This window comes from Lygodium microphyllum, chromosome 23, assembly GCF_053477565.2.
Source record: "Lygodium microphyllum isolate KBCC chromosome 23, Lygodium_microphyllum_v1.1.10, whole genome shotgun sequence".
Classification (NCBI taxonomy): domain Eukaryota; kingdom Viridiplantae; phylum Streptophyta; class Polypodiopsida; order Schizaeales; family Lygodiaceae; genus Lygodium; species Lygodium microphyllum.
Window position 1 is genome coordinate 33,191,396 of NC_141157.1, and position 72,089 is coordinate 33,263,484.

The following is a 72,089-nucleotide window of genomic DNA, read 5'->3' on the forward strand; positions in this document are numbered from 1 at the left end:
GGTCATTATCCAAGAGGCCGTGGGAGAGATGAAAAGGGAAAAAGAAATAGGGAAGACTCCTGAGAGATCTCCTATTCAAGAGAAACACCTCTCCCCAATCTCAAAAATCCCATCAACGTCTCCAAAAGAGAGAAAGGTAGGAGACAAAGAAGCGAGCAAGCCACAAAAAGAGAAGGCAAAATGAGCCGCAAGAAAGAAGGGAGCTCAACTCCAAGCATAGTAGCAATAGACGAGCTCTAGTAAAAGGACCATTATTGAGCAAGGTGGGGAGGTTTCGGTCTCATCAAGACAATGGGATCAAAAGAAAATTATGTTGAAAATCCCAGGCAAGAAGAAGGAAACCACAACAGGAGAGGGCAAAGCCCAAGTAGCTGACATAAGAATAAGTAGAAAGAAGAGGAGGAACACCTGCCAAAAGGCAAAAGAAGAATCCCAAAGGATGGAGGAAGAACGAAGGAAGAAACGATAAGAGGAGGAGGAAAGGCTAAGAAGAGAAGAGGATGAGCGAATGGCTCTCGCCATTAGACTATCGTTCGAGCAACCCTCCTACACATAAGAGCTAGCCACCATGAGGAGCCTAGATGCCGTGCCGCAAACTAGTTATGCAGTGACAAAAGCAACTAGAGAATCTGTGGTGGAAGGCAAAGGAAAGGCCCCATTAGACCCGCTCTCACCCACCATGGTTGTCACCGCTACCACCACCCAAAAAACCATGGATGCAACAATGGACCAAAGCAACGTGATGACTTGGCTGCAATATCTAGTCAATACGATGCAATAATGAAAACTGCATAATTGCGGGTTTTGCATGTTTTAATGTAAATTATTAAACGACTATTTTTTTTATTTTCTTCAATATTTCTAATAAAGTTCAACATTTTCAATGAAAGGAATCCATTTACAAACAATTTCATCAAACATATTTCATAAAATGAGTGCTTACGCATAGAAACTTGATTTTGGAGGCGCATAATTAATGGTGCCGCTGATGCTTATTTTCTATCATTGACATTCTCTCCAACTCTGATCTATGATCTCCTCCGCCCCAGTACACTTATTCCATCAGCATCTCGCATCCAATTCATTCCCTTCCTTCCATGAATTCATGTGTGTGAACAGCCTTCAAGAGGAGAGAGCAGGGAGGAGAAAGAAAGACTAGAATTGTAGCTTCACCATCAGGCAACCATTCCGCGATTGAAGACTGGCATCATGGAGTAAAAAATGGAACAAATTAATTGCATTGCTCTGATCTATGGCTTGCTTGCAGGTCCCCCATGGCCATCCCTCCAAAATTTGGTGCAAGGAAGGGGCGGTGACTGCAGCCTTAGGTTTAAGGTTGTTATGGGTAATAAAACATAATTAATTTTTCCTAATTCTACATCCAAAATGTAAATTTTGTACTATCAATTGATTTGTGTATCTAGAATGGCTCAAAATGTGATAAGACCTTTTCAAACACAATAATAGACCCTCCCCCCTTTACATTATGTTGGCTCTAAGCTAGCACAATATGAGAGGACCTTGAGCTAGTAGAATGCAAGGGGGGACCCTCCAACAATATTGGAGGTCCCTCTTCGTATTGTGCCAGCCCAAGTCCCCCCCTCATGGAATCAACCTTTGGTCATCTGTATCTAAACCGTATACCTTCCATTGAAATAGAAAACAAAGCAAATGAAAATTAGGAGTGAGAAGAGTGAGAGACACTTCATTTAATACTCGAGAGTTTCAAGGAAAAGATAGTGATACTAGAATGGAGGCATAGTATTTTGATGTAATATTCAAGAGTTTCAAGAAAATAATAGGAAGAATGGAAGGGTCTATGAGATTGACAAAAAATGCCACTATCTTTCCACTTAAATTTTTTGGAAGCCTCTCTGTTTCTATGCCTCAACAAATTTGTCCCCAAAAATACCTTGAAATGTTTAATGTTGGATCCTGCAAATTGGATATTCGCAATTATCATTGTTCCAAAAAAGAACAAGAATCTACAAATATGTGTGGATTTTTAGAAGCTAAATGTAGCCACAATCTTGGAACCTTTTCCTATCCCTTACCTAGATATCATACTCAATGAAGTAGCTAGCCACAAGATGTACTCTTTCCTTGATGGTTTCAAGAGATACAATCAAGTGTGCCTTGCCCTAGAAGACAAGCTAAGATAGCTTTCATCACTACATGGGGAGTATATGTATGCATAGTGATGTGGTTTAGCCTCAAGAATGCTTTGGCATCCTTTTAGAGAGATATGCAAGAGATCTTTGGGGGTCTTCTTAGATGATTTCAATGTTTTTGAAAAAATGGCGCTTCACCTAATGCATCAACTCTACCTCACCAAATGATACATAGTAAGTTTAAGTTTGAATCCCATCAAATGTGTATTTATTATTCACACTGGTATTTTGCTAGGCCACATCATTTTGCAAAATGCCATTACTATCGACCCAACCAAGATGGTAGCAATAATGCAAGCTTTAGTACCAAATTTTTCATCTACATTACTTTGCTTTTTAGGCCAAATCTAGTGGCATGGTTGCCACCTATGCCTTTTAGTGCATTTAGCTGTCCCACTCAATAAATTGGCATGTGTGCCTAGAGCAAACTACCAATGGAATGAAGATACCAATATGGGATTTCAATGCCTCCGACTGTTACCTTGAAGGCTCCTATTGTGATCCCACCCAATTGGGCAAAGCCCTATCATGTCTTTATGGATGCTTCTAACATAGCGATTGGAAGTGTGCTGATAGAGAAAGTTGACAATGGATGATCTCAACCCCGTGTTCTATGCTAGTAGGAGATTGTCCAATGCAGAGAAAAACTATTCCCTCAATTGAAAAGAGAATGTATGGGCATTATCTAATCCATTAAATAATTCGGGTTATATTTGCTAGGGCGCTCATTAACTTTTCATGTGGACCATTATGCCTTGGTCTATTTGGTCAAACAACAAAATGTTAGAGGGAGACTAGCTCATTGGATCATGTTGCTCCAAGAATTTGAGTACATAGTGGTGCATTGCCCCAGAACTCAACAAGTCATTGTGGACTTTTTGTCCTGCCTAGATTTTAGAGAGTCACCAACATCACAACAAAACCCCCAAAATTTATCATTTTCTAAAAAACTGCATAATTATGGGTTTCGCATGTTTCGATATAAATTATTAAACTAATAATTTTTTTTGGTTTTCTTCAGGATTTATGATAAAGTTCAACGTTTTCAATCAAAGGAATCCATTTACAAACAATTTTATCAAACATCTTTCATAAAACGAATAAAATGAGTACCTACACATAGAAACATGGGTTTGGAGGCACGTAATTAATGGTTGTGAGGCCGCTGACGCTCTCTCCAACTCTGATCTACAATCTCCTCTGCCCCAGTACACTTATTTCATAAGCATCTCATGTCCAACTCCTTCGCTTCCCTCCATGAATTCATGTGTTTGAACAGCCTTCAAGAAGAGAGAGGAGGGAGGAGAGAGAAAGACTAGAATTGTAGCTTCACCATCAGTCAGCCATTCTACAATTGAAGACCAGCATTGAAGAGCAAGAAATGGAAGAAGTTCATTGCATTACTCTAATCTATGGCTTGCTTGCAGGCCCCCATGGCCATCCCTCCAAAATTTGGTGCAAGGAAGGGGTGGCGGCTGTAGCCGCACCATTCCAAAAATGCTCCCCCCCCCCAATTACGATTTTTTTAATCGAGACATTTGGTCCCCCCAAAAGGCATGCCCAATTTGATTTAAATCTTAGCCATTTTGTCCTTTACACCATCCAGCTTTGCATCTCGACCATCCCACGGTCGAATTGAGTTTCGAAAAATCCTACCTAATTGACTTGACATCCCAAATGATCGGGAAGCTATCTCTCTTCAATCTGATTGTCAAAAAAATTACTAAAAAATTGCAACCATCGCAATGGCCGAAGTTTTGCATTTTCGTCTTCCTTGGTCTCTAAAGTTGTTGCATCTTCAGGTTCCGCATCCGTTTGCTTTAAATTCCTGCCTAAATTTTGCACTGATCTGCTTCTAATTTGCTCTTTTTGGTCTTTAAAATTTGCTCTCATCAAGCCTCCAATCATGAGATGCGTATGACATAATGTGTTGTTTTATGAGAGTCATAGATTTTATTATTTTATAATAATTTTTGGTTGAAAATGGTTGCATTTGGTTGTCAATGTTGTGATTGATTAGAAATGTTAAAGAAATCAAGAAAAATCAATAATCTAATAATTTCTTTATAAACACGCAAAACTTGCAACATTGCGGTTTTAAGAAAAATCATGCGCTTTTGGGGTTTTGTCATGGGTATGGTGTTTGTATGGGATTCAATGTGATAGAAAAATAATTCTCAGCAAGCTTAATCGGCCTAAATTAGTAAATCAAAAAGTATTAATATTTATCAATAAATAAATAGAAAAAAATAAAAAATAAAGTTTTTACATTCGAAAAATATAAAAAATAATATTTGTGTGTGTGAATGAATGGTAAGGCTGAGGCATGAGGTTTAGCCTCAATGTAAAAACATGGATCTAGGACATGGCAATGCAAAAGCTATGGAGGTTGGAAGATGAAGATCAAACTCATGAAGACATGGACACAAACAAGACTAATTGTCACACAAGTGAATTAGATTCCAAGATTGAGACTTTGACTCATAAACACAATCTTGTGTGTGGATTATGACATAGACACTTTACTGAGAAGAAAATAGTACTTTCATATCATTAAAGAAAAGGAAGCAAGTACAATGCTTTATAGGAAAGTCTAGGTAGCACATCCTCCTACTATGCTTATGGGATTATTGTCTTGAGCCCTCTCACTGCTCCTTCCAAAGAGACTGAAGTAGGTGTGATTGCAAGCATCTCAAGACCCCTCCTCAGGGACCAGTTTATTAGTGTATACCAAAAGGTAGTGAGATAGATTCCAAAGACCATCAAGTCGAGCTTCAGAAGTAAGAAGAAGTAAGAAAGAAACTGAACAGGCTAGATGGAATGCCAATATTATTAAGAGATATTCTCCTCATCAGAGTGGTCCAATATCCCTACAAGGGAGGGGTCTTAGTAGCCCTAACTTGATGAATAGTCCATTAGGAAGAGGAGGGAGTTCCAGTACTTCCCCTCTCCTAGTCTCAGTCAAGCAGTCCACTTCAAGTGGAGTAATAATTTTCATCATGTAAACTCCTTTAGCGAATCGGATCACCATGGCACAACCCATTGCAATCCTAGCATAGGAACATTGGAGTTGCCAACCTTAGGATTTTCTCTACCCATTTTTAATGGGTTAGTAGAGGAAGATGTGGAACTTCATATTAATGAGTTCCAAAAGTTAATGTTTAACTATCAAAACCAAGATGAATGAAACTTGATAATGTTCTTTAATATGATCCTGAAAGGATGAGCTATAGTATGGTATCATAGCCTAGAGGCTGGAACCATAACTACAATTGACCTATTTTTTGCAGCCTTTCAAAGAGAGTTTTCCCCTGAAAGGGGAGGTCAGTAGTACTAGCTACATGTTCTCAATGTAACACGTCAAGAACCTCATGAGTGTTCAAGGCTATGCCAAGAAACTGAAGGAAGTATTTCGTAAGTTGCAGACCTATATTCCTATTTTAGTTGCTGCTTGGCTGCAATACTTTTTGCATGGGCTGAACTTTAACATTCAAGTGTAATTTAGCAATGTTTCTCTTGTTGACATTGATATGGCTATTACACAAGCAGAGGAGGTAGAGTCACAATTACAAGTGGCCTATACCTCTAGGGAAAACTGGAATCTGAGTCTAGGTGTTGAAAATACTTTGGCACTGACGAATGGAGGTCAAGGGATACCCATGAGTACTTCCAATGGGAGAGGAAGCATGATCCAAAATGTGCCCATGTTGCCAACTCCTTCCAGTGTGACAATGCCTATGGCTAGTTAGATGGCTCCATCAAATGTTGGAGGCCAAACAATAAATCCTAATGTTGTTCCAGGGAATCAACAACCAATTCCTAATCAAGTGATTAGACCAATGGAATGACAGGTAGACGATCACCACTATGAGTCAAGTGCCTTGAATGTCCTTGGTGAAGTTAAGGATATGATGAAGCACTATATCGACACGATCACGAACAATATAGGCAAATAGTTGTTGATGTCAATTTCCTTAAGAAGCAGTAGAATTTGATAGGGAGTCAATGCCTTGAAGAGGGTGCCCCCTCAATATAGGCAAATAGTTGTTGATGTCAATTTCCTTAAGAAGCTGTAGAATTTGATAGGGAGTCGATGCTCTCAAGAGGGTGTCCCCTCAAGACTCAATTGTAAGTGGTGTGGCGGCCAACACTTCCCTAGGAATTGTCCAAATGTTAAATGTGACATATATAGGAAGTCTAGCCATTTAGCTAGTACGATGTTGAAGCAAGATTAGCTCTCTCCAACAAGGAAGTAAATAGCCAGGTCTAGTCAGCCATCGAGCATAAGGGAATAATCTTTAGTAAGATGAGGGACTGAAACAAATATTGCAATGGCCTTCCCTCTTTGCACCAAAGCTTCTAATTTACAACAAGAGGTCAAAATGGTAAAGATGGCGACAAAGATAGGGTAAAACCTGTCGAGGGAAACCCTAAGCAAGATGATAAGGGGACGCAAGTCCTTAACCTTGACATGGAAATCAAACCTCTAAAAGAAGTAGATGGTAAAGATAATGTCAAGAAGGATAAGGAATTGCCAATGAAGAAGACAAAATCCAAGAAAGAGGCACCGAACCTTGTTCAAAGACCAAAGGAGAGAATGGTCTGGTAGAAAAAGAGATCTCTTGCTAGCTATCATGAATTTGATTTAGCAAATTATATTGCAAAGTTAAGCCAGATGTAAACCTCCTGTAGTTGATTAAGTTATCTCCAAGAGTGCGTAAAGGGTTTAAGAAGATTCTTTACACAGGGTATATCGTGGAGCCCTTGTGAATAGCGTGGGTAGTTGAGGATTGGTTTGAGCATGGTGAAAAGCATTGTCCAAGAATAGCAGCATATGTTGATGGAATATTAGTAGATCGTGCTATTGTGGACACATGATCCTCCGTCAACATTATGAGTTCGAAATTGATGGAGAGGCTAGGTCTAGAAATAAAAAAAGATGCCTCCACGATTATCTGGATGGCTAATGATAGTTTAAGACAACCTCAGGGGGTTGCATCACTAAAATCCACATGGCTGTTGCCAATTTGGAATGCATTTTGGACTTTAGGGTGATTAGGTTTGTGGAGCAATCTAGCTATCAAGTATTGCTAGGTAGACCATGGATCTTACAAGCCGACTGTCAAGTTGATATACATGTTGGTCACTTGAACTTTGGTAGAGGTGCTAGACATGTAGTAGTAGATGCCTACCTTGAATCTCCTCAAAGTGAGAGAGTTTATTTATCATCTCCATAGATAGATACATGGAAGGATGCAACTAGTAGTGAGACATCATCAAGTAACAAATCCAATGAGGGGTCCACTACAAAGGATATCTATCAAGTAACTTTGAATTAGCCAATAGAGGTTCATGAGAGGATAAGAGATGTGGATGTAATTGAGTTGGACCTTAGTACGTTGAATGATTCATGACTAATTAAATTAGGTTACATGCTTATTTTGGAAGAAAGGAAGGACTATGTATCCTTGATTCAAGAATTATGTGACATCTTTGCTTCCTCCCAGCTTGGTTGTTCATACCATTCCCCTAAAAGAAGGTAGCCACACTCGTGCAACAAAAAGTAAGGTGTATGCTCTTTGAGCTAAGGGACAGGCTATTCGAGGAGTTGACAAAATTACCAAAAGCTAGCCTGATATTTCCGGTATAACACACAGAGTGGTGTTCGCCAATTGTTATCAAGAAGAATAATAATAATCAATTTCGGCTTTGTGTAGATTTCAAACAACTTAATAAGCCGATAGTTAAGGATTACTGTCCATTACCATTCATTGATCGGATTTTAGATCAATTAGCGGGTAGGAAAATCTATTCATTTATGGATTGCTTTGTTGGATACCAAATGACTACTACGGAGGAAGATAAGTTGAAAACGACATTTATCAATGTCTTTGATACCTTTGCATATCATGTGATGGCTTTTGGGTTATGCAATGTGCTTGGGTCTTGGCAATGAACAGCCGATAAGACTTTTGGTGACATCTCCGTAGAGGAGTTAAAAGTCCATTGATGATCTAGGTGTAGCCACTACAAGGAAATGACAACTGATTATTTTAAGGAAGTGTTTTGAGAATTCTAGACAATTCTACATTGCTCTTAATCCATGAAAGTGAGTCTTTGGGGTGCCCTAAGGGTTGTTAATGGGCCATGTGGTTAGTTCGGCTAGTATCACAACTAACCCTAAAAAGATAAAGGTTATCGTCACTATGAGTCCACCATGCACTCCAAAAGAGGTACATAACTTTCTGTCATCATCAGTGGGATATTATCAGAGATTTATTAATGCATTGGAAAAAAGAATGTTGCCATTGATAAAACTCCTATCTTAAAACTACCTATTTAATTGAAGAAAATCTTGTTGAGTATCTTTGAGGATGTGAAAGAGGTAGTCCTAAAAGCACCCAAAAGAGCTGAAGTTTCAGAGGTAGTCCTAAAAGCACCCAAAAGAGCTAAAGTTTCCTATATATTTTCAGCAACCACAATGCATAGTATCAGTTGCTCTTTAGCCCAAATTTGGGAAGAGAAGTGATATCATCTAATAGCCTTTGCTAGTTGGAAATTGGGGATATCTGAAGTCAATTATACTTATATGGAGAAATTGTACCTTGGGATGGTTTTCACGACAAAGAAATTTAGACACTATATTCTATGAGAAGGTGATATTTTTTACAAAGATGGAGGGTTTTAGATTGTTGATGAATAATTTGCAGTCGCCTAACCATTTAGGAAAGTGATTAATCACTTTGCAGGAGTTCAATTATGAGATTAGGAGTAAGCCACCAAAGCTACAAGGTATTATGGAATGTCTTGTGGATTTTGGAGAGCCAAATGAAATTTTGACTGAAGAAAGTGACATCAAATGTTTATTCAGGGTCAATACAACTTCCATCCCTTCATGGTATGCAACTATAACACATTATCTATCTACATGGGGATTTGGGGCTGCTCTATCAAAGTTTTAAAAGAGAAATATTAAACAGCAATCACTATGCTTTTCGATCATAGCGAGTGTATTGTATCAAAAAGGTGTGGATGATATTTATCGCTCCCCTAATGCGTAGTAGTACCTGATGAGGTACCATTCATTTTTTAGGAATGTCATGATTCAGTATGTGGGAGACATTTTGGTGGATGGCTTACTGCCCAAAAAAAGCTCTCCGTGTTGGATATTGGTGGCCATCGATTTTCCAGGATGCTTTTAGTTATGTTAAGTATTGTGATATCTACCAAAGATAGAATGCAAAGGAGAATCACAAGCGGCCACTAAATCCTACTTTAGTTACACTACTCTTCAAAAAATGGGGTATTGATTTTGTTGGACCAATATACCCTTCATAGACTACATGGAAGCATTATATTATTGTAGCAACTAGCTACTTTACAAAGTGGTACAAAGCTCGCGCAACGGTGAAGGACAATGCTAAGAAGATGGCCATTTTATCATGGGGCAGATTGTTTGTCGTTTTGGTCCAGCTAAGGAGATAGTCTCTGATCGAGGGACACACTTCTTGAATAAGGTTATAATAGCCTTGACGAAAGCTCTGAAGATTAAACACAATAAAAATACCCCATATGATCTATAAGCAAATGGTCAAGTCAAGAGTATGAATAAACAGCTTATAGGGATCTTATCCAAAATAGTGTCTAAAAGTAAGCGAGATTGGGATAAGAAACTATATATGGAAATTTGGGCTTACAATATAACATTTATGAGAGCTACAAGACATACATCGTTCAAGCCGGTATATGGGAAAGAGTATGTCTTACTACCATTGGAAATAGAGCTGCCCACTATGTGATTTACTCTCAATCATTCGATGGGTGAGGCAAAAGCATTGCAAGAAAGATTTATTTCTCTTGCCCATCTTGATGAAATTCGATTACAGCCCTTATTATATCAAGGCAAGGAAGAAGAGAATGAACGCACTTCACAACCTTCCGGCTAAGAAATATAAATTTATGAAAGGTCAGTTGATGCTATACTATGATACTCATCGTGAGCTATCTCCTAGTAAACTAGAAACCAAATGGGATGGGCCGTATAAACTTGTCTGTACATGAAAGAATGGCTCTACAGCCCTTTTAGCAAACTTGTAGAGGGTAGAGTCTAAAAATAAAGTTAACTTTAATAAGCTGAAGTCTTACTATATGTAAGGATTGATGTCAGACTTGGTGCATGTGCAAGCCCTTCATGATTTGGCTTTAGCTTGCAATAGGTACCAAGACAATCGGATGGGAAGAATCATTCCCTATCCTAAGCATCCATATATAGAGAAATGTTACCACCAAGGCGATGTAATCTAGTGGAGTAAAGGTTATCAAGTTGCTAAGTGGCAAGTCGGATCTTTCACGTGGGATATTAAGGTCTACTGCCACCACTGTCAAAGGATTCTTACAAGTATTCCTATCGAGTTCAGCAAGGAAGGAAAAATTGTACATGTTTTACATCCTCTCTCTTGACTTGACTTTGATTATCATAAGTACGAGTGAGCTTATCAATATGGCATGGCCTATCTGTGAAGATTGGGTCTACACTTTGTATTTTGATGGAGCTTCTAGAGGACCCGCTAAACATGCGAGCATTGGTGTGATCATTAAAGATCTCTAGCGTAGGGTTGTTATGAAAATGGGAGTATATTTAGGGTACTCTTTTACTAATAATATGGCAGAATACAAGGCCTTGATTATGGGGCTAAATGTAGCCCAATGTAGTGGTATCCACAGGTTGTTGGTGAAAGGTGACTCACAGTTAGTGATCAACCAATTGAATGGGACCTATAGTGTGAGGGATCCTATCCTACGAATGTACCATCATGCAACCTTGGATATGTTGTATATTTTTGGGACAGTGACTTGTCAGCTAGTTCCTCGACAGTGGAATCGCTTTGCAGATTCCCTAATCAATTATGCTTTTGTTGAGGATGTATTTTTCAATTATGGTCCAGGGAAGCTCTTACAATTATCTTCTAATATTAGCCCAGGACCACTTTGGGGTCTTCTTGCTAACACACCCTATTTTGGCCTCCAATGGCTAGTTTGGGTTATGAGTCAGGTAGCAATTGAGCACCTTCATATTTTTTCATGGACGCATAGGATTGTTTCTCACCATATTTGTCGAATACCCCTTGCTATTTATGCAAGGGGATTAGCCAATAACTTGATGCATTTAGTGTAGGGCCTGAGGAGCCCTCATCCTTGGTTGGTCTATGCTTCAGTAGAGTTATGTTGGGACCAAGGATTTGTTTCAGCAGTAGCTACTGAATGGTAGTGACGTGCATTATCTCATAAGGCCAAGAGGGTCGTTTCTATCGGGTTTTAATGTTTGATTGCATAAGGCCAAGAGGGCCAATTATTCTATAGTGAAGTGCTACATTTCATTAGGCCAAGAGGGCCATGTGTCTGTTTAGTGCAAGTGTGGTTAATGGGTTTTGTTTTAGTGCTATGCTATACAGATTTAGCAAAACAACCTAGAGGGAGCCTCTTGCTACACAGAAAAACTTCTTTTGGCCAAGTCCAGGTGATGTTCTTCTTTTATGAGTACTTTTCTTTTATGTTATATGTGTTTATGTACTTGTGGATAATTTTTCTTTTATTGGGGACCGGCAATCCAAGCATGAAGTCCTAGGGTTAGGTTAGGTATATCTGGGGGAGGTTCGAGTAGTTGTCTACCTCCTGTCAAGACATTGTCAGGCATTCTAAGATCTATTTTTAGAAGGCAGTCCTAGTGATCCTATGCTACTAGCCTGCTAGGCAGATGTTCTAGAAGTCATTGCTAGTGTGAGGTAGTTAGAGAAGCTTGCCGAAATAAAAAGAAGAGACCAACATGAATATACTTGAAATATAAAAATACGAAGGTGTGTAAAAAGGGGGTTCTAATCCCTAAAATAGAAAAGAATAGAAAGGAAAATATTAAGGGCAGTTGATTATTGTATTGCAAAGGCTTGGTAGGTTCTTGGGGATAAGACAGAGGCAGACCCTAGGCTGATACCTTGTCTTCCTCAGGGTAACAGCTAGCCAAAATAAAGAAATACTAAGGAAGGTTGGAGTGAAAATAAAAGTGAGCGTAAATAATAAAATTTGAAGTGTCGCCTTGCAAGAGCTTGGTAGGTTCTTAGGTACCGAGTTAGAACACCTAAGGTCGATACCCTATTCTTCTTGCGTCACTACAGCTCAGCTTCCTTTTTTTACATGCCTGAGTATGGAAACATGAAGGAACAATATTCTCAAAACAAAATCTATGATGACCAAGCTATAGGAGTTCTCGCCTAGTAGGAGGTCTTAGTCTAGTTGTCCTATTTAGGTAGGTAGTCAAGTCCACCACTTAGGATGACTTCTTTGATGGTTCTTTCTAGCCAGTCTATGTTGTATCAGTTGGTTAGTGACTCACTCAAGATTTCTATCAGATTATGTTGGCCTTATCCCTTGAGGATTTTCATGCCTTGATTTTGTCAGGGGGTAAGGTGAGAGCTATTATTGTGCTTTGATTGAGTATTTTGTTTTGTGGTAGCTTGATGCTTTTTATAGTTGTTGTCTGTGTAGATCAGTTCGTGGGATTCGACAGGCTAAGTCACCCTATCCCGTGGTCGCCAATGAGAGTTGGATTTTGGGACCCATTTTTTAAGCGAAAAACTAGCTTGGAAGACATAAAATACAATTTTTTCATGCAAAATGAAACGATTATGGATCGATGAGCTAGATTTTGGGACCCATTTTTGAAGTGGAAAAGTAGCATGGGAGGCGTAAATAACTAATTTTTCATGCAAAATGAAACGGTTGCGGATAGATGAGCTAGAGTTTTTCTAGATAGAGTTTGATGCCAAGAACGCAACGCAAGTCTCGCTTTATCAATCAGAGGTCATTTGACCCCCCATTTAATCCCCACAAGGTTTGGCGTCATAAAGAATCTATGTGATCTAGGAATCGGAAAGTGTGCCACAAAGGCCACAATTATAGATTTTGACACCACACAAAGTTGACCGTCCAAACGAATCTCGAATCCGAGTTTGTTTGCCCCTCCAAAATGCAAAATTCCACTTGTCAAACAATGTGAACACCCAAAGTGTAAACCATATACTTTTCTAAATAAAATGACATAAAATGATATGTAAATGATTAAAAAACCATGCAAAAATCAACCATGAGTACAGAGGTTGCGCCCCAAATTTGGGGGATTTTATGCCTCTTCAAGGCTAAAAATCATCAAGAGATTATTGCACATCCTTATCTACTCCTTAAGGGCTTCGATTTGGTTATGAGCATGCATATTTTCATGAAGGGAATCAAAATTTTGATTTTTAGTCTTTCTCTCTCATCTCTCCTCTCCTCTCTCCTCTCCTCTTGTTGTGTGTTCCCATACTTGATTCTATGAGAGAAGGGGGTGGACTGAGATGAGAGATTTTGATCATGGGATGATGTTGGAGTGTGAAGTAGCATAGATAGAGGTTGGAAGGATGGCCAACGACTATTGGAAAGCATCAACAAGCCTCCAATCACAAGATGCGTACAACATAAGGTGTTGTTTTATGAGTAAGTTATAGATTTTATTATTTTATGATAAATTTTAGTTGAAAATGGTTGCATTTGGTTATCAATGATGTGATTGATCATAAATGTTAAAGAAATCAAGAAAAATTAGTCATGTAATATTTTCTTTATAAACACATAAATCTTACAACATTGTGATTTTAAGGAAAATCATGCAGTTTTGGGGTTTGGTCGTGCATATGTTGTTCGTATGGGATGGAATGTAATAGAAAAATAATTCTCATCAAGCTTAATCAATCTAAATTACTAAATAAAAAATATCAATATTTATCAATAAATAAATGGAGAAAAATAAGAAAAATAAGAAAAAAGTTAGGTTTTTTGCATCCAAAAAATAGGAAAAAATAATATTTGTGTATGAATGTATGGTAAGGCTAAGGCATGAGGTTTAGCCTCAGTTCAACCCTATCTCTATATTAAAGTGGGTTTTTACAACTTTCATGAAGAAAAATACATAAGAAAATGCTCTCTAAAGCTATCAACAAATGCATAATCTTAAGCAGTATAGGGAGAAGGGGTTGTGAAGTACTGATAATATGCTGAATTTTAATGTTTTTCTAATGCATGGCATATAGGAAACGTGTGGTTTAAAAGTAAGAGGGTCTAGTAGCACGAGCATACTCGATGCTGGCCCTATACAATGCAGCAATCTCGAGTTAGAGTAAAGGCATGAAAAGAAATGGTTTTGCACCTTCACAATGCTAATTATTGATAAATAAGGAAAATATTTGAGAACTATAAATCATACACAATTGCATTGCATGCACACATGGTATCATTCCGAATGCATAGCAATTGTTTTTATGAATGATAACCTATGTTGAGAAGGTGAGGTACCTTAAGCTGTAGGGTTAGTGGTTTGCTCCTTGAGGAATATTCAATTAGTACTATTTATTATCTCATGGATCTATCAATTAAAAGAGTGGATTATGCGTCATACATTATTAATGTGTTCACGATACATCTTGGGACCAATTTGCGAGCTGTAGGAGAGTCGTAATGAGGCCGTGGCAATTAGCCGAGGGGCGTTCCATGTGTCTATTTTACGTGGTGTATTACATCGATATGTGTAGGGACTCCCTCTGAGGAGTGTGGGAAGGGTTATCCATTGGATTACAATCCATACAAATGTGAAGTTCTACATTAAAGGTTGGCGTAGTATACTCCTTAGACGCTCCTGGCCACGAGGCCATGTGGGGTGGTTTGGGTGTGTAATAGAGGCGCGAGTAGAGTCATAGAGCCAATGTTGGACCCATTTTAGGTCCTAACAAGGCTACACCAAATTAATCTCCTCAATCTTGACACTAGACTTGCTAGGCACAATGTTGTAATCATCATTCTTGTTCTGCACTTTACCATTTCCCTTTCTCCTGTGCTTATCTTCGTGCATCTTATGACACTGGCCAAATATAACCTTGCTTCCCACAATAATGACAAGTAAGACTGAACTTATAGTCACAAGACTTATTGCAAGACTATCCATGTATCCTAGATTGAGGCATGTTAGAGTCTCGCGACCATGGCCATTTCCATCCTGCTAGCCTCTCATAGTCAATGCATGTGACGTAAAGGAAGTATCCACGTTCTTTCTAATCACCTCTTCTATCAAGAAGTCACTCTCAACATCTTGCAATTTCAGCCCATACTTAGCACCTAGAGCCATACGAAAAGTGTCCCACAACTCAGGTAGAGTACCAAGCATAAATAAAGGATGGAAAATATCCTTGAACTCAATCTCCTACAAAGCTAAATGACTGATGATGGAGTGAAACTCATTCAAGTATGCAAACATAGAAGCCCCTTCATGCAAAGGTCCATCAATTATTTCAACTAATACATTTAAGATGTAGGACTCTACTTGTCATAAAGATTCTTAAACTGTCCAAAGCTCATATGTAGTCTAATTTCCAATTACAACATTGTAGTGAACCTACTTAGAGAGTGATAAAATGATTGTGGACTTGCATACCTCATCCGGTTCATCCCAATTCTCAGCCCCAATGTTTTGCAGTTTGACACCCCCATTTTTGAGTGGTCTAACCTACCCTTTCTCCACTAAAACCTATATATGGGTCTTCCAATAGCTATAATTGGTCCCATCCAATTTCTCAATATTGAAGATAGCACTGTCACGAGAACCACTAGCCACAATGAGACCAAGTATACAGAAGGGCAAGATGGGGCTACTCTAATACCATGCAAATCAACCCTAAAACCACTGCTACATCAAGCCAAAAATAAGAGAGAATAAAAAAAGTACTCAACAAGCCTCAGCTAACCCTTGGAAAGCTCCTCAACAAGTGCAGAGCAAGCTAGAACAAGCAGGAAGAAGGAAAGAATCAATGTATACCTCGAGAGAAAGAGACAATGGCTACCATAAAACCTTGAGTTGAAGCGTTGAATTCGAGCTGAAGCAAAGGATAAAGAAGCTCCTCAAATGGTTAGCTCTGATACCAATTGAAGGGAGTAAACCTAGAGTGAAAGCATGTGAGCGAAAGCAAGAGCTATAGTGGAAGGAGCAAGAGCAAGAGAGAGAAACACACATGCACAAGATATGGGAACTCCAAGAGTTACAATGTGTGAGCAGACTTTCCTTTATTCAAATGTCATTGAAAGAATAACGACTAAAGTGATAATGATGAACACACGCCTATTTGAAAGATGGATCTAGAGCATGGCAGGAGCTATGGAAGTTGGAAGATGAATAAAAGACTCATGATGACATAGACAATGGGCTGACTATTACACAAGTGAATTAGGTTCAAAGATGAAAGCTCGAACTCATAAACACAATCTTGTGTAAGACATTGACAATGACACTAACTAAAAGAAGAAAGCATCATGATATATTACATTCAACTCTTGAAAGTGATAGTCAAGTACAATGCTTTATAGTAGTTAGATAATAGCATTCTACCTCACTATGCACATGGGATTCAGGGTATCTCTTCTTGGATCATACATCATTTGTCATATATTTCAACACCCCCCCCCCCCCCCCCCAAATGATGAGTTCCTACATTTGCTGGCTTTTGCCCCCTACATAATGACAAGGCCTAAGAGACTAGCTCATAGGCAACCTATTCAACTTAAATCTTGAACTTTACATCTTTGGCAAGAGTTTTTTTACAAAGAAAATCCACTATGGAAAAACATAAGATCCACTATGGGAAAGATAATTTCTCCAAGAAAATCTATCTTAGTCGTTGTGTCAATAGCGGAAGCATCCTCTTCATTCATGAACTGATTTTGATGGTTATCATTCTGAACTTGTTATGCTCTTTTACAAGGGAAACATTCACTAGCTATGTGGCCAGTCTTACCACAATAATGACAGGTCATCTTATCTTTGTTGTTGGTTTTAAATCCTCTGCCTTTTCCTTTTGGTCCATAAGTTCCCTTGGTGTACAAGAGATTTTCCTTTGAGATGGTTTCTTTTTCTTCATCTTCTTCTCTATAGTATTTCTAGTCTTCTTTTTTATTGACTTTGCTTGCATTAGTCTTCACGTCCACCTCTAGCAAAGGTATCATCATCTTTGAGGTAGTAGAAATGTCTTCAGGTTCTTCAAATAAGATCATTGATTGCACTTTAGTAGGCAGCTACATTTCTTTTTGCAAGTAGGTCAAACAAGTCTTCCATGTAGTTGAAGTGAGCAACAATGATCATGTCACTCTTCATAAGAAGCATCCTCATAAAAGACTTGATTTTGGTCATTCCCATGATGGAAATCAACTTCAAATAATTGAGAATATCCAAAAAAAAAAGTTATACTTCAATGTGTCAAGAGACACAAGCAAAATAGTATCAAGAGATACTAGCTTGATTTCAGGCTTGATGTTGCCTAATTTTAGGTGGTCTTCTTGACCTTCAAGTGGACTACTTGAATTCAGGTGGGTTGCTCCAAATCTTCTTCCGGAGGTTTGACTTGCTGAAAACTTCAAATCTCTAAGTGGTAGAAACTTGGTTCAAGTGGCAAGAGTAAGAAATTGTAGGAAAGATGAGCTTGAAGTTCAAAGCTATGGCTTCCCTGATTTAGCATTATTTGGCTGATTGGTTTTTTGTTTGTTGCAGCTCGTAGATGCAAGTGCAAGAAGCTTATAAGCCAAGCTTCAAATGCCCTCTACTCACAAGAGCAATGGCAGCCCGCAGGAGGAGAATGAGTTGTATGACTAAGACCAAGAATAGAATTACAGTGAGCTAAAATTTTTGAAATGCCAATGCAAGGAGTGTGTAATGTCGACCTTTGATGTGATGCAATTATGCAGCCTTAATAAGGGAACAAATCTCTAGAAGAGAGCTAGCTGAGATAGGCTCTAGTTGAGGAGATCCAAGAGCTCCAAGTAGACAGGGTCCTGCAAGCTATGGCTGCCATGAAGAGTAAAGTGAAGATAGAAGTAGAAAATGAGAACTTCAATTGGAACTAACTTGACCAGAGATGAAGAGAGACCAAAGGAGCAGAGAGGAGAGCTAAGCCATGCTCAGTTGAGCTATGATACCATGTTAGAAAGATGGATCTAGAGCATAGAAGGAGCTATGGAGGTTGGAAGATGAATACAAGACTCATGATGACATAGACAATGGACTAACTGTTACACAAGTGAATTAGGTTCCAAGATGGAAGCTTGGACTCATAAACACAATCTTATGTAAGACACTAACAATGACACTAACTAAAAGAAGAAAGCATCATGATATATTGCATTCAAATCTTAAAAGTGATAGTCAAGTACAATGCTTTATAGTAGTTGGATAGTAGCATTCTGCCTCACTATGCATATGGGATTCAAGGCATCTCTTCTTGGAGTATACATCATTTATCATATATTTTAACACTGCCACGTGCAATGTATAGGTGTGTGGGTATTGTCAATGTAGTAATACATGAGCGATTAGGTACATGTGCATTTACCCCCAACATCAATCACATAGTTACCATCATCGTCAAAGGATGAGATAGAGTAGTATAATTGATTGCATACTTCTTCATCTCGACTGTGCCAAGTAGGGATTTGATCACCATGGCTATGAATAATTGTTTAACCACAAACTCTATTGTGATAATTATTGTCAATGAATCTTTAAAAATCATCCTTAAATTCATCTTTAGGGGCTATTTTCAATTGCATTTGATGAAGAAGATTTTATTCTCTTTCTTGCTAAATTTTTTCAATGTATTGATCAATTTTTGTACTAGTGCCTTCAGTCCACCAATCATCATCTTGACCCAAGTAATCTTCCAACCTTTGCATTGCTAGAACATCGTCTAAGAATAGCAAAACTAGTCAAGCTTGTCCTATGAGGATATCTTCTGGATCTATAGAGGGTTGTGAGGATTGTGCTTTGTGAAAGGTAGAGCTCGAGCAGAAGCAAGAGTGAAGCAAGAGCTATGGGTGATGGAGAGAGAGAGAGAGAGAGAGAGAGAGAGAGAGAGAGAGAGAGAGAGAGAGAGAGAGAGAGTATATGGAAACTTCAACGGTCAAAATTTGTGATTGGCCTTCCCTTATTCAATAGTCACTAAAATAATAAAGAATAAAAAGACAATGCTGAGTGCCCACTGCCTACAACATACATGTGTGTGGATACATTATAGAGTGAGTAAATGTGGATAGCTAGGCACATGCGCCTTTATCCCCAACAACCTCCCACTTAGAAGCAAATGTTCCTCAATGAGAAGTGAAAGGAAAAAGTGTAAAGTACAACAAGATGAGGAAACATATTATCTCATCTTATGCCCATCAATCTCCTAAGGAAGGCAAAACGTTCTACTAAGAGACTTTTAATGAGCACATTTGTAGGATTCTCACTACTCCAGATCTTGACAAGCTCAATAGACTTATCCTCTATCACCTCTCTAATAAAGTGATAGCGCACCTCAATGTGCTTAGTCTTCACATGGAAGACTAGATTACGAGCCAACTAAATGGCACTCATAGAATCCAAATGCAATATAGGAGTAACGATAATACCAAGGTCTACCACCATACAACCTAACCGTAGGGACTCTACAAGCCTCAATAGACTTATCCTCTATTACCTCTCTAATAAAGTGATAGCGCACCTCAATGTGCTTAGTCTTCACATGGAAGACTAGATTACGAGCCAACTAAATGGCACTCATAGAATCCAAATGCAATGTAGGAGTAACGATAATGCCAAGGTCTACCACCATACAACCTAACCGTAGGGCCTACATAGTCGAAGTAAGTGAAACCCACAACTATAGTATCCTAACCACCATAGCAAATGCGCATATCTACAGTGCCTTTCATGTACCTCATGATACCCTTCACAACATCCTAATGTCACCTTCCAGTTGTAGCCATGTAACGTGCCACAACTCCCACTACAAATGCTATGCCAAGATGAGTGGCTAGTATGGCATATATCAAACTGCCCATTGTGGATACATATGGAATATTGGCCATCTTGGCCCTCTCATCATTAAAATGTGGAAATTTTTCCTAACTAGCCTTCACATGAGAATGTAAAGGATATCCAATAGGCTTACCATCTTGCATATGAAACCACTCAAGTACTTTGTGAATGTACTCCTTCTAGGACAAGTAGAGACATTCCTTAAAACGATTGTGTGTAATGCACATACCAAGTATGTGTGAGGCATGTCCCATGTCCTTCATCTCAAAGCTCTTCTTGAGCTGAGTCTTTAAGGCATCCAACTCAACATGAGCACTCCTAGCTATAAGCATATCATCAACATAAAGCATCAAAATAGTAAGACTATCATCATGGACCTTCTTCGTGTATAAACACAGATTCATATCACTGTGGGAATACCCTTGCGAATGCATGAGAGTTTCATATGTAAAGTCCATAGACTATTGCATAATATAAATCTCTTCATGCAAGTCTCCATGAAAGAAAGTTACCTTAAAGTCCATCTAATAAAGATCTAAATCCAATTGAGCAACCAAGGCTAAGACCAAGTGTAGGATAGTCATCTTGAGGAGAAAAGCTTCATTAAGGTCAACACCATGCTCCTACTTAAAACCCTTTGCAATCAACCAATCAAGCCTTATATTATGTGGGCTTTGGGTAACCAAGGGTACTTTTCAACTTGTATGCCCACTTGCATGGCAAATGCACATTTTCCATCAGGCAAGGAAACTAAGTCGCAAGTATGGTTCTTCTACAATGAATTAAATTCAAAGTGCATAGCCTTCTCCCAAGAATGAGAATCACCTCTGTGCATAGCCTTCTCATAAGTAGGGGTCTTAGCAAAGTTTGTCAACATGACATAATCCATAGAGGGCTCATAGCCATTAGGAGGACATGAAGCTCTAGCAAAGCATCTTAAAGCTAGTTGTGGGGCCTATATGGCATGTCCTATTTGTCAAGCAACATGATATTGCACAACAAGTGGATCCTAGGCCACTACATCATCAATTGCAGGCTGTTTAGCTAGATGTACTATAATAGAAGGCTCCTCTTGAAAGACCACCCTTTCATATCTCTCAACTACCTACTCAAGCTACTAATGCATCTTCTCTTCATGGAAAATCGAATAGCCTTCTGAGCTTGTAGACCCCAAAGGTGATAGCTCATCTCACCTGCATCCCCATATCTAAGAAAGATACATTTTATAGACTTCAGATTCAACTTATTATATTTGTGTTTGGGAATATGGCAAAAAGTCTCATATCCAAAGGCTCGCAAATGGGCATATGACAAAGGTTTCCTAGACCATATATCCTCTACAACCTAGCAACCAAGAGTAGTGAATGGAGATCTATAATTACCTTAGTCCAAAGGTATTGCAGTAAGCCTATCTGACACTAAGCATGCTACATACTCTTTCTTGAATAGTAATGTTCGTGTGCTCTACAATACCATTTTGGGATGGGTGTATGGGGTAGTGAACTTACGCTTAATATACCGTTCATTGCAAAACTACTCAAATAACTTAGAGACATACTCACCCCTATTGTTAGATCTTAGGCATTTCAGTCTATATCCAATTTGATTCTCAACAAGAGCAACAAAGCACTGAAATGTAGCCATAACATCTCATTTTTGCTTAATAGGATAAGCCTAAATCTTATGCAAATAATCATCAATAAATATTACAAAGCACTTTGCACCACCCAATTATTGATAGGGCATGAGACCACATACATTGGAGTACACAAGAGGTAGAGGCTCACCCTTGCACATAGAACCAAACTTCTTATGTGAGTTATAAGTCTGCCTACCATAAAGACAATGATCACATGAATCAAAATGTAATCAAGAGGCGGAAGATACTACAAATGAGTTAATACTTTCATTCCTTTCAAAGACACATCCAAGGTGACAATGCCATAAAGATATATGCGATAAATCGATCATAGCTAAGACATGGTCAACATACCCAAATACAAACAAAGGATAGAGGCGGCCAGCCTTGGCACCTTGAGCAAAAACAAGAATACCATGGTTAATCACCAAAAGAGACATGATAATCTACATCATCCAACTAGCCAACAGAGAGTGGGTTTTTTGTCAAAGCTAATACATGTCGTACATTATGCAAAACAAAAGAGCAACATGAAGAAAATTACAGTCTAACATCCCCAATATTCATGATATCCTATGCAATATCATTACCCAATTTCACAGAACTTGTAATGCTACGATAGGCATGAAACAAATCCCAAATGGGGTAAATGGAAAGAAGCACCCGAATTGAGCGTACCATCAAGAGATGAAGCTAAGATATAGTCACATCAAACTCAAGTTGTGTTACATTTATCTCTTCAAACTTCACACTGAACTTACTAGGGACAATGCTATGATCATCAGATTTTTGCATTATCCTGCCCTTTCCCCTTGCCTTTTTCATTGCACCTATCAATGCGTATTTCATAGCATTGTGGCCGAATATGACCCTACTTCCCACACTAATGGCATATCAAAGAGGACTTATGTGTGTGAGACATACTACGAGATTTGCCCACGAGAATGTGACTTACACCTGTTAGGCTAAGAGTCTCTATTACATTTATTATTGCCACTATCACCATTTCTACCTCTAACAATTTATGCATGAGAAGTGTAGGCTACATTAATGTTCTTCCTATTGACCTATTCAATTAGTAGAGCACTCTCTACATTACTACATTTAAAACCACCCTCAAGTAGATGAGCACTCATAGCAATACGAAAGGTGTCCCATGACTCAAAAAGTGTAACAAAAAAGAACAAAGGCTTGATATTATCTTCAAACTAAATACCATGCGATACAAGCTAACTGAACATGGAATGAAATTTAAATGAGTAGAAACATCCATACTCTCCTTCATGCAAAGGTCCATAAGCTTCTTCAACTAGTAAAATTGAGATGTAGGACTTTGTTTGTCATAAGATCACAAATCTTTTTCCATAATGCATAAGCACCACCCTCGATGTCAACAACATTAAGATACACTTGTTTTGATAATGATATAAAGATAGTAGATTTGCATAGCTCATCGAGTTCTGCCCAATCCTTTGCATCATAAAGCTCATGATTTATGCTCTCTAGCTTCAATGGTTTAATATTCCTCCTCTTTAAACTAAGACTCACCATATCTACATCTTCTAGTATTGGAAGTTATTGCCATGAAGCTTTTCAATATTGAAAATGGCACTCTCAACTAATGAACCTACCATAGTAATTGCAAATGTTTGCAAACGACAAGAGCACATGCTAATATAAATTAAGCTAAAGAGACCCAAAATTGATCCAAAAGGATAGGCAAATGGATGGGAACAAATGAGACTAGAGTTATCTACAAATTGCAATCAAGTGAAAGTCAAAATCAATTGTTTACTCTCTGAAAAGAATGCTAAAATTTGTAATTACAACACTTTTGTAATAAATGTAGTAGTATGACCAAGACAACTGGGAAAATAATCAAAAAATACAAGTTTCCACTGCCAAGAATATTGGGTAACAATCAGGATATATAAAAATCAACTAGCAATGAATAGACATACAACTGATACTAAAGTTTGTTATACACTCAAAGTGTCAATAAACAATACATCCCATAGGCATAGGCATCATGTATGTAAGAGATCTCGAGATCAAGTGTAAAGATCCATCAAATACATAACTGACTGAGAAGAGAGTAATGAAACTCAATACATAACCAAGAAGCAAGTATGCATCACTAACATCTTGTTGAGGGAGGAGAGTGTCGGTGTCCAAAGCATGTATAATCAAATTAGTCCACTAGCAAGTGTTGTTGCATCCAAGAGAGCACGTACATAAGGTAGGAGTCCCACTATCTTAGTAAACCAAGTTCAAATGCATAGAATATCCAAATCTCTAATGCAAAGTATCCAAGTAAATGAAAAAATCTCAAAGTGCATCATTGAAGAGTATCCAAAGTGTAAAAGAGAAATGCAAGGCTTAGTACATCATGTACATATAACATCTAGATGCCCAAAGACATCAACACAATACATCTAAGAGCATAAAACCCAATAAGTCTTCAAATCCATAAGTGACAATCACTGAAGCAACTAAAGCATATAGCTCCAAGACATCAAATCTAGCTCCAAAATCTGGGTGCCAAAGCATTCCATAATCATATCCAGTCTCATATATCAATGCTAGACATCACCGTAGACATATAGCATACCCGAAATATCATGTAGAGACAAGAGGCATTTAAAGCATAAAGCTCATTGTTGTATGCTTGTTGTTCAAAACGTTATGACAATAATAAACCTCTATAAAACTAAGCTAATCAAGCTCTAAAGAATCCAAGTAGAGTCCCAAAGCATTACATAACATCCATACACCAAAAATAGCATCACTGAAGTGTTAAACATGCATAATGAATCTCATTTTTTGCTATCCAGACGACATACAATAGGTTTGTACCAAACAATGAAGCAACGGTTAATCAAGAACACCTCAAATGCTACTCGAAACAATGCTAGAATGATTTCCAAGGAGTGTGCCAAGTTCCAAGAACAAACAATGACTGAGATGAGGCAAGTATGACAAGCAGAGAGCAACCCTTAAAATGCACCAAAAATTGCAGGTGGTTTCGTGCTCTCTTCCCTAGGTGCTATTGATCACAATAGGGCCTCAAGCAATACCCAAACAACCTCTTTGAAGTCCTGGGATGATTCTTGGGAGCCTTGAAGAAGACGGAGACTCATTGCATACCTCGAGGAGAAGTACCCATGGCCCCCATGAAACCTTGAGATGAAGCTTTGTCATGGGTTGAAGCAAATGGAAGCTCCTCTATTACAAGCTCTAATACTAGTTGAAAGGTAGAGCCCGACTGAAAGCACACAAGCGAAAGTAAGAGCTATGGTGAATGGAGGAAGAAAGCAAATGGAAGCTCCTCTATTCCAAGCTCTAATACTAGTTGAAAGGTAGAGCCCGACTGAAAGCACAAAACTGAAAGTAAGAGTGAAGCAAGAGCTATGGTGGATGGAGGAAGAGAGCAAGAGAGGAAGACATCGTATGTGGGAACTCCAACAATCACAATGTGTAACCAATAGTCACTAAAAGAATAAAGAATAAAGTGACAGTGCTAGAAGCCTGCCACTTGTAGTGTACAAGTGTGCATGTACAATGTACAATGAGTAAATGTGGGTAGCTAGGCACATATGCCTTTACCCCCAACATCATGATCATTCCTTGTAGGTCGTAACCAAACAATATCTTATTCATTAAAGGAAGAAAAAGATAAGACTTGTTCCCATCGGATGTGTTCACCATTGTCAAGCTAATTGTGATTTATTAGGGACACATACATGCACTGAATTTCATGTAAAAGCTATTTTGGATCCTTTTCAACTGAAGTAGAGATAATATGAGCATTGAGTGTATCTTTGATGGAAGTCGTAAAAGTTATCCATCATTTTTTAAGTCTCTTACTTGTGAATAGAGTCCAATCAGTTGGCAAACTACTAATGGTGTTGACAAGAGAAGATAACAATGTTTGAGAAGTTTGACTAGATGTATTAGTTCCAAAGAGAGGTATCTTTTGTGAGAGACTTTGTAGAAATCACAACTTCAAATCCTTTACTTATACTTCCAAACTTTCACACAACTGAGTAAAAATTACCATTTTATCTATGAGAGAAGTGATAGCACACTAAGTCCAATTCAAGCTTTGGCTTTCAGCAAACCATGAGGTATTATCTACAAGTCTTAAATATGCCCTTCATACTCAAATTCCATTGGAATAGAAAATACATTGACTACATTGGAGGATGCACTTTTAATTATTTTTTACAATGTTGGTAGACTCCTTAAAGAACATTTGCATGATCATAAGTTGCACAAATAAATCTAAAACTAGCTCATTGTGATGGAGAAGCCTTGAGAATATGGTTGAGATGCTTAGATGAGGGAAGTGGAAAAGATTAAGTAGAGGTGGAAGATGTACCTTGTAGAGTAGGGATAATGACTTATTTTTTCTTATCATTCTAGATTTTTTTTTAATAGAACTAATATTTAGCAACCACTCTTGAGGAAACACGATGTCAAACCAGTTTATGATTTCAAGGAAAAATCGTTGAGTAGTCTCATCATACTTCATAATGATCGTATGTCCTTTATCCTTGTCATTGTTAATACCTTCAACCACTCTAGGGATTGCTAAGGACAGACTACAAAGTTCCATTCTATATTGAATAACTAGATGCGTAGAAGAGGCCTTCATATTCAAACTTATTGTCCTAATGTGAAACATGAGCATTTCACTTGAATAAGAATCATCTACAGAAATAACATAATTGGGCCTAAGCTTAGACCATTTGATAGAGGAGAGATTGTAGCAATTATAGCACCCACTATCATATCCATGAATTCTTTATGACATGTGTCTAAGATGGTGTCCACACAAGAAACATTTAACCCTTTTTCAAACAATTGAATTATACCTATGGCAAATAACCTAAATGCAAACTACGATTTTTTTACTTATTTTAATTTTATGTGTTACTAGAGCTAATAGGTTCACACTTGATCATTCCAAATAGTATATCCAATAATAAGAATACCATTATCTTCATCATATAGAGTTGAAGCTCTAAACTTGAAAACACCTCCTCCATAGATATGGGCTACTTTGATTTTAGGAAGAATCCAATTTGCTCTTGGATTTGCATCATTCATGATAATAATAGAACTATAAAATGATTTATAATGCTCAAAGAGACATTTTAAGGTAGAGATAAAAGAGTTCTTGCCTACCGACACCATGAGAGGAATTACTATGCTAAAGGAATTATACACTTGGCCTGACTAAAAGCCTAACATGTCTCACACCTAACAACAATGCCAAAACAAATGGCAATAGTCACTAAATGTCCTTTGAGTATAGCAATCTTCAAAATGCCACTTATGCCCTCTCTCAAATATGCCGGAATAAAAGAATGAAATACAATGCAAGTGCACTCATTTTCTTGGTTTTGGTATCTTCATTAGATGACTTTGCTTGTTGTCTCCTTTCATGGGAGGATTTGTACCTATTGGCATTGGTGACATTCATCTAGTTGGCTTCATCTTCAAATAGTCTTTGGGTATATATATGTATGTATACAAGTTTCAAGGTCCCAAGTCAAAGACCATGTGCCCCTCCTCTCAATCTCTCGGCCAACATATTGCACTTTTTTCACAAATTGGATTGAAATATGCCATATGAAGGTTAAAGAATGGGGCAACTCATGATCATGATGACTTAGTGGCAAAGCACTTTACACTTGGTAGAGCACCAAAATTGGCTTATATTTTTGATAGAACCATTTTTTAGGGATTTATAGCTAGCTACATAGACCATATGATTGCACTACTCTTCAAGAGCAAATATCCTATGATACTTAGTAAATACATGACCATTATGATTGGTCACTTGCTAGTTTAGATATATGGATCTATTGTGGAGCAAGCCTTTGTTGAGAAACTCAAATGAGATGCATGGCATGAGATCAACATGTCAAGTTGGTTTCAAATAGGGATACACCATCCACAACCATATTTTTATGTAGGGATATCGATTAGAAAGGCCAAGCATGAAAGGAAAATATGTATTGCTATTGATTCAATGCCATGCGCCATGGTTTTGAGGCTATAAGGTATTGGTGTTCCTTAGGAGATACAACAGAGCACATATGCTCTATATGAGATAGAAACAGACATAGAACATGGATATCTCAAATTCATTCAATAACACTATCGAAGTGACACATAGATGCCCATTCTCACCAACTTTGTTTGGTCTCTATAATATGAACAATGTCTCAAATTATAATGATAGAAAGGGAGGGATCGAAGCCAATTTAGCTCGTGTTGGTGTCAATATTGCTTCACGCAAATAACATTGTGTTCGTGTTTGACTCAGTTGAGAGACCACGAAGACATTTGGATGCATTATCAACTTTTTGCAAAGGTAAGAGACCTTAGGGTGAACCTTGAGAAAACTAGGGTTACAGTATTCAACACCTCGGCCAAATATTGGGTGACTAGATCTGAGCACCAATTTACTTTTCATGGAGAACCATTGGAATCTATCAATAGATGATATGTATACTTAAGTGCCACATTCAAAGGACTACCATTTTCCTAGAAATAGACATTGGGGACTCACCTAGTATACACATGCAACATTTGGGTGCATTGGAGAGAGAATGTGCACACAAAGAATTCCATGGACCACATACCAAATTCACACTTTGATAGAATAGTTACACACACCCCTCTATAGGGCAATCATTTGGGGCCCAAGTCTCTATTACACGAGAAGATAACCACTGAAAAATTACGATGGATTAGAGAGAAAGTTTTAAGATGGATAGGAGCATATGAAGCAACCATTAGTCATGTAGTGACTATTTAACATAGATCATGGGAGCTCACTCAAGATAGATACCCAAGACTAGCATAGGCTTCATCTAGATAATTAGCAACAAAGGGTGCTAAACATTATTGGTATGCTCAAATGGGTACATGGATAAACTTACATAGTCTAGAATCGACTAATTACCCCACTGTGATTACATCATGGATTTTCCTACACTCTAACACATATACTAAGACTAGATACAAAGAAGACTCGAATTAGACCCCTTTCTCGACATGTCACAAGGACTTCCTTTAGCTCTTTTAGAATGGCCTCAACACCCAATTGAGCCATACTGATGCTCAACTTTCACAAGGGTTACAACTATTGGGCAAATCCATACCTCAACATATCATGAAATAAGCAAATGGGAGGTACGAAAGCAAAGAGCCACATGTGCAAATTTTGTGATAAGAGAGCCAAAGAGTAACATCACATCTTTGAATATATAGTATTTTATGATATTCAAGGTAGATACCATTGCCTATTTCAAGATGGTTTGGACCCTCTACAAGTATGTGGTTTGAGGATTATAAGTATTTGAGATTCTTCCTTTCAGAGCTTTGGAGGTGCAAAGTCATTATTCTTCACAATAGAGACCCCCCATAACTAGGTCCACCCAAACACAAGGTTGTTATTGTCTTTCTCACTATCACAATCAAACATGGAATCCACAACTACTACTAGCAGATAGCCAATAGGGCTACAATGTAGAAAAGCTTTATCTTCAAGGGGTATCTCCTTGGATAAAGCATTGGTACTCTGCTAAGAAAGACACCCAAGTCCACCCAAAAGGAGAACCATAGACCCTTATCATTAACAAATTAGAGCTATCATTAAGCACCACAAGGGACAAATACCGAGGAATCTCAACCACATAGAGCTCTACTTTCACTTAAGGGAGATAATTCACTAAGAAAAAGAGCATTTCTACCTTTTTAACTTCTCATTTTAGTAGTATAATCTACATGTATAGCACAAACAATCTTACATAGAATATTGCCTAATATCTAGTCTCTTAGGTATATCTTTTACTTTTTTTTTAGATAATCCATACACTTCATTGTATGTAATGGTGTCATCACATAGCCACATTGGCCTTTCAAATATGTTCTCTCTCTCTCTCTCTCTCTCTCTCTCTCTCTCTCTCTCTCTCTCTCTCTCTCTCTCTCTCTCTCTCTCTCTCTCTCTCCGTAATGGATGTTATATTTATAAAGTACTAAATGACAAAAGAGTTACAAAAGTCATGGCAAAGATGCCATATGCCAGGGAAGTAAGTCCTCCCGAGGGAGTAAGTCAGAGTGTCGAATAAGATCTATCTACCAATGCAAGAGACCTTTAAGCTTAGCAATATGTCCTTGAACATTAGAGGCTGAATCAAAAAGAAAAGCATTTCGAATAGTCCAATTGTGCCAATAGCCCCAATATCTAAGAAAGTGAAACAAGATCTTCATATGCGACTGTGCCGGTGTGGGGTATTTGGGCCGCGCAAAAACCCACTCAAAAGGGCTTAGCAAGAAACCAACCACTGCTCGCCAAACCGCTAACAAGAGTGACCATATTTTCTTAGCAAGAGGGCAAGAAATAAATCGATGACGGGCTGATTCCACACTGGTGCTGCAAAAGAAACAATTGCCGTTGGAGATTCGACGCTTGGAAAGGGCTGAAGCAAGAGGAAGACCCCCAATCATCACCCTCCAAAGAAAGACCTTGCATTTAAAAGGTATCTTGTTCAACCAGCCCTCCATCACAGTTACCTTCCACCATGACTGAGATTTATGCAATCCCCATATAGTATTAGCTTTAGTAACCACCCATTGATGATCTTTAATCAGAAGATGATACACCTGGTTAGCTTAGGCCTTTTCCAAATTTAGCCGGCCTACAAGGTCCCAGTCCTGCCAAGAACGATCCGAAGCAAGGGCAGGAAAGGGTTGTCTGCTCTGGATCACCATCAAAAGTTGTCCCCATAAATCACGGTATCCATGAGGGATCCTGAAAAGCCTCCTGGCTGTACAAAACGATATCAACACATTGCGATTGGCAAGGGTGGCATCTGCAACTGAAGTCAAGCCCAAGCGTGCCATGCGGTTAAATTTTGGTCTGAGCTCATGTTTGCCTTCCCAAGAAAGTAATCGCGAGGCTGCCAACAATTCCAGTTGAAAAGAGTTAGTAGCTAAGCGGTCCTCCGTTGGATGCCACTAAGCCTTCTGGAGAACCAATTTCCAGGAACATACCAAATGAGCAAGCAGGGATGATGAAGGACTAGAAAACCAAGAGTCTGCATTAAGAACATGCCACCAGGAGCTCCGAATTTGGGTATTACCATGCACAAGCCCGTGATCCTCAAGAAAATAACGGGCTATAACGACCCACGAGTGATGATCCAAGCAAATGGCACGAAAAAGAGACCAACGAAGTGCCAGCATGAGTTTGGGCATCCAAAATAGCCCCACCACCCATGCGTTTGGGGGTACATGCATGCGACCAAGAAATCCATGAAATGCCTGCCTGCAAGGAGTCCTTCCATAGTATGAAACGAATGTACTGAGTAAGAGCATTCAATGTACTAGTAGTCCAAGGCAGCAATGGCAAGAAATATGTGAGCATTGGCAACATAATTGTCTGAGCCACTTAGAGGCAAATATGGAAGGGCCAAGCCTGTGACTTCCAATACAGAAACTTGGCTGCTAGTTTGTGTGAAATCCACTCTAGTAGTTGCTTTGGCCGGACATCAACACCCAAAGGATACCCAAGATGCCTGGCAATGGAAGCACGAGGAACAACCATTCCCTGCCAGTCCAATGACTGCAAATCTGACTCTGTGCAACTGAGCATGGCTGATTTCAAAGCATTGATATGAAGACCAGAAGCATGACCAAAGAGAGTTCAAACATCTAATACTTTGCGAAGATTATCCTTGTCTGCACGCAAAATCATAAAGCTGTCATCAGCCAAGGATTGTCTAATGAAGTGATGTCCAAAAGGAAGAGACAATCCAACCAATTGAGTAGAAGCTGCCATATGAGATAACATCGAAAGAATCGGATGAGTCGCAAGGGCAAAAAAGAGTGGACTCAAACAGCAACCCTGTCTCACAGAGCGTGCAAGGACAAATGGCGCGGTAACACCACCATTCAGCATAACTCGCGAAGAAGCTGCAGCACTAATGGTGTAGATCAAACGAGACATCCGAGTACCAAAGCCCATAGTAGACATAAGTTCTGCAATGAAAGACCAATCTAGATAATCAAAAGCCTTTTCCGGGTCCAATTGAATCAATACCACCTCTTGATTAGAGTGTCTTGCATAGTCAATAGCCATATGCACATTTAAGACATTATGCAGAATGTTTCGGCCGTTAATGAAACCATATTGAAGAGGATGCACAATGGCACGAAGATGCTTATGGAGCCGATTCACCATCACTTTGGAAAAGATTTTATACATAGAACCCATCAAAGAAATTGGTCGCCAATGTTTCAACATAGACGGCGACGGAACTTTTGGAAGCAATTTGATAAGTCCTTTCCATGAGAAAGGAGTGAACCCCGTTTCCCAAACCTGCTGAAACATAGCCGTCAATGGTTTCACTGATTGGGTAGCAAAAACCTCAAAGAATTCATTGGTGAGACCATCCCAACTGGGACATTTATCCTTGGGCAAGTGTAACAAAACATCCATAACCTCCGCCTCACTAATATCTGTCTCCAAAGTAGTTTGCATATCAAGTGGAACCTGATTGCGGACCAGATCATAGAAAACTGAGCATGCATGAGTAACTTGGTCAGAAGGTGAAGGAGAAGAACCAAGAAGGTCTAGAAAATAAACCCTGCACATATTCACAATAGTCTGAGGATCAATGACCATTCGACCTTCTGGATCCTGGAGTCTAGTCATATTTTCTCGAGCAAGAGATGCATGTAGAGCTCGAAAGAACTTATGAGTCTAACAAGCACTATCTTGCAAATTCTCAGTCAAATTTTGCAATTTGGCCTGCTGATAAGATTTCAACTGAAACTCTTTAATAAGATCAGCCAAACGCATCGCCAGTGACAGCAGAAATACATCATCTGGAGTGTCCACCAACAGAGAACGAACCAAAGCCAATAAGTCCTCTGCTGCTTGTCGACGCTGTCGACAAAGAGAGGCATGATGGATCCCATACTGCCGAGCAACCCCCTACACATTAGAGAGCAATCGTTCAAAAGAAGCATTGACCTCAAAGGAGAAGTCCAATAAAAATCTATCAATCAATTGCTGCATATAGTCTTGAAAGATTGAATGCTTCAAATAAGACGAGTTGAAACGCAAAGGCAGTCTATCAAGAAATTGCTTAAAAGGTGCGATGGGTTGTGCCAATATCTCAAGTTGTAGAGGGAAATGGTCCGACAAGGCATATTGTTGCAACACTTTCATTTCTAGCATCTCACGAAGAAAATCATCATCCTGCATGATGTACATGCGGTCCAACCGCGACCATGTAGTTGCATACTGCGTAGAATGGAAAGTAAACCCTGTAGAAGAAGGGTGTAGCCAAGACCAGAGATCTTGCTTAAGTACAGCAAGAGCAATTGCATTCCACACACGACTTTCCGGAGCGTCCATCACCGAATGCTCTGATGTGGACTGTGAAGAATCAACACACATATTAAAATCCCCCATCAAAAAACCCCGTCTGCCAAGTGACAAGGAGGTCTGCAAAGTATTCCAAAGATCCCGACGGGATAAAGGGTCATTCAGAGCATAGAGGCTCAGTAACCATAAGATCTCTCCTTCAAATAAAACTTCAATCACCACAAAATGACCATGTACATTATTTTTAATAAGAACAGGTTGATATTTCTCATGTACAATCATAAGCACACCAGAATAATGCATGGCATGTGTCCCTGCATAAAACAAGCGAAACCCATGGCAATCCACAACTTTTCTTGCTTCACCGTGACTCTTGTGCTCAACAGCACACAAGACATCCCACTGATTCTCATGCAATAAACTCCACATGGCATGTTGCTTATTGCGAGAACAAATGCCTCGCATATTCCACATGGCTATCTTCATGTGTATTCAAAAAAGAAAATCAGGAACGAGGCAAAGCTTGCCTCGATTTAACCTTTTCTGCTAGAATGTCAAGGACTCCCTCATCCAAAAAATCAGCTAACACGGCAAAAGAGTTCTGACGGCTAGATTTAGAAATAGACGCTGTATCCACTGTCTTGCGGATGGAACGGGGATAACGACGATCCCATGGGGTAATCACGTTACCTCTAGCATCAAAAGCCAACTTAGCAGGTGGCCCCTTCGAAATATCTGTATATACTTTCCTAGTGGGCCGATTGCAAGGAATAGAAGAAACCATAGCATGAGTAGTGTGCTATGAACACAACATGTCTTTCCTGCGCATATAAGTACGCAAGGAATCTTATGAAGCATTAGGCACAGTATCCGCCATGCCAGTATCAAACCTTTTATCTTTTTTGGCACGTACATCTACCCAGTCATTTTCACGGGAATCCAAACCCGAAACCTGTTGTTTGCCTTTATCCAAAACTTTAGGTGGTTGGGTCACATCCTACGACAGAGCATCAAGCACCATATCTTCCATGGGAGGCAAAACATGCTCAGCATCTGAAGTTTGTTGCTTCGCTGGACATTCGGCCATAAAATGCCCCAATTTTCCACACGGAAAACAATGCCCTGTAAAGTTACCCCATTTCAAACGAAAGTGCAAAGGATGCATGCCAAAGCAATTAAGACGCAACCAAGCAGGCCTTTTCCGAGCAATGTCCCATAACATACACAAACGATTACGATTCGTGGCCCTTAGGCTCGGGGGAACCAAAATAGTGCCCACAACGGCCATGGCATCCTTTAACAATGGCCAATAGACAGCCGGACAGTTTTCCACTTCAACCCACACCGGGCATCCGCGTTGAAGCAAGCGCTGAAAATCTGCCATTGATGCCATGGCACAACATGGACCAAACGGTGATCAAAGAACAATGGCAGTTTAGTCAACAGATCGGCACGATGCTTCTCGGATTTCAACAACACCTCATAAAAGCCTCGAGGCCCAACGAAAATCTCTTCAACACACTCCCCTTGTAGTAGACTTTGCAACCACTGGCGAATATAGGAAAGCACTGGGATCCTACCAGTGAAGAAGAGTATAACATCACATTCATAAAACACTGAGAATGAGCGCAAAACATTTTTAGGATCCACAGTGGCTTCCAGAACATCTTCAGTTTGCAGAGTCAGAAAATGCTTCATGATTATGTTAGACATAATCACCAAGCAGAGTGTTGGCAAACTCCAACAAATGCTCCCAGTCAACATCCCGAGAATCCACAGAATCAGAAGCAACCTGAGCATAAGAACGTTCATGATGATCCATTGTATCTTCCGAAGTATGCTAGGTGCGTCTGCCCGCAAGCTAGAAGTCAAGACCAAGTGGCATCTCCTCTGTGCAAGGAACCGTCTGGTTCCTCTGTTTCAAAATCCGGACCAAGGGCTGCCACCATTTGGTTAATAAAGGCCATGTCCAAACCAGCCATGTTGTATCACCACTTTAACAAGAGATCTAAAGCTATTTGCAGGGCGCTCTCTCTCTCTCTCTGCACTTGACCTGTGTGATTAGGCACTCCCTTTCTCAGACAATGTCACTTGCTAGCTAGGATTTACTACAGGGCGAAACGTTATAGAGCAGGAGATCAGCGCTTCAAGTCGCAGCTCTGGTCACCAACCTGCGCAAGTCCACTCAACGGCAGTTCTCTCTCTCTCTCTCTCTCTCTCTCTCTCTCTCTCTCTCTCTCTCTCTCTCTCTCTCTCTCTCTCTCTCTCTCTCTCTCTCTCCCTCGGAACAGGGCGACACTGGAAGGAAGGTCGCACGCCACTAAGCAGCACGGGTCGATAGAATAGGCAAGGGCAAGGCAGAACGGACTTTGCACTAGTATGAGGGGAAAACTCAGACAGGACACAGGGCAGGTAAGCACGTGGGCACATCAAGGAGAGCCAGGATCCCAACCAGGGCAGAAGACGGATGGACAAGGCAGAAGACGGGAAGGCAAGAGGTGAACAAGATAACAAGGCTACATGTAGACACGGTTGTCCGCAACGAGTCTCGACCATCCACAGGTAGGCGTCCGCTTGCAGGTAGAGGTCTACCGATAGGGAGTGACAACGTCCGCAAGGCGGCTCAAGGACGGGGCTTCCGCACGTAGGTCACGAACAGAGCACGATCGTCCGCCATCTCTCTCTCTCTCTCTCTCTCTCTCTCTCTCTCTCTCTCTCTCTCTCTCTCTCTCTCTCTCTCTCTCTCTCTTTGTAAAAGGTAATTGTATTAATTATGAAAAAAGGTACAAGTTTACATGACTACAAGATACACGATGGCTCTAAGCCATCGTGTGTAAAATCTCAGTACTAAACAACAAAAGAGTTACAAAAGTCATGGCAAAGACGCAGAGGAAATTGCCATATGCCAGGGAAGTAAGTCCTCCCAAGGAAGTAAGTCAAAGTGCGGAATGAGATCTATCTGCCAATGCAAGAGACCTTTAAGCCTCGCAATATGTCCCGAAACATTAGAGGCCAAATCAAAAAGAAAGGCATTCCGAGTGGTCCAATTGTGCCAGCATCCCCAGTATCTAAGAAAGTGAAACAAGATCTTCATATGCGACTATGCCGGTGTGGGGTATTTTGGCCGTACAAAAACCCAATCAAAAGGGCTTAGCAAGAAACCAACCACTACTCGCCAAACCGCTGACAAGAGCGACCAGATATTCTTAGCTAGAGGGCAAGAAATAAATAGATGACAGGCCGATTCCACAGTAGTGGTGCAAAAGAAACAATTGCCGTTAGAGATTCGACGCTTGGAAAGGGATGAAGCAAGAGGAAGACCACCAATCATCACCCTCCAAAGAAAGACCTTGCATTTGAAAGGTGTCTTATTCAACCAGCCCTCCATCACAGTTGCCTTCCACCATGACTGAGATTTCTGCAATCCCCTGATATTAGCTTTAGTAACCAGCCATTGATGATCTTTAATCAAAAGATGATACACCTGGTTAGTTGAGGCCTTTTCCAAATTCAACCGACTTGCAAGGTCCCAATCCTGCCAAGGACGATCCAAAGCAAGGGCAGAAAAGGGTTGCCTACTCTGGACCACTACCAAAAGTTGTTCCCATAAATCACGGTATCCACGAGGGATTCTAAAAAGCCTCCTGGCTATACGAAACGATATCAAGACATTACGACTGGCAAGGGTGGCATCTGCAACTGAAGTCAAGCCCAAACATGCCATGCGGTTAAATTTTGGTCTGAGCTCATGTTTGCCTTCCCAAGAAAGTAATCGCGAGGCTGCCAACAATTCCAGTTGAAAAGAGTTAGTATGTAAGCACTCCTCCCGCTGGATGCCAACACGCCTTTTGGAGAACCAATTTCCAAGAGCATACCAAATAAACAAGCACGGATGAGGAAGGACTAGAAAACCGAGAGTCTGCATTAAGAACATGCCACCAAGAGCTCCGAATTTGTGTATTACCATACACAAGCCCGTGATCCTCAAGAAAATAACGGGCTATAACGACCCACGGGTGATGATCCAAGCACATGGCACGAAAAAGAGACCAACGGAGTGCCAGCATATGAGTTTCGGCATCCAAAATAGCCCCACCACCCATGCGTTTGGAGGTACATGCATGCGACCAAGAAATCCATGAAATGCCTACATGCAAGGAATCCTTCTTCCATAGCATGAAACGAATGTGCTGAGTAAGAGCATTCAAAGTAGTAGTAGTCCAAGGCAGCATGGCAAGAAATATGTGAGCATTGGCAACATAATTGTCTGAGCCACTTAGAGGCGAACATGGAAGGGCCAAGCCTATGACTTCCAATATAGAAACTTAGCTGCCAGTTTCTGTGAAATCCACTCTAATAGTTGCTTTGGCCGAACATCAACACCCAAAGGGTACCCAAGCTGCCTGACAATGGAACCACCGGGAACAACCTGTCCCTACCAGCCCAATGACTGTAAATCGAACTCCGTGCAACTGAGAATGGCTGATTTGAAAGCATTGATATGAAGACCAGAAGCATGACCAAAGAGCGTCCAAACATCTAATGCTTTGCAAAGATTGTCCTTGTCCGCACGCAAAATCATAAAGCTGTAGCCAAAGATTGAGTAATGAAGTGCTGTCCAAAAGGAAAAGACAATCGAGCAAACTGAGTAGAAGCTGCCATAGAAGATAACATCGAAAGAACCCGATGAGTTGCAAGGGCAAAGAAGAGAGGACTCAAAGGGCAACCCTGTCTCACAGAGCGTGCAAGGACAAATGGCTCGGTAACACCACCATTTAACATAACTTGCGAAGAAGCCGCAGCACTAATGGTGTAGATCAAGTGGGACATCCGAGTACCAAAGCCCATAGTAGACATAAGTTCTGCAATGAAAGACCAGTCCAAATAATCAAAAGCCTTTTCCAGATCCAATTGAATCAATACCACTTGCTGATTAGAGTGCCTTGCATAGTCAATAGTCATTTGTACATTTAAGATATTATGCAGAATGTTTCGGCCCTTAATGAAACCATATTGAAGAGGATGCACAATGGCCGGAAGATGCTTGTAGAGCCGGTTTGCCATCACTTTGGAAAAGATTTTATACATCGAACTCATCAAAGAAATTGGTCGCCAATGTTTCAACATTGACGGCGAAGGAACTTTTGGAAGCAGTTTGATAAGACCTTTCCATGAGGAAGGCATGAACCCCGTTTCCCAAACCTGTTGAAGCATAGTCGTCAATAGTTTCACCAGTTGGGTAGCAGAAATCTCAAAGAATTCATTGATGAGACCATCCCAACCGGGACTTTTATCCATGGGCAGGTGTAACAAAACATCCATAACCTCCGCCTCACAAATATCTGTCTCCAAAGTAGTTTGCATATCAAGTGGAACCTGATTGCGGACCAGATCATAGAACACTGAACGTGCATGAGTAACTTGGTCAGAAGGTGAAGGAGAAGAACCAAAAAAGTCTAGAAAATAATTCCTGCACATATTCACAATAGTCTGAGGATCAATGACCATTCGACTTTCTGGATCCTGGAGTCTAGTCATATTTTCTCGAGCACGAGATGCATGTAGAGCTCGAAAAAACTTATGAGTCTAACAAGCACTATCTTGCAAATTCTCAGTCAAATTTTGCAATTTGGCCTGCTGATAAGATTTCAACTGAAACTCTTTAATAAGATCAGCCAAACACATCGCCAATGACAGCAGAAATACATCATCTGGAGTGTCCACCAACAGAGAACGAACCAAAGCCAGTAAGTCCGCTGCTTGTCGACGCTGCCAACAAAGAGAGGCATGATGGATCCCATACTGCCGAGCAACCCGCTGCACATTAGAGAGCAATCGTTCAAAAGAAGCATTGACCTCAAAGGCAAAGTCCAATAAAAATCTATCAATCAATTGCTGCATATAGTCTTGAAAGATTGAATGCTTCAAATAAGACGAGTTGAAACGCAAAGGGAGTCTATCTAGAAATTGCTTAAAAGGTACAATGGGTTGTGCAAGTATCTCAAGCTATAGAGGGAAATGGTCCAACAAGGCATATTGTTGCAACACTTTCATTTCCAGCATCTCACGAAGAAAATCATCATCCTGCATGATGTACATGCGGTCCAACCGCGACCATGTAGTTGCATACTGCGTAGAATGGAAAGTAAACCCTGTAGAAGAAGGGTGTAGCCAAGACCAGAGATCTTGCTTAAGTACAACAAGAGCAAACGCATTCCACACGCGACTTTCCGGAGCGTCCATCACTGAATGCTCTAATATGGACTGTGAAGAATCAACACACATATTAAAATCCCCCATCAAAAAACCCCGTCTGCCAAGTGACAAGGAGGTCTGCAAAGTATTCCAAAGATCCCGACGGGATAAAGGGTCATTCAAAGCATAGAGGCCCAGCAACCATAAGATCTCTCCTTCAAATAAAACTTCAATCACCACAAAACGGCCATGTACATCATTTTTAATAAAAACAGGTTGATATTTCTCATGTATAATCATAAGCACACCAGAATAATGCATGGCATGTGTCCCTGCATAAAACAAGTGAAATCCATGGCAATCCACAACTTTTCCTGCTTCACCGTGACTCGTGCTCAACAGCACACAAGACATCCCACTAATTCTCATACAATACAATCCACATGGCATGTTGCTTATGGCGAGAACAAATGCCTCGCACATTCCACGTGGCTATCTTCATGTGTATTCAAAAAGAAAATCAAGAACGAGGCACAGCTTGCCTCGATTTAACCTTTTCTGCTAGAATGTCAAGGACTCCCTCATCCAAAAAATCAGCTAACACGGCAAAAGAGTTCTGACGGCCAGCTTTAGAGGTAGACGGAATATCCACTGTCTTGGGGATGGAACAAGGATAACGACGATCCCATGGGATAATCACATTACCTCTAGTATCAAAAGCCAACTTAGCAGGTGGGCCCTTTGAACCGTCTGTATATACTTTCCTAGTAGACTGATTACGGGGAGCAAAATAAACCATAGTATGAGCAGTGTGCTCTGAAGACAACATTTCTTTCCTGCACATATAAGTGCGCATGGAATCTTGTGAAGCATTAGGCCCAGTATCCACCAGGCCAACATCAAACCTTTTACCTTTTTTGGCACGTACATCTACCCAGTCATTGCCACGGGAATCCAAATCCGAAACATGTTGTTTACCGTTATCCAAAACTTTAGGTGGCTGGGTTGCATCCTGCGACGGAGCATCAAGCACCATATCTTCCATGGGCAGCACAACATGCTCAGCATCTGAAGTCGGTTGCTTCTCTGGGCATTCGGCCATAAAATGCCCCAATTTTCCACACGAAAAGCAATGCCCTACAAAGTTGCCCCATTTCAAACGAAAGTGCAAAGGATGCATGCCAGAGCAATTAAGACGTAACCAAGCAGGCCTTTTCCTAGCAGTGTCCCATAACATACACAAACGGTTACGATTCATGGCCCTTAGGCTTGGGGGGACCAAAACAGTGCCCACAACGGCCATGGCATCCTTTAACAGTGGCCAATAGACAGCTGGACTATTTTCCACTTCAACCCACACCGGGCATTCACATTGAAGCAGGCGCTGAAAATCTGCCATTGGGCGCCATGGCACAACATGGACCAAACGGCGATCAAAGAACAATGGCAGTTTAGACAGGAGATCAGCACGGTGCTTCTCAGATTTCAATAGCACCTCATAGAAGCCTCAGGGTCCAACAAAAATCTCCTCAACACACTCCCCTTGTAGTAGATTGTGCAGCCATTGGCGAATATGGGAAAGCACTGGGATCCTGCCAGTGAAGAAGAGTATAACAGCACGGTCATAAAACATCGAAAATGAGCGCAAGACATTTTTCGAGTTCACCGTGGCTTCCAGAACATCTTCAGTTCCAGAGTCAAAAAAAGCTTCATGATTATGTTGGACATAATCGCCAAGCAGAGTGTTGGCAAACTCCAGCAAATGCTCCCAGTCAATATCTTGAGAATCCACAAAATCAGAGGCAACCTGAGCATAAGAACGTTCCTGATGATCCATTGTCTCTTCCGAAGTATGCTTAGTGTGTTTGCTCGCAAGCTGGAAGTCAGGACCAGGAGGCATCTCCTCTGTGAAAGGAACCATATCCTCTGGTTCCTTTGTATCAGAATCCGGACCAAGGGTTGCCACCGTTTGGTCGATAAAAGCCATATCCAAACCAGCCATGTTATATCACCACTTGTGCAGGTCAGATGCAGAGCCAGGAGCTCATGGGCAGTAGAAACGAACGCAAGCCTCTCTCTCTCTCTCTCTCTCTCTCTCTCTCTTTTCGTAAAAGGTAATTGTATTAATTACGAAAAAAGGTACAAGTTTACATGATTACAAAAGACACGAGGGCCCTAGGCCAACGTGTGTAAAATCCCAGTACTAATCCACGAAAAGGGTTACACCAATCATAGCAAAGACCCAGAGGCAATTGCCATATACCAGGGAAGCAAGACCTCCTGAGGAAGCAAGTCCGAGTGCCGAATGAGATCTATCTGCCAATGCAAGAGACCTTTAAGCCGGGCAATGTGTCTCGGTACATTAGAGGTCGAATCAAAGAGAAAGGCATTCCGCGTGGTCCAAATGTGCTAGCATCCCTAGTATCTGAAAAAGTGGAATAAGATCTTCATATGTAACTGTGGCAATGTGGGGTACTTTGGGCGCACAAAAACCCAATCGAAAGGAGTTAGTGAGGACCCCACCACTGCGCACCAGACTTGTGACAAGAGTGACCAGATATTCTTGGCGAGCGGGCAAGAAAGAAATCGATGTCGGGCCGATTCCACAGTAGTGGTATAGAAGAAACAATTGCCATTCGAGATTCTACGCTTGGAAAGGGCCGAGGCAGGAGGAAGACCACCAATCATTACCCGCCAAAGAAAGGCCTTGCATTTGAAAGGTGTCTTATTCAATTAGCCCTCCATCATAGTTGCTTTCCACCATGACTGCGATTTCCGCAATCCCCATACAGTATTAGCTTTCACACCCGGCCATTGATGATCTTGAATGAGAAGATAATACACCTGATTAGCAGAGGCCTTTTACAGACTCAAGCAGCCTGCAAGGTCCCAGTCCTGCCAAGGACGATCCACAGCCAGGGCACGAAAGGGTTGCCTACCCTGAAGCACCAACAAAAGCTGTTCCCATAAATCACGGTATCCGCGCGGGATCCTGAAAAGTCTCCTAGCAGTACGAAACGATGCGAGGACATTGCGAGTGGCAAGGGTAGCATCCGCAACCAAAGTCACACCCAAACGGGTCATGCGGTTAAATCTCGGTCTGAGCTGATGTTTGTCTTCCCATGAAAGTAATCTCGAGACTGCCAACAATTCCAGTTGAAAGGAGTTAGTATGCAAGCGGTTCCCCACTGGATGCCAACGGGCCTTTTGGAGCACCACTTTCCAAGAGCCGACCAAGTGCAGTAACAGAGAGGAAGAGGGACTGGAAAATCGAGAGTCTGCATTAAGGACATGCCACCAAGAGGCCCGAAGTCGTGTATTACCATGGCGTAGCCCGCTGTCCTCAAGAAAATAACGGCCTATAATGGTCCACGGGTGATGATCCACACACATGGCGCGAAAAAGAGACCAACGAAGAGCCAGCATATGAGTTTCAGCATCCAAAATAGCTCCACCACCCATGCGTTTAGGGGTACATGTATGTGACCATGAAATCCACAAAATACCTGCTTGCAATGAATCCTTCTTCCATAACATGAAACGAATGGGGCAAGTGAGAGCCTTCAAAGTAGTAGGAATCCACGGCAGCAATGGCAAGAAATATGTTAGCATTGGCAGCATAATTGTCTGAGCCACTTTGAGGCGGACATGGAATGGCCACGCTTGCGACTTCCAATACATAAACTTTGCTGCCATTTTTTGTGAAATCCACTCCAGTAGTTCCTTTGGCCGAACATCCACCCCCAATGGGTATCCAAGATGCCTTACAATGGAGCCACGGGGCAAAACCTGGCCCTGCCAACCTAATGACTGTAAATCAGGCTCCGTGCAACTGAGTATGGCTGATTTAAAGGCATTGATGCGAAGACCAGAAGCATGACCAAAGAGCGTCCAAACATCTAATGCCTTTCGAATGTTGTCCCTGTCCGCCCACAAAATCATAAAGCTATCATCAGCCAAAGATTGGCTAATGAAGTGCTGTCCCAAAGGAAGAGACAATCCGGCCAGCTAAGCAAAAGCCACCATTGAGGATAACATTGAAAGGACCAAGTGAGTCGCCAGGGCAAAGAAGAGAGGACTCAAAGGGCAACCCTCTCAAATGGCTCTATAAACCCACCATTGAGCATAACTCTTGAAGAAGCCGCAGCACTAACGGTGTAGATCAATCGGAACATCCGAGTACCAAAACCCATAGCAGACATGAGTTCTGCAATGAAAGACCAGTCTAAATAGTCAAAAGCCTTTTCCAAATCCAATTGAATCAATACCACTTCCTGACTGGAGTGCCTCGCATAGTCAATAGCCATTTGCACATTTAAGATATTATGCAAAGTGTTGCGGCCCTTAATGAAACCATATTGGAGAGGATGCACAATAGCTGGAAGGTGCTTGTGAAGCCGATTCGCCAGCACTTTGGAGAAGATTTTATACATCGAACCCATCAAAGAAATTGGTCTCCAATGTTGCAGCATTGACGGCGAAGGGACCTTTGGAAGCAGTTTGATAAGGCCTTCTTTCCATGAGGAATGCATGACCCTTGTTTCCCAAACCTGCTGAAACATAGCCGCCGATGGCTTCACCAACTGGGTGGCCGAGTTCTCAAAGAATTCATTGGTGAGACCATCCCAACCAGGACTTTTATCCTTAGGTAGGTGTAACAAAACATCCATAACCTCCTCCTCGCAAATATCTGCCTCCAAAGTAGCTTGCATATCAAGTGGAACCTGCTGGCGGACCAGATCATAGAAGACCGAGCGTGCATGCGTAACCTGGCTAGAAGGCGACCGAGAAGAACCAAGAAGATCCATAAAATAATTTCTGCACATATTGACAATGGTCTGCGGATCAGTGACCATGCGACCTTCCGAATCCTGGAGTTTAGTCATATTTTCGCGAGCAAGAGAAGCATGCAAGGCGCGAAAGAACTTATGAGACTGACAGGCACTATCTTGCAATGTGTCAGTCAAGTTATGCAGCTTGGCTTGCTAATAAGATTTCAACTGAAACACTTGAATAAGATGAGCCAAACGCATCTCCAGTAACAGCAGAAATTCATCATCTGGGGTGTCCACCAGCAGCGAACGGACCAAAGCCAGTAAGTTCTCCGCTGCATGTCGACGTCGCCGACAAAGAGAGGCATGATGGATCCCATACTGCCAAGCAACCCGCTACACATTAGAGAGCAGCCGTGCAAAGGAAGCCAAGCCCTCAGAGGCAAAGTCCAATAAGAACCTCTCAATCAATTGCTGCATATAGCCCTGAAAGATTGGATGCTTCAAATAAGACGAGTTGAAACATGAAGGGAGTCTATCCAACAACTGCATAAAAGGTGCAATAGGTTGTGTAAGCATCTCAAGCTGGAGGGAGAAATGGTCCGACAATGCATATTGCTGCAAGACTTTCATTTCCAGCATCTCGGGAAGAAAATCATCCCCCTGCATGATATACATTCGGTCCAACCGCGACCAAGTAGTTGCATATTGTGCGGAATGAAAAGTAAACCCTGAAAAAGAAGGGTGGAGTCAAGACCAAAGATATTGCTTAAGTACGTGAAAAGCAAAGGCATTCCACACCCGGCTTTCCGGAGCATCCATTACCGAATGCCCTGAAGTGGACTGAGAAGAGTCAACACACATATTGAAATCTCCCATCAGAAAACCCCTTCGGCCAAGTGACATCGAGCTCTGCAAAGTCGACCAAAGATCCCATCGGGATGCGGGATCATTCAGAGCATAGAGACCCAACAACCATAAAATCTCTCCTTCAAATAAGACTTTGATTACTAGAAAGCGGCCCTGTACATCATTTTTAATAAGAACAGGCTGGTATTTTTCATGGACAATCATCAACACGGCCGAATAGTGCATAGCATGTGTCCCCGCATAAAACAGGCGGAATCCATGACAATCCACAACTTTTCCTGCTTCACCATGACTCTTGTGCCCAACTGCACACAAGACATCCCACTAGTTCTCATGCAAAACAGTCCACATGGCATGTTGCTTATGACGAGAGCAAATGCCTCGCACATTCCACGTGGCTATCTTCATATATCTTCAGAAAAGAGAATCAGGAACGAGGCACATGTTGCCTCGGTTTCACCTTTTCCGCGAGAGCGTACAGGACACCCTCATCCAGAAAATCAGCCAACACTGCAAAAGAATTCTGGCGGCCCGCTTTAGAGGTAGATGGAATATCCACTGCCTTGGGAGTGGGGTAGAGATAACGCCGATCCCAGGGTGTAATCACATTACTTCTAGTATCAAACGCCAGCTTAGCAGGTGGGCCCTTGGGACCGTCTGTATAGACTTTCCTTGTAGACTGATTACGGGGGGCAGAAGGGGCCATAGTACGTGCAACATGCTGTGAAGAGAACATTTCTTTCTTGCGCATATACGTGTGCACGAAATCCTGTGAAGCATTAGGCCCAGAATCCGCCAGGCCTGCATCCAACTTTTTACCTTTCTTTTTATGTGCCTCGATCCAATCAATGCTACGGGAATCCAAACCCAAGACCTGTTGTTTACCTTTATCCACAACATTAGGTGGCTAGAGGACCTCCTGTGCCGGGGCATCAAGCACCATGTCATCCTTAGGCAGCACAACATGCGCATCATCGAAAGACGGTTGTCTTTCTGGGCATTCGACCATAAAATGCCCCAATTTACCACACGAAAAGCAAGTGTCCTGCAAAGTTGCCCCATTTCAAGCGAAAGTGCAAAGGATGCATGCCAGAGCAATTGAGGCGAAGCCACGCAAGCCTTTTCCTGGCCGTGTCCCATAACATGCATAAACGGTTTCAATTCATAGCCCTTAGGCTTGGGGGAACTAGCACCGTTCCCACAATTGCCATCGCATCCTTTAACAATGGCCAATAGACCGCCGGACAATTTTCCACTTCCACCCACACCAGGCATTCTCGTTGAAGCAGGTGCTGGAAATCTGCCATAGGGCGCCATGGCATAGCATGGACCAAGCGGCGATCAAAGAATAATGGCAACTTGGATAGGAGCTCAGCCCGATGTGTCTCTGATTTCAGCAGCACCTCATAAAAGCCACAGGGTCGAAGGAAGATCTCCTCAATACACTCCCCTTGCAATAAATGGTGCAGCCACTGGCGAATATGGGAAAGCAATGGGATCCTGCCAGTGAAGAAAAGTATAACGGCACGGTCATAAAACACCGAAAAATACCGCAAGACTGATTTCGGGTCCACCGTGGCTTCTAGCACGTCATCAGTTCCCGAGTCAAAAAAAGTTTCATGACTATGCTGGACATAATCGCCAAGCAGAGTATTGGCAAAGTCCAACAAATGCTCCCAGTCAATCTCCTGCGAATCCACAGGATCAGAGGCAACCTGCGCATAGGAACGTTCCTGAGGGCCCATTGTCTCGTCAGAAGTATGCTTGGAGCGTTTGCCCGCAGGCGGCAGTTCAGAACCCGAAGGCATCTCCTCCGTGCATGGCACCATATCCTCCGACTCCTCTGTATCCGAATCACGGCCAAGGGCTGCCACCGTCCGGTCTAGAAAATCCATATCCAGGCCAGCCATACTGCTGTCGTCTCTCTCTGTCAAGGCGCGCAGCCAAGGGCAACGTCACAGGGCAGGTCAGCCAACGTCTCGGGACCGCAGGGCAGGTCCGCAGGGCAAGTTCGCCGACCTCACAGGTTCAGTAGGGTGGGTCAAACGAGGGGCCAGGCGGGCACACCGACACAGGGAATCGCAGGGCAAGTCTTCGTGCAGACGCAGGGACCGGCGGACAGGGAAATCGGCACAGTCGTGCGCGCGGGGTCTCGCAGACGGGCCGATCGACGTCAGGCAGGGGTCAGACAGGGCGCGAACCAGGGTGAGCGTGGGTGAATGGGCACGCGCAGGCACGACCACGCGAACTGGGTCGGACGAAGGTGGGCAAAAACGGCGCAAACCAGGGCGGCCTGGTCCGAACGGGCGCGGACGGGTCGGGCAGGGAAGCGTGCCCGCAAACGGGCGCGCACCAGGGCGGACGGGCACAGAGGCCGCAGACGACAGCAACGGGACGGGACGGGACGGGACGGAACGCGAACCAAGGCGCACGGGCACGGAGCAGGGCGAACAGGCGCAGAGTCTGCAGACGACAGCAGGGCGAGTCAGGCGACGGGCCCAACAACGGGGGACAGGTCGCGCCGCATCCCAACGGTTCCCGCCATCGCGTACACACACACTCTCTCTCTCTCTCTCTCTCTCTCTCTCTCTCTCTCTCTCTCTCCTGTACAGAGGCGCTGTCCAGGGACGTATTCTGCAAGCATACCCGATTGAACCTGGCAAATCTGTGATACCTGGTCAGGGCGTCCACGCTGCAGCACAGCACGATTAACGGTAGGCAGTATGCAGGTCACGAAAAACGGGGCGGGCCTGGTCAGCAGAGTACAGGTCGCGAGGGCAGGCGCCAGGGGCCAGCACAGGAACAGCGTCCACGACTCCCTCTGTCGCTCTCGCTCTGTCTCTCTGTCGCCTGTGGACGTGAAGCAGCCAGAAATATCTCTCTCTCTCTCTCTCTCTCTCTCTCTCTCTCTCTCTCTCTCTCTCTCTCTCTCTCTCTGTGTGTGTGTGTGTGTGTGTGTGTGTGTGTGTGTGTGTGTGTGCAGGGCAAACAGCCTGCCCCGCACGCTGCAGGAACAGGCGACAGGAGGCTGAGATGCCAGCTGGTGGCACACAGGTCCCAGTCCCACAGGAGCACAGGGTGCGCAGGGCAGGTAGGAAGTGCTTGGCACAAACAACTCTCTCTCTCTCTCTCTCTCTCTCTCTCAATTCTCTTACCCTTCACAGGATTTAAAGATCTTCCCCTCACAATTTTTGAACTCACAATTACAAAATTTTTAAGCTTAAAAATTGTGAGTTGAAAAAAAAATCAAATTACACTTCAACCTTGAGGACAGTCATTTGCAAGTGACAATAAGCTATGGAATAATTGTATTGGACCTACTTTGCACCATTGGTATGGTAATGTCACCTGCAGCAAGTATATGCATCTACAATGGTTCTATTCTTTCTGTCCTGCTATTTTCCACCCAAGTGACAGTGGAGTAAGCAAGATGTGCAATACTGCCTTTTCAGCACTCCTTGCACGCAATAATTGTGCCCTTGCTTGCCTTGACATGAATTATATCTGTCCCAAATACTTCAGAAAACTCTGAAATGAGTTTCTGATGGAGCAGCTCTAAAAGCCAACTCTGATCATCTTCATGGCCACAGCCAATAAGCTTACTAGATTTAGCTTTGCACTGCTGCAGCTGGTTCTGGTCTTTTAACAGCTTCCATACACTTCCTACTGGACGATTGTGAATACCACAGGGAACTATATTTCTGAAGGGGGATAGGTCTGTGGTCACATTAAGGGCCAAGCCATGGTAAGTTATCCAGCGTGATACTCTGACCCCAATTGCTGCTACCTTCTCATCTCCTGACATATAGCACAAGTAAGCACATCAATTGTAGCATGTAAGGTTAAGATTTCCCTCCAACAATAGTAGAAACATCCTTACCAACCCAAACACCTGTGTATCCTTCAATACGTGAAGCTTCAATGTCACAGGCACTTTGTAAGGCTCGAATGATTACTTCCTCAAGAGCCCTAAGATACCAATGAAGATCTAACTTATAATGCCTAAGATTCAGAATGGGATACATAACCAACTGCAAATAACAACACACAACCATCATCAGCATTACCAAAATGCAGTGAAAACTCTTTCAGACTTAGTACTAGCTCAAATTGTTGTACCTAATAATGCAGAATACATGAGCAGCAGCAACTAAAATAAGTAAGAAAGATAAAGAACAATGTGATTTGACTAATGAGAGATCATGAAGTCCCTTGTTTAAAGATCTAGACAAGCACTCTTCAAAGTATGCTTGATCACAAAATAAACTCTTCAAAGCATTGACCATATGACACGAGCAAAAAAGCCAAACCTGGCCAGGGCCATGGTACGTGACTTCACCTCCACGTTCTGTTCTGTATACATCACAAGGAGGATTATCCATGTCAAATAGCAGGTAGTCCTCAGAGCTTCGAGTTCCCAAAGTGTACACAGGAGGATGTTGCAAAATGATCAACGCATCATTCACATCATTTCCTTTAAGTACATCTGCAGTTCGTTTTTCCACCAAACTTTTCTGCCATTTCCATGCGTCTAAGTAAGGGATGTGCTCATAGTAGAGATCATAACATTGACACCTGTAGCATCGTGACAAATGAGCCAATAACCTCAGATGCAACAACCTTACTTACTGCATGTAGTATACATAGTGTAACTGTGTCCATGCATCAGGCAGTACAAGTATGCTACAGGACATCATGCTCTACACGAATCCCATCCATAAAGCACTTGAATACTACAAGTGACACTCCAAATAATTGATATTGAATCCAATACAGTGGTGCACAGGAAGACTATATGTTGTTGAGACTCAAACCTTCGCTTGCAAAGGGTGGAGATAGGCTCATTTGCACTTGTCAAGGAGATCTCTGAAGCTACTACTCTACCAATCAAGGAGCTTCCTCCTGATTTCTTCAGATACCCATAAGACCAGTGCAAGCGAGCATCTGCATGTGAGGGTAGAGCATGTTGAAAAGAATAGGCAGACGTCATGTTCCTGACAGACTGCTGCCACAGCTCCATTTGCTGTTATGTACAAACCAACCTGTAAAAGAACGACATTGAAGTGGTTCAATGGGACCAACGTGTGTCGCATGTCATCAGTCCCCGATTCATTGAAAAAAGGGCCTTTAACCTTGTAAGAGAAAACAAACCAGTTTCTTGCTTAAAACATGGTAGTGTACTTAACAATTTAAGCTGTTCTTTTCATGAATAGTTCATACCATAAGTTCCTGAAACTACTAATGCACACACACTTGAAAAGTGGCCAACTACTATATGCACCTATTGGACATAACATTTTCAAAGGACACAAATAAACGACTATTTTTTCATAAGCAAAATACTTGCTTGATAGATTGTCATCAATCAAAGCACTACACTACCATGCTCACTGCACCACTGCACTTAGAGCTTGCTAGTTGCTTGATCAAAGAAAGCCACTGTAAGAGAGAGAGTAGGGGCATATAAAAGGGGCAAAGGACATATGTACAAGGGATCGTATTTTTCACACAATAATATAACTTTTTCCTTCTTCTCTCTAACTCCTCCTATCCTTTCATGGCTTCCAACCATCTTTTTCCTGTCTTTCTCTCTCTGTTTCTAGTCTTTCTCTCTCCTCTGCACTCTTCTTCTCTCTTTCTTACAATCTTCTCTCTCCTCTTTCTCTATCCTCTCAGGTCCCTTCATAGCAAGTGGTATCAGAGCATTGGTCTTTGATCCATTCTCTCCTTTTTTCTTCATATTCAATCTCAATTTTCATCATAAAAACCTATTTCAAACAAGTACTACAAGTACAAGACATGGACAATAACTAGTTTGAAGTTGGAGAAGGGGAAAGGTTACATTTACTTTTGAAACATACTCTTCTTTCCTCTTTTTCTTTCAAGTTTTGGCAAGCTTCCATGGAAGGAAATCTGTCTAGTAAGGAAATCTTCATCTATTTTCTTGATCTTCACTCCTCACTATCAAAGCTTGCAACAAAGAGCTTCATGACCTCAAGAGTAACAAGTGGAGCACCATTATTGATAGCTTTGAAGAGGCTTTAAGGAGCAAACTTTTCTTTCTTCTTCTTCTTCTTCTTCTTCTTCAAGGCTTCTTGTAGGAACAGCCTTAGTGAGGTACATGCAATTTATGTAACTGATCTGAGATTCATCTTCAACTGACCATTTATGTAACATAGAAGACAAACTCGTTTTCCATTACAAGGCATTCCAACAGGCTTGCAAAGGGAAGAGATTCATCTTCAGCAGGCCATTTATGCAACAAAGTAATGCATCTCATAGGCAGTTTTTACTCAAATACGTTACAGATACTCGTGCAAGAAGGCTACTGCTGTACACTGCAGAAAGAAAGCTTTTGAACTTTTTTTTCAGCTCGGTGGAAAATAGCCTGCTCACCCTTCTTCATCATCAGCACCTATGCAAGCCAGATCCGTTAATAACCCTACTGGATGGCTCACAGGAAGCACTGTGGATGTACTGCTCTACACCGACATGCTACGGAATCTTGCTCGAGATCTTGATAGGGTCACACGCTTCAAACAACATAATGGAATTGAATAACAGCTATAGCAAGTTCCACCTCAAATTCAGCCTAAGAAAAAAAAATTATGCAGACTGAATCATTCTAATGGGGGTCTCCACCAAGCCCAGGTTCCGCATTCTAGATGCAGGTTCAAGCTTAGAGGCAGATGTTTGTTGTTGAGGAGTCCTTCTCTTGCTTGGTAGAAGAGCACTTATCTATACTTTTTACTTCCTTTTTACTCTGTGGATTAGCTACATTCTCATTGCCACAACTGTCACTTGAACCAAGAAGACCTACTACACTCCATCTCAAAACAGCCTTTCCAGCTACTCCAGAAGAGCTGCCGTTTTCTATTAAACTTTTCTCGCTTTCTTGTTTTACCAGGTTTTTGTGTTGGCCTCGGTTGGATTCCCCTTCTTGCTCTCAAAGAGGCTAATGATGTGTCTTTTCATAGTGAAAATAGCCTGCTCCACCTAGTGTTTCAGTCAGGAGCTATCCTGTTGATGTACAGAGAAACTTGCTGAAAGGAATTCAGATGATTGGCAGATTGAAGTTGCAGTCCCACGCAAGGGCCCACAATCAAGTTCTGGTATCAGATCGATTTCAAAGGGGTTGATGCAAAAAGGCAAAATGCAAATGGAGAACAAGGCGATGCAAGTGGTGAAAACTTCAGTCATGATATTCATGGCAGAAGGAAGGGCAGAAATTTCCATTCGCAGGGAGTGGTGGTTGGAATATAGGGGATGCCAGTACTGGATATCTGCTTCCAAATGGAGCACCTCAGGTCCTTGGCCACTTGCTCCAAATCAATTGTTGTGGAGCTATTACCCAAACATACATACAAACCAGGCTTCAGGACTCGACTATGGGGATACTTCCTTGTATCCATTTGACCCAGGTGGATTGGAGTATGTGATTGATGGTCGGAATACCTTTTGATCCAAGAGGTTAATGGATTGTTTGGGAACCTCATTTAGTCCAGCATCCATCGTGCGGGCAATTTCTTCTCTTTGCTAGGCTCTTTTGGCTGAAGATTAGTCATCTATGGCTATATTTTAGTGTAGTGAAGATTGCAAACAGCTCACTGTTTTGCACCAAATTTTACTCTGAACTCTGGATAGTAAAGCCCAACCTACATGGGCTGAAAGCACTTACCAAGAGCTCCGTTTTGATATGTAGGACGCCTAGATTGGAGTTTTCTACAAAAAATTGTATTAGATTTACACCAACAGGCTGCTGTATTAGACAGCTTGCTGTCATTATTTGCAAGTGTCTTTCATGAAGCTATGGTGGCCAAATTCTCAAATCCATCATCCTACTTGGATGTTTACCTAGTCTATTTGATTTTCCATTGTACCAAAGTAGTATTCTGTTCTATTCCTATTCCATACATTGTAATAAGTACTAAATCTTATTTTTGAGGACAAAAACATTCAAGTAGGGATAGACTGTAAGACAGTGGACAAGGCCATATAAAAGGGGCAAAGGACATATGTACAGGGGATCATATTTTTCACACAATCATACAACTTTATCATTCTTCTCTCTAGCTCTTCTTGTCCTTTCATGGTTTCCAGCCATCTCTTTCCTTCTTTCCTGTCTTTCTCTCTCCGTTTCTAGTCTTTCTCTCTCCTTGTCTAGACTTTTTCTCTCCTCTACACTCCTATTCTCTCTTTCCTGTGGTCTCTTCTCTCTCTCTCTCTCTCTCCTTAGGTCCCTTCATGACAACCACACAATTTGACATTCGAGCCAACAAAACCGGAGTGTAGGATGAGAGAGGAAAATAGAAGATTTAGGCCTAATTAATTTTGAATTTGATTAAGGGCCAATTAATCTCCTTGGCTGATTAATCATAAGTAAGCTACTTGATGGACCAAACTTAAGCAATAAGCTTGCTTTACAACTTAAGTAAGTTGCTTACGAGGCAAAATTTTCAAATGATTATGTAAACCTTAGAAAACTGCACACTTTCTAAGTTCCTTTGAAAATTGCACGTTTCCCAAGTTTCTTTTGCTCTCTCCTTGGACCACATAGCCTGTACCATTGTCCAATGTCAAATCCTTCATTGTCAGTGGAATGATCACCATGCCAAGGGCTAGGAGTACTAGAATAAACTTTATTCTAATTAAGTTATTATGTTTATTTCTTGTTTGGGTGACATGCTTCCCTCTTGAAAAATAGTAAGAGACCCCAATTGCACGCAATTAAGATCCAACATAACATATGTGTTACAGCCCAAAAGAAAGCCCAAGACAAAAAGGCCCCAAAAAGTCGAAAATGGAAGACCCAAAAAGTTGGAAATAGAAGACAGTCCAAGGCGAGAAAAACAGAAAAGAAATGCAAGCTTAGAAAAATGTAGGAAAAGCCTTGATACAAAGGAAGTGCACCAAATATTCTAGCAAAGAAAGCATGGGGTGCATTGTAATTCATTTTGTAAAAAAGCGCCAGGCTCCCTTCTATGCAATTTGTAAATGTAGAAAGGCACGGGCGAAAGAACCGTGAAAAGAGGAAATAAATAAGGAAAGAATACCTTGGCTAAAACGGCTGGTCATGTAAAAAGGAATGGGAGCCCAAGGGTAAAGAGGGCATGTACAAAAGGCAAAAAGAGAATGGAGAAGATCATTCTTGTGAGCGGCAAAAACTAGCTCTCCTCCTCTCTTCTTCTCCTTGTTCTTCTTGTTCTTGTTTGCTTGAGCTTGTGCTTGAGAGAGGGAGCGTGAGGGAGTGAGGGAGTGAGTGTGTGAGGACGAGGGACTGTGGTGGAGAAGCTCTCCATCTTCTCCTCTCTTCTTCTTCTTCTATTCTCTTCTCTTATCTCAAACGCGGCAATGAAGTATGAAGCTTGGAGCTTGAGGATCGAGCTTGCTTGAGCTTGCACCTTGAATTGTGGAGCTATCGGAGTGCTTGAGGTAGAAGAAACTCGATCGAGCATGTAGGTAAGCTCACTACAGTCATAGGTGTGAGAACACGTACGGCTATATAAGAGGTAGCCATTGCACTTGGCTTGAAACGCTTGAAGCAATAAGCGATCCATGGGTCTTGGCGTTCGAGCGAAAGCTCACACATTTTGGTTCCGTTGCCGGGACAATAAATTCAAGCTTTGAGTGCTTGCGTGCTTCAAATCGAGCAATAAAATAGGAGTTCAACTCCGAAACGACACTTGGTTTTAGGTAAGAAGCAAGGGAGTCCAAGGCTGTTCGATCTCTTTTGTGGATTAGTTTAGGTATAGGAAGCTTTTTGTGCATTGGTTAGAATAGGAGTTATGTTTTTTGTATCAAATTTGAAGCACTAAGGTTTGGGAAATAAGGAAAAAAAGAAAAAGATAACTCTCTGGATAACCAATAAATAAGGAAACAGGGAAAGAAAGAAATCAAATTTTTGCATATCCAGGAAGAAAAACAAAGATAAGGGGAGAAGGAGAGAATACAAAAGGGGGAACAAGGGGGAGAGAAAGCTCATTTGCATTCAAGGATTTTGAGAAAGAGAACTTGTGAGAGAGAGGCAGAGAGTTACAAGTTTCCAGACTGCATTGCCTACAATCCTTGGTTTGACGCAATTATCCCTACCAGGTACGCTCGAGATCCCTATTGTAATCTATTGTGTTTTTCTGGAATCGTGGTAGCATTGGTTAGCATGCATTAAGTGCAATGGAAGCACATTTGTGCCATTCGACGAGTTTTACGTGCCGCTTGGACGGCAACCGCAGGCCTCAGATGGCCGAGTCTTGACCAAGCTCCAAAGTCCACGCCACTTAAGTGTCCAATCGGACAAGTCAACCTCGGACGGCCACACTAGGACAAGAACTCCGCCTCAGATGGCCAACTACTAATATTCGGTTTCGGATGGCCACCCTCGAACACTCGGACAAGTGTATCTCATTCGAGTCCAAGCCAAACCGCTCGAAAGTCCGAGTCTGGGACTCCGACCAGATAAACAGAACCCTGTCTAACTAAGCTTTTCAACCTTCCAAGGGCTAGCTAGGGCATGCTCCAACTAACCAGTGACCCAACTAGATTCCGAACCCATAAACGAACCCATAGAAGTGTTTGCACCTAGAAAAAGAAGGAACCTCGACCTAGTAGTCCATGGGGAACCAAAAGACCCCGACCTTTGGCCGTTGCTAACTAATTAGAACCCAAGCTGACTCATAGGGCTGGACGCCTAACAAACCACCTGTAGCAACACGTATAGGCTCAAGCTCAACCGATCTATAGTCAAAACCCCTTCTTCTAACTGCATCAAGAGCAAGAAACATATTGAAGCAATTGACTCCATTAAAGGTCACACTCGACAATGTAAGCACGTAAGCATGTATGGAAACTAGAAAGCCTAATGTTGCAGAACGCACATCACGATGCATTGCTAGGGCATAAGTGTTGCACAATTATGAATGGGTGGAGGAACAAGGAACACACTAAGGGAAATTAACCTAAAAGCAAACCCACCCATAGGAGTACAACCCCAAGAATCAGAAAAAAACTTAAAAACCAAGGACAAAGACACAGAGGGGACCGAACCCTCCCATTGCCAAGTGAAGAAAAGGCTCCCCAAGATTAGGGATACGTCTTTAGCCGACTTAGTTGACCTCATACACGCACTAGTAGGTCAAGAGACAACTACTATGGCAGGTACCAACTCAAATGAGAACAGCCTAGACCTTGACCTTGACCTTAGTATAGCTGAGCACCCCAATGACATCCAACGACTTCTTACACAATACAACCAACAAACGAGGATATCGCACCATGGACGATCAATGGCAGGTTATAGCTAACCTTGAGGAAGAGAGAAGACTGGTAAGGATCGCATTGCATCCCTAGACCTCCTGCACCTATTATTACCCATCCACCGAGCAAAGCTCCTGTGCACTTTGTGGAGGAACCGCTGGAGGAAGATTCTTATTTGAATCCTTATGTTTCTTACGACGAGGAAGGCAATTCAATATTGATGGACTATAGACCCGTGCCTATCATGATCTTAGGCAGAGAAAAAGGTAGAGGCCTAGGAGAAACTCACAACCACGGACCCATAGCATGTTGGACATGTGGTCATCCAAGGCATATCTCGTCTCACTGCCCTGAAAAGGAGCAAGTAAATAGAGAGAAGGCTAATTTGAGATACCCCGAATGCAAAGTTACATCTATTTGCTGATTGCCCTAGGCGGAAGCCCTCCACTAGCTCAGCAATTGTACCATCTGTGCCACTCAAGCTCTTCTGTGTCAAGTCGCACCGACAATGATGCCACACTTATTTCCCTAAAAGTCATGACACGAGCTCAAACGAAGCACGCCGATATCTCACTACCTGGGCCTAGCAACTTGGATGCATCCTCCATAGGGAAAAATAATCAACAACAAAGAAAAAAGAGAACCAAGGCAAAAATAACACTCAAAACCGAGAGTGAGACCACATTAACAAAAGATAAGCAAGTTACGAATACCAAAGCAAAAACATCCGCTCCTAAGACGAGAGAGAAGGGAAGCGCTAAGCTTGGAGAGTACCCTGACCCCAACCAACAGCTAAAGGTTGAAGATAAGGTCAAGGAGTGGATAAAAGAAGCACACGCACACCTTCAAGATGCCGAACCTATAGTTGAGGAAGAGATTGAGGAACTCTCAACCATAAGCCCACCAACCTCACCCACGTATTTGAGGACAGGAGAGACAACGCCACCACGTGAGCAGCTACATGGGCAAAGTGAGATGACAAGGAATGCACAAATAGTTCAAGAACATTGGCAAGGAACCCATGAAGCTGAGGAGGGAAAGAGGGATGGCAGCTTGCTAGCCACACTCATAACTCCTGTGACAATGCCATTGGGAGAACTGCTTAGACCAAAACCCCGCACTTTGGCAAGAATTAAAGCAATGGGTAGAACATAGTAATGACCATAAGCTGCAAGACTTTCCAAACCACAATGCCATGGCACACATACCCAGCCTAACATTGAATCCCATGTCTAAGTCCCCATAAATAAACGCCTTTTGGGAGGGCACTAAGATGCACGCAATCTTACCTCTCATTGCCTTAGGAGATACTACACAAAAGGGAATAGTGGACACGAGAGCAAGGGTTAGCATACTTAGTCATACCGTATTGCAAATTTGGGAAAATCCACCAATGGAAACTACAAGGTTCAATGTCCCCTAGCGAACAGAATGAAGGTTAGACCCTTTGGAGTTCTAAAGAATGGCCACTAAAGATAGCAGGAATCCAATTCTCAATGAACTTCGTAGTCATGAAGGCCATGGATTATGATATCCTACTAGGGAGGCCATGGATGAGAAATACCAGAGTAATAGAGAACTAGGATAACGGCCTAATATTCTTGGGCAATAGATCTAAAGGAGTCCAAGTAGAAATGGATACTTGGAAGACCTCACCCATGGATTTAGATGCCATCTCTAAACTGCTAAAGGGGGACTCAAAAGCGAGAAGCGATTATGGGCCTCTAACAAAGTACATTCCTTGCCCTGAGGATGAGCAGGATTGGATGCACGTGTTGGCAACCATTGACCTCCCATTCTCGAAGGAAAAGGACGAATACAAGTAAACTGTAGACTCCGCTAGCAACTCTAAGAGTGCCATCGCTTCTAAGATGCTCATAGTACCTGTATGCATGATGGCCGGAAGTCCCATGGGCCAACCAACGTCAAATACCTATCATGTCCCAGCAAACAAACTCAAACTTCACGGAATCCTCAAGCACTTGTCAAGAAAGCTAGCTGACAACCCAGCCGCCAACTTGAAGTCCCTCAAGGATCTTATGAAAAGCAGGGAGTGGCAATGGACCAAGGTGTACGACCTAAATTTGTCATATAATTAGGTTCTCATAACAAGTGAGACCGCATTCGAGAGTAGGAACCTTGCAAGTAACCTATAGACCCGGTCTGAAAATTCTAACGACGAGTACGAGGACTGTTGTTCCACTAGTGAGGAGAGCAAGGAGGAAGTACAGACCATAGAATATGATTCGAAAGGAAGGATAATTGAACAAATCAGGGAAAACTCTAAACCTCAAGAGATAAACACGTTTCGAGTGAGCAAAGGAGTGACCAAGGTAGACTGCAATCGAGCTTGACTAGAGTGTCTCGAGTTGGTAAATCATGAGCAAGCAGGACTATCTCGTCCTTGCCTCCCACCACTATTTGGAGTTGAGACAACTTTAGAGTTGCGAGCACCAGGGGAGGCCACTTCTTCCAGTGAGGAGGGCGAGTACAATTCCGAGTCAAAGGCAAGCTCCAATAGTGACCCCGAGATACCTCAACCACCTGGGATCCGATGCACCAAGGGGGACCTTCCAGTTCATCTAAGGCGCAGGAAGCTAAAGGAAGAAAAAAGGGGACATTCACTATCGACAGAAGCTGAACGGCAAAAGAAAACCCAAGACCTGCCCAAGCATTTCACGAGGTATAAAAAGGGTGATAGAATAGTGGTGTTGATAGGAGCCAAACGGAAAGGGCAAGCAAGTGAACCCATCGAAGGACCAACCAAGGTTAAAGAGGTCAACTTGGCAAGAGAGGAGGACAAGCCTCGACCCGTGTACATAGCGGACGACCTAACCGAGAAGGAAGAGCATGACCTCATAAATCTCCTGAGGAAGTTTACTAATGTGTTTGCATGGTCTTTAGACGAACTGAAGAGAAAAGATCCACGCAACACTAGTCAAGCAACGGCCATATGCAATGAATCCTAAGTATGCACACGCCGTAAAGGAAAAGATTGATAACCTATTGAAGGCAAGATTCATTTACAAGATAGAGCATACGGACTGGGTATCACCCATAGTCATAGTCATGATAAAGAATGGAAAGACTTGAGTGTGCGTGAAGTACAAGAAGGTCAACACAACCACCAAGCGAGACAATTACCCGCTGCCTTACACAAAACACATACTAGACAGGGTGGCAAGAAATGAAGCTTACAACTTTCTGGATGGCTTCTCAAGCTATAACCAAGTGCAAGTCCATCCAAACGATAGGCACAAGATAGCATTCGCTACCAAATAGGGGGTGTTTGCCTACATAGTCATGCCATTTGGACTAACTAATGCCCCTGCTACTTTCCAAGGCCTCGTGTATGTCATTTTCAAGGACGTGCTTAGAAAATGGTCAGAAGTCTTTGTCGATAACCTATGCGTCCACACCAACTAGGGAGAGCACTTGAAAAAGCTGTGAATAATCTTTGAACGGTGTAGGCAATACAGTCTCTCATTGAACCCCTTAAAGTGCTAGTTCTAGGTTAAGCATGGTTGCATTTTAGGGCACATCATGTCAAAGAATGGGATAGCCAAGGACTTTTCTAAAGTCAAGGTGATTATAGATCTTCCCTCCCCGACCAACTTTAAGGGAGTTCCATGTTTCTTAAGCCACAAAGGATACTATCGACGGTTTGTACTAAACTATGCATTGATTGCTAGACCTTCATACAAGCTACTGATAGTATTCAAGTGGACCCGAGAATGTCAACAGGCCTATGAAATGCTTAAAGAGGCTCTAACTTCAACTCCTATCTTAAGAGCCCTCCATCACATTTCACGTGCACATTGATGCATCAAGATTTGCCATGGGAGCAGTATTATGCCAACCTGGCGAACATAACCTAGACTATCCTGTGGATTTTGCAAGCAAACAGCTCACGGAGACAGAAATAAACTACTCCACAATGGAGAGAGAAGGATTAGCCATGGTATTCACCATTAACAAGTTCAGACACTATCTTCTAACAACACCCTTCACCTTCTTCGAGGACCATCAGGCATTGCTTTATCTTGTGAATAAACCTTGCGCAACGGGACACATTGCTCGATGGTTACTTCTGCTCTTGGAATTTGACTTCTCTGTGGTTGTACACAAGAGCGAACAACATTACATAGCAAATACAGGAGAGGCCACTGGACAAGAAATCAGTGACAACCGACCGGACGCACACCTTTTTAAAATGTCCGGCGAACTAGAACTATTTAGAGCAGACTTCACGCCATATTGGGTAGATGACATAGTCCACATACTCGAGAACGGATTACCTGAACAACCAATAGAGAAAGCTAGATTAAAAAGACTCATCTTGAAGATCCAACCGTATCAGTTAATTGTAGATCAACTGTATCCGGTAGGACAAGATGGATTGCTAAGGAGATGTGTCTGTGAGCACAAAATGTATGATGTACTCAAGGAAGCACATGGCAGAATAGCTCGAGGGCACTTCAACGTAGACACTACCGTACACAAGGTGCTCCAATCCCAATTGTGGTGGCCCAATGTTATTCCACAATGCAGCTAAGTTTGTAAAGCATTGTGATGAGTGCCAACGAACTAAAGCCCCTACTCGTAAGGACAAAATGGAGTTGACCCCAATGATTTTGCACCAACTATTCCAGAAGCAAGGAATCAATTTCATTGGCTTAATCAGTCCTGCAGCTCAATACTCCCAAGCCAAATACATCATTGTTGCCACAAACTATCTCACCAAGTGGACAAAATCTCGAGCAACTCGCAAAAACGACACAAGGACCACATCCAAGTTTCTTTGGGAGCAAGTAATCTCGCAGTTCCAACTGCCCCATAGAGCTGGTCAATAGCCAAGGCACACACTTCATCAATGAAGTAATCGCTCACTTGTTATCCACCTTCCTAATAATCCATAGGAAGTCCCCTCCATATTATTTGCAGACCAATGGTCAAGCCGAATCCACAAACAAGAGCTTGGTGGGTATTCTAACAAAAGTGGTCTCTACCTCACGCAGTGATTGGGACAACAAACTTATAGCGGCTTTATGGACATACCGAACAGTATACAAAACAGCCACAGGACAGACTCCATTCAGGCTGTCCTACAGAATTGAAGTTGTTTTGCCAGTAGAATTCTTTGTTCCCAACATGAGAATAGCAGCACAAGAACGATGGGAGGGCCAAGAAGCCTAGACAAATCACCTAGTGAAGCTAGAACGCCTCTCTAAAACCCGTCTCATTGCAACACACGCTCTAATCTACAAAAAGGCACGCCACAAGAGTTGATTTGATAAATATGTCAAGCAATGAGACTTTGGGCAAGGAGACTCCAAGTCCTCTCGAGCAAACAGAAGCTCTAAGACCCTACCCGGCAATAAGTTCTCCTAGAGACCGTCGTTGCAATGCACTACGAAGGTTTTCCCTACCCATTTGCAGGTGCAATGGCTTTGTTCTACCGTCCGCTCCACAAGAGATAGTGGCTGTTGTGTACCGTCTCATTAGTCTGCTCCTTCGGGAGACCGTGGTTGTTTGACTACTTCTACTCCTTCGGATCCGCAGTCCACTCCACTAAGAGACAGAGGTTGTCGCCAACCCATGGCTCCCCAAGAGCTATCTATTTCCCCACATCCCTTGTCTTGCTCCACAAACATCGATTCCGATACAAGCATTGAGGAGATTCTATGTGATACCCCTCCCTCCGCTCCCTCCTCTACTTAATTTCAAGAGGCCACCTCTGGGCCACCTTTGGGAGCTGCCTGGCTTCATCCAGTGGAGCCCCATATACCTTCTTTGGCACCACCAAAAACCTTTCCTTCATCATCAAACTCTCTAGAGGTTGTGATATCTCTCACCGAGGGGGCTCATCTTTCTTCAAAGGGGGATCCTATTCCTTCAATTTAGAGGGGGTCCCTACTCATCTTGTGAATCTTCACACATCTTGTCAACAACCCTTTTCCTTCTTGGGGTGGTTGACATCTCTATGCCATTTCACCCTGCTATCCTCATTGCTACAAAAGATCTAAGGTTCTTCCTAGTTCGGGGCTTCAGATGTTTCAACCATGTCTTGATGGCTAGGCCTTCATGTACCTTCCAGCATGGAGTAATGGAGCTTGTGGCTTCTCTTCCAACATTGAGTTTCAAGGTTGATCTTCTTTTCTCTATCACTCTTTTTCGCTCCTTATTAGATAGCCCAAAAAAGGGTTAGGCACCCACTTGGGTGCTACTCAAGACAATTTGTGCTTATAAATATGGCATTGACTCTCCTCATTCCACATCTTCCACATTCATTCATTCTAACACTCTCAGTTATTCTCTCCCACATTCTTCTCCTGTCCAACTTCTCCATTGCCGCTCACACCTGTGAGCAGGACATTGCAATTCATGGCCCATGCTTCCCTGCTATCAAGCACCCTATTTCACTCCTTGCAAGTTGCATTTTGACTATAGTCTCGTTCGTCCAATTGCCCATTACCCCCGAGCTGCCTGGCAACTTATCCCCTCTGCCAGTGTAAACTTCCCTTCACCTAGCAACAACCCTCTAATCTTCATTTTGTAGTCTAGAGGCATCCTCCACACCTAGCGACAACATCCACCATCTTGCATCAATCATGCAGCTATGTTTTGCAGTCTCCACCCTTCCTAGCTTTGGCATCGATTTTGGCGGGCATCATCTACACCCTACAGTTTGTGCTTTGTAGTTTCTAGGTCATTTGGGGCTGCCTTTGATTGATTTAACCATCTGGCAAGCTGCCTCGCTGATTCTCATCTTTCAAAGTATGCGTCTATAGCCAGTGATCTCCTTCTCTTCGGCAATTCCTAAGGGCTGCATTTTTCTCCCTCTACAGCTAGCTGTTATTTCCTTCACCATTCAGCATTTACCCCAATGTCCTACTACCCAAAGGACTGTGTTTTGCTCCCTTCACAATGCAAGCTCCCTATAGATACTATTGCCTAATCAACCAAGACAATGTAGTCATCTTCAAGATTTTGCTCCATTGTATGAGCTTGATTTAGTCAACACAATTCAATGTTCATTGTTCTTCTTCTTCTTCTTCTGAGTTTTTGAGTTTTTCTTCTCTCAGTGTTTATCATACACTCTATATTTCTCCCCGTAAACCCTATTGTCTACAATCTCTCTAATATGGTATGAGTGCATGCTGTCCCATCACTTTTCTCGATAGTATTGTCAACGTACAATTGTCCATACATGTTTCCATGTAACCAAGCATGCTGTTGTTACTCCATCTAATGGCAATGCACGGTTGTCCATACATGTTTTCAAGCAACCGAGCACACTATTGTTACTCCATATATTGTAATTTACAATATTCCACATACTGGTAATGTACAATATTCCACACATGTTTAAGTAACCAAGCACAATGTTGCTACTCCATGTACAACCAATGTACAATTGTACCACATAGTGATTACTGGACTAGCATACAATGTTGTATAAGTAGAGGGTTATCAAAGTGGCGCTCATTGAACTAGTAAATAAGCAAGCATGACTTTAGGAACTCAAGTATTTACCACATTGATCCTAGGAAGTCTCAAAGCTCACTATTTACAAAAGACAATAGGGCACAAGAAACCCAATAGCTTCATTCAAGCAATGCATATTCTTTACAACAATATCTATCTCTTGTTTCAAAGCTGGCCAAAGACAGTCTTAACTACTTTGTCAATAGCATCAATACCTCACTGCCCTACCATTGTAGATCACAACTTCTTTTGACACCAAACAACTATGCATTTTAAATAATCCATTCCATTCAGCTATCAAACTCAAAGTAGCACATGCCTTACCTAGTGGAGGTCCAAACACACCAAGCTGCCACCATGAGAGATTCACTGTTATACACATTGACACCGCCCACATACACATGCTCATGTGCCATATAGGGAGTCTAACAAGCGAAGGTGGATAACATGGCTGAGGAAGTGTGTGAGAGAAGGATTGCACAAGAGGGGAGCGTGTGTGCAACCACCAATAGATTGTGGGCACCATATCAGATCACGAGGACTGTGTGCAGTAGATCATGGACTTGATGGTCACGGGCAGCAAATTGAGTTTGATACACTTGGCTAAGACAATATTTTTTTCCAAGTAAAACATTAAAGAATGATACTGGCGTGGCACTTTTTTAAGTCAAGCTAATATGATAATAAAGATCGATTAACGATTGGACAAGAGTCAGTTGTTTTTTTGTGTCATCTACACATTTATCACACAAGGAATAAAAAGTAACATGACAGTCATGAAGAGTATGAGGAGGTTTGTGGATCTAGCATCCCCTCTTTTTCTTCCTTTGTTCATGCCAAATTGCCAATAGTAGCAAAAGATCAAGTCTACCTACATAGTGGAGAGAATGTGAAATTGAGATGAGCTAGAGTCTTCATGGCTTCATCGAGTTAAGACTCTTTTGAGGTAGATTGAGATAAAGTGAAGAGTTATCCCGAATGGGACAGTTATGCAATTTTGAGGATTCAAAGTGTTGGTCAAAGCTTAGACTCTTGGAGCTGATACTTAAACAAATCTCTATAAAATTATTGTAATAAATTTTTTAGGATCTCTTTTGCATTTCTTGGGTTCTCTCGTCTTCTGATAAATTATGCATTAGGACTACGAGTCTTATAATTGATATCAAAGCCAATTCTTGACAATGAACAAGGTTGATTGGATTGGAGAATACAAAATTTTTCACCTCTCTACAGCAGGTTACATGGATTTGTATTTTCCAACCATGGAAGCTTTGTACAAAGATACAATTGTAAACATCCCAAACAGTATAGAATGCTCGACAATTACAATATTTGCTTCTTTTCGAGATGGAACCGTTCGAGAAAATAGAAAGAACAAATACTTGAGGCTGAATATAACAGTTATTAAGAAAATTACAGCCATGAGCACTTAAAAGAAATAGAGACAAATTGGGATTTCTTCAATATAAAAGTAGAAAAAGGAAAAATCAGCCTTTCTGCGTTGCTGATCAACAATACATCGATATGGCTTGCTTCTTGTTATTGAATTGGAAAAATATCGCAAAGACGGTGTTGTAATGAATTTACAGGTCTGTTGTCATGTAAAACAGCTGTGAAAGCAAAGAGAATATGGAAGTATTCAATGATGATGGAGTGAGGATGATGATGGAGGTGGATGGGACTAACTTTAGGCTATCCTCGGCTATTGTACATGAGTTTACAGCTAAGAAAACTGATGTAGAATGAGGAAAAATGAGCTCTATTTGTAGGAGAAAGGGGGAGAGTTAGTGCAAAAAGAGAAAGTGGATTAGCATAAGATAGGTGTGTCAAAAGTAGTGCAGCGATGGAAGCATAGACAAGTGCTGAAATAAACTTTTGAACACAAGCCAAAAGAGAAAGGAAACAAAAGAACATTGCAAAGAAAGAGAACTCAGAGATGTGCTCGGGAAATGGAATCCATATACCAAACACAAGAATGATGCGTACAACACTGAGTCACTGGCTGTGTGGGCACCCACACTTGCTCCTCTCTCTAATAGGAAGACCACCTGAAGAATAATGATGACTAAATGAGAGGAGGAGAAGCCGTTGAATAAATAGGCCCAAAATATACCAAATATGGCAGTTGGTCAGCCAACAATTTTTTTATGATGATCAGCAAACAATAAATGCCTAAATAATCACTAAAATGACCACTATAAAATGTCGAAATTACCCAGTAATATCAAGCATAGCCCAAACTCACACATGAGCTGTCTAGACTGCTAATTTGATACAATACAATGAGACAATGATAATCATATATAGCAAAGAACCACCAGAGTAGAACCATGGATACCCAAGGAGTGGGTGATCAAGCCACCACCAAGGTGCCTCGAAGAGAACCTGAGGTCAATGTTGATCGTACCAACTCCTGAAATAGAGAAGAGTCATAATAGATCTCAATGGCTGTCAATAATGTCTCGCAATAGCATATAAGACCATCCTGTTAAAAATGTCTGTGAACAAATGTGACCATGAATTCCCTAACTTTGGCCAAGACGGCCGAAGTGTCCCATCATGTGAGCGCAAGACAAGGAGCCAAGCCCGCTCTCTGTCAAAGAAGACAGCTCATCATGAACTTGGATGTCAATCCCAACTCCAGGATTTGAACCTGCCAAACTTCGATCGATGCGTCACGAACGTCCCTCTTTGGAACCTATGCACCCTTATACCTGTATAGATGAGGCTCGGTTGCCCCATCTCACCACCTGCTCACACTAGCTCTCTAGAACTGGAGAGTTGTGAGGGATGATCGTATCACCTGGACTAGAAAGCAGCTAAGGAATGGGCAATCAAGCCCTTCTTGCGGTCTCAAGAAGTGAATCCCTTCCACGCCGCAGACTTCTTCGCCGGAGACTCGGAGTTGAAGTTTGAGAAAGAGGATGACGCATTGGAGGAGTCCGCATCCCACTTTTTCTTCTTCTTCCATGAGGCTGCTAACTCCTTCCAGTCCTTCCGTAAATGACCCTTTTTACCACAGTGATAACATTGGGTCTTCGACTTCTTTTTCTTGTCACCCCTCTTGAAGCTGTAAAGGCCTCAATGGAACCACCATAAGGAGATGAGAGTCTCCCTTGTAAACACAAAGATGTCTCATGCTCGAGCAGCATCAAGGACATATGTATAAAGCTCATAGGTGTAGAGGATGCCTGCAACCTCAAAGCATTTGTCACTCCATCAAACTCCGAGGGGAGCTTGTAGAGTATCGTGCCCACTAGATGTACCTTTGGAAGGGCAAACTGCATGTGTCGAAGCTTGTCCTATACCTGTGCAACACGAAGCAAAAATGATTGAATGGTGTCCTTGGACTCAAACTTCATCTCCTGAAGCTATCCATAAAGGGTCACAGTGTGCATGGGGGAAGGTGCCTCATACAACACCTAAAGCTTCAACCATATTTTTGGTGATGTCCTACAGAAGGTAACTGCTGGTAGAACTTCTTTAGAAATACACCGAAGCAATGCAGAATACGCACGTGCATCGTCCGAGTCCCTCGTAAGTACAGCTTCCTCATGGTTGTCCTCATCAAAATCATTGGGAAGAGGAAAAGGACATTGAGGCCAAGGAATAGCTCCACATACAATGTACCAAATCTGCTTCTGCACAAACCAAGCTGTCATCACAGCACTCCATGTAAGATTGTCAGATCCATGTAACTTATCATCTATAGAAGTGCACACAGGAGCCATCTGGAGAGGAGAAGAAGAGAAGATAGAGAATAGAGGGTATACGAAGAAGAAATATAGCCAAACCAACAGCAAAGACTTCACAAAATGAGAGTTCACATGCAATGTAACCAAAAATTTGATCAAAAACGAAAGTTCACTATTGCAAAATGAAGAAAAACCAGTCAAAAACTGACAGACGGCAAAAAACGGCTGTAAAAGCAATCGCCCAGCCACAGTTAGGGGTAAAAAACCCATGGAGCATTGAATGCAGCAAACTGACAATGACACACTAAAATTCAAGTGCAGGCTGAAAACGCAGGTTGCTGGTTTGAAAAACGCAGGCCTGATCAACAAGGGGAAGAAAGACCTGTAATCAGCAGAAAAATCGTAGCAAGAACCAAGATCCTGCAATCTGATACCATGTCAAAAGTGGTGCAACAATGGAAGCATAAACAAGTGCTGAAATAAACTATTGAACACAAGACAAAAGAGAAATGAAACAAAAGAACAAAATAACACTGCAAAGGAAGAGAACTTAGAGATGTGCTTGGAAAATGGAATCCATATACCAAACACGAGAATGATGCGTACAACACTGAGTCACTGGCTATGTGGGCACTGGCACTGGCTTCTCTCTCCAACATGAAGACCACATGAAGAATAATGATGACTAAATGAGAGAAGGATGAGCCATTGAATAAATAGGCCCAACATATGCCAAATATGGCAGCTGATTGGCCAGCAATAAATGCCTAAATAATCACTAAAATGACCACTATAAAATGCCTTAATTACCCAATAATATTAGGCATAACCCAAACTCAAATATGAGCTAACTAGATTGCTAACAAAGTGTCAAACTAGATGTCATGATGTGTAACAAGTAATAGGATACCTGGAAGCTTGTGTGACAAGTATCCTAACACTTGTCTCTTCTCTATGGCCTTCCTTTTTGGGCTAAAAACTATCAAGAATAGAAACAACTAAATTTATCAAACCCTTCCAGAGTACAAAACTTACTATGTTTAGAATCTTATCCCTATTTTCTTGAATCGGCATTTTTAGGCCAATTCGAGGCTCCTAAAGTTTAGGGACCTCCTAAAATTTAGGGAACCAATATGGATATCATAAAAGCTCTTTATGAGTACATTCAAAAACAATGTTAGAACCTTCATCTTAGTTTTTTGTGCAAAGATATGTGCATTTTAATCTTTCAATCTATACGTACACATTTTACGAACATTTCCTTATCATGCTTCTTGCTAATTGTAACTATCTATTGCTATAGATCTAACCCACACTTCAAGGCATTAATCCTTTCTGCATATCAATCTGACCTTGAAAATGCTTGAGTTCTGGGCACAAGTGCCCAATCAGATCATATAGGTGGAAGTGTATACTATCTTTTCTTTGATCCACTGTGTGGGTCTACCATAATCTGCAACCACTTAACAAAGGTCAGTTCTAATGCACTTTTCTAGATATCCAATAATTACAGAGCAAACAAATTCAATAAATAATTATATATACAAATTAATCAAAAGGATACAAATTCAATCTCTAATGTATTGTGGCAGTTTTTCACAAAACCTCATGATGCAAGTGGAGGCAGTAGGAGCGGTGGTGAAGGAGACACATTTGGAGGCAGTATCACTTTGCTAAGGGCTCACTACTCTCCAAAGTCTAATGACTTCTTTTCATTTGACAATCTCCTAACTTCAAGGGAAGGTCATCGACATGGGGCGATGCATAGAGTGAAGGTTTGAGCAACTGGATTGGTCAATGCTATCAGATTTGACGAATGAAGAGTTTAGTATGACATGTTTACGCCACAACTCTCTGCCAACAAGCTCTGAAAAAACTAGATCAACAATGAAGAGAGAAATGAGACAGTGACAGTGAGTGAGCTGAAGCAAGAAAGTAGAGTGTACTTGCTGAACTAAAAGATAGAATGAAAGTACAACACTAGTTTAAATCATGGGTTGACCTAACTAGCCTTCCACTAACTAACTAGAGTTAGGCTAACTTACTTTAGTTTCTAGTATCACTACTTTAACATCTAAAGACACTGGCTACACACACTACATTGATACTTTAATAAGTGTCCACACCACAGGAAATACATTGGGCACTACCTGGAATTAACAAATTCTAACACCCCCCTACAGTGCCAATGTCATGAAGTACAAGGATGATCAAGCACCAAAGGGTAATAAGTTCATGGACTTTCAAAAAGCCTCAAACTTTTTACATGGTAATGCTTTGGTGAAAATATCTGCAACATTTTCTTGTGTGGCTCTTGCATAGCATCTCTCTCTAACATAATGCTAATACACCTCAATGTGTTTCGTGTGAGAATGAAACACCTTGCACGAAACACAAGATTTCGTGCCATTGCAATAGCACTTTGACTGTTAGAAAGAAAGGATGTAGGACCCTCCAAAGGTAAATATCAATCAGCCAACAATCTACACAACCATACACATTCCACTATTGTTATGAAGGCTATCCTGTACTCAACCTCATAAGACGAGGTAGCAATTGTAGGTTGTTTCTCGCTTAGCCATGAAATGCATGAACAGCATGAAAAGAAATAATGTCCACTAGCAGAATACCTAGTGTTTGCATCACTAGTCCAATCTTAATCACTGTAAGCCTATAAGTGCAAGTCTCTTCCCTTGTGAAATAATAATACATGTGACTTAGTACCTTGCAAATATCCGAAGATCCACTTAACAGCTTGCCAATGTAAAGTCCGTGTTCTATGCATATATCTACTTACTTAAGATACTACATATTGAATGTCAGGATGTGTGTTGCAAAGGTAAATAAGGCAGCCAACAACCTGACTATCAATTGAAATATCAGGTATCTCTTCACCATCATGCATGGACAACTTTTAAGCCTGGCTTCATAAAAGTACACATAGATTTGCAATCTCGCATGTTACACCTATGTAAAAGCTTATTCACATACTGTGACTATGACATGATGATACCTTGCTGATTTTGGGTGAACTAAATCCCCAAATAACAGTGTAGACAGCCCATATCTAAAATAGCAAATGCATGTTTTAATTCAACCTTAAAATCTGCAATTTTTCCCTCTGTAGGTCCACTGAGTAGCATGTCATCCACATAAAGAAAAACAATCAACAAGTCCCCCCCTTCGTTCTTAATGTATAGAGTGGGAGTAGTTAGACTATTTTTGAACCCTTTGTTGGCCAAATATGCATCAATTTTTAAGTACCATGCACAAGGAGCCTATTTAAGACCATAAAGTGCTTTAGATAACTTGCATACCATGTGCTCTTTCCCTTTAATCACAAATCCTAGAGGTTGTGATACATAAACATCCTCATCCAAATCCCCATTCAAGAATGCTAACTTAATGTCCAACTAATGTACTTTCCAACCATAATTTGCAACCATAGCAATCATACATCTCACCATTCTTATGGGATGTAGGAGCAAAAGTTTCCTCATAATCTATCCCCTTCTTCAGCGCATAGCCTTTTGCTACCAATGGTGCTTTGTACTTGCAATTGTACCGTCAACCTTACATTTAAGTTTAAAAACCCACTTTCTACCAATGGCCTTTTTGCCAGGTGGTAAATCCACAAGATCCCATATAGAGTTAGCAGCAATGGAGTCTGCCTCCACCTACATGGCCTACATCCAATTTGTCCAAGGAAGTAGGCTCATCATCATCCAACAGCGAGCTCATGAATACATACTCATCACAATCATCTACTTCCATAATATCAATGAAATGTGCCCCCCCTGCATCATGCACTACATGTCTAGCAGTCGTTCTAGTGCGTTGAGGTAAAGGAGTATTCATTTTACTCTCTTGGAGAGTTTGTAACAGCCATCTTAGGACTGTTTTGGCTACATTTATAGCAGCCCTTTTATGCTGTATTGCTTCCTCCACCGCATGTGGCAAACATCATTTTAATACCCTGCTATTTGCAAGCATAGAATGCAGCAACAGCTTGCTGCAATAAGTCTGTCCTGCCATTTACAGAAGGCACGGACTCCAAAGGAAGTGGCAAAAGGCCCTCAAAGACATCACCAATGTCATGGGTGGTTGGCATTTGAAACTGGTCATGTGAAAATGCAGCATTTTCAGCAAATGTGACATTCCTACTGATGCAAACCTTCTTCGTGTGTGGGTCATATATGTGATAGCCCTTGCTTTCCAAACTATAGCCAAAAAAAATGCATTTTATAGCATTGTTACCAAGCTTACCATGAAGATCCTTCGGAATATGTGCATAGGCTATGCAACCAGACACCCAAAAGAAGTCAACTTTGAGTTTCATGACATGCCAAGCTTTAAACAGTGCAATTGTCTTCAAAGCTTTAGTGAGTGCACAATTCAATACATGAATTGCACACTGAAAACCTTTCTTTTCAACATACAACATGTCATTTCCATAAGAGTGCGATTCTTCCTTTCAACAACTCCATTTTGCTAAGGCATCGTTCTAATAGTGGCTTGATGTGTAATGCCACAATCAAGCAAATATGTCTCAAATGCATAAGACATGTACTCCCTCTCTCTATTCATGCAAAGTGTTTGCATTTTTAAACCAATTTCAACCTCAAGCTTTGCCACGAGATGTTGAAAATGCATGAATACATCAAATTTGACCTTCA

General features: G+C 41.6%; 2 protein-coding genes across 2 annotated transcripts; both read right to left on the reverse strand.

The window, feature by feature from the left end:
- Positions 1-29,839: 29,839 nt before the first annotated feature.
- LOC148016034 (uncharacterized) lies at positions 29,840-48,311 on the reverse strand. The gene is made up of 3 exons (XM_087663860.1): positions 48,302-48,311; positions 47,655-47,857; positions 29,840-32,747 (listed from the first exon to the last, which is right to left on the reverse strand). The coding sequence occupies exons 1-3, from the start codon at positions 48,309-48,311 to the stop codon at positions 32,514-32,516; spliced, it is 447 nt and encodes a 148-aa protein (XP_087519986.1). The 3' UTR covers positions 29,840-32,513.
- Positions 48,208-50,038, reverse strand: LOC148016035 (octanoyltransferase LIP2p2, chloroplastic-like; the record flags this gene model as incomplete). Its single annotated transcript, XM_087663861.1, has 5 exons — positions 48,208-48,778; positions 48,861-49,011; positions 49,291-49,555; positions 49,795-49,924; positions 50,023-50,038. Coding segments are annotated over 5 exons (912 nt in total), but the record flags the coding sequence as incomplete, so codon positions are not given.
- Between the last annotated feature and the right edge of the window lie 22,051 nt (positions 50,039-72,089).

Excerpts from the sequence above, each read along its gene's own strand:
- LOC148016034 (XM_087663860.1), bottom strand. Across the intron at positions 32,748-47,654 it reads AGCGTGGACGCCCTGACCAG|GGGGTTGCTCGGCAGTATGG; the intron begins GTATCACAGATT and ends TCTAATGTGTAG.